The 58,369-nt window shown below is 42.8% G+C and overlaps 1 pseudogene; it reads right to left on the reverse strand.

Moving 5' to 3' along the window:
* Positions 1–1,114: 1,114 nt before the first annotated feature.
* LOC119898162 lies at positions 1,115–48,392 on the reverse strand (annotated as a pseudogene).
* Between the last annotated feature and the right edge of the window lie 9,977 nt (positions 48,393–58,369).

Genomic DNA, 58,369 nt, shown 5'->3' on the forward strand with positions numbered 1-58,369 from the left:
CACATGAGACGATTGGAGCACATGCGATTGGTCTGTGAGTTTCCTGGTCCTCTAAACCAGTACAGTAAATGCTAGAAAAGCTGCGCGGGTTAAAATAGAAACGCTCCGTCACGAGGTAGTAAGTCTCAATAATAAATGGGCTGTAGGTCGGCGGTCCGGAGAGGACGGCGGCTGGGTCTGGATCCGGACCGCGGTCCGCCTATTAGTGACCTCTGCTTTAGATCTACAACAACGTGTCATACTTTATAAATTAATTCTGTGTCTTGTATGTAAAATCAATCCGGAAACTAGTTTCAGACAAATGTAGTAGGAGTAATAAGTACAATTTCCCCTTTAAATTGTTGGGGAGTAAAAAGTACCTCAAAATTAAACTTAAGTACAGAGGGATTCCATTTACATTTGTTGTGATTCATTTAGCTGACGCTTTTATCCAAAGCGACTTACAATTGCTATACATGTCAGAGGTCGCACGCCTCTGGAGCACGAGGGGTTAAGTGTCTCGCTCAGGGACACAATGGTGTCCCGGCTCTCTCACACCAAAGGCAGGCATCTTATCCATTATGCCATCACCACCCATAACTACATACTACGCTCAGCTCCCACCTCTCTAACTTCTAAATAATCTCATTATTCCACTATACGTAATATTAATATTTGTCCCATTTTGCTGCCACAGGCACCTGCAGACAGGCTTCCAGTGAGAGGACACCCGCAGCGGTCTGCTCTCAGGTGTCAACATTTCTAATCAAATGAATGGACTCCATCTTGTGGCAGACAGACGGTACTGACTGGTTCTGCTGCAAGCTGTAGATTAAAGGCTAAATCTACTGTACGTTGTTGTCTTAAATTGCCAACGGATTTATTTCATTAGTGCCTACTTTGCAGTGGTGACCAGCCATACTGACAAATCTCCAACCACACACACACACACACACACACACACACACACACACAGGGGATCAACGTCAGCCTCTGATTGGCTTTAATGACGGGAGAAGGCCGTGGATTTTTTGAATACTTTTTTGAGTTTTGGGCCTTGAGATGTCACTCAAATGTTGTTTTGTGCTCAGTGTTTAGGGATAAATAATCTGTATATTGATGGACAAAGCTTGAATTTTGGTGTCATCTGAATTTTTTAATCAGAAACTGGTACAAAATATAGAAAAGTTTGTTGCTGTAGAAATGCTACAAAAATCCAGATGAACCACGTGACCTGCATTGCAATGATATTCATTCAGCTGCTCAAAAAAAAGTGTTGGTTTTTAACCATTGGTTGTGGATCTTCTGTCAAAAAAAATAGCACCTGATCAAAATCAAAAAATATCCCGAAAGAAGCTCAAGTCCCTGTTGTGCGTCAGACACGGTAAAAGGTGGAATCAATGTCCGAGAGGGGGGGGGACATGCATGTTTGACAAAAACAACAAAGCGACTCGGTGACAGCATTTAATCAGCAGCTGCTGAGTTTCACAGCTGATTAGACTTTCCCTCGTGTGTCCCTGTGAGCAAAGGCTTTTTAATACTTTGTAAATCGCCGTGGTAGATTTCCATCCGTTATCACAGATTTTCCTGTTGCACCTTCATACCGCCGACGCCTCCTCGACTCTCCGTGTCACAGAGGTTCCTGCAAGCCCTCAGCGTCTCGAAGCGGTTTTCGTTGCCGCCGCAGCCGCCGTACCAGAAGCGGGAGCATTTACCCTGATCTTTGTCAAAGAACCACATTACGGTGTAGTTCTGGCAGCCGCCGGTGATCGGGCGGAGGAAACAGGCGTCTGGATGGAGACAGGACACAGAGATGAAGGCGTTACACGGAGTACGTCACTCAGCAGCTGCTTTATAGGCTCGTTTCAACCTCCCATGATGCATGAGCTGCTCTCTCCTGGCCGCCCACCCTGAGTCGAGGGTAAGTAAGTAAGTAAGTAAAAGTTTATTTCTATAGCACCTTTCACAGGTATAGGGCCACAAAGTGCTTCACAACAAAAACATTAATATCATAAAATACACACAATAAAAGCATAGACAGTACATGATCATATCAACCCACAAGTAGCTAATTGAAAGCCTGAACAAATAAATGTGTCTTTAGTCTGCATTTGAAGGCATCAACAGAATCAGAAGAGCGCATAGATGGTGGAAGGTCATTCCACAACCTAGGGGCAACAGCCTGAAAAGATCGGTCACCTCTAGTACGGTAGCGAGTGCGTGGAACCGTCAGCAGGTTCTGATCCACAGACCTCAGAGCACGCACAGGGGTATAACGCTGAATCAGGTCACTAATATAGGGTGGAGCCTGGCCATGTAAAGCTCTGAAAACTAAAACCAAAATTTTAAAATTTATCCTATAAGACACTGGTAGCCAATGAAGTTCTTTTAGGATTGGTGATATGTGAGACCTCCTATTAGTACGTGTTAAAATTCTGGCTGCAGAGTTTTGTACTAATTGCAGTCGAGAGAGCTCCTTCTGGTTTAGACATAAAAATAAACTATTACAATAGTCTAACCGCGACGACACAAAGGCGTGAATGATTAGCTCCAAATCATTTCTTGAAACTATATTTCTAAGTTTTGAGATTTTCCTTAATTGAAAGAAGCAGTTTCTCGTCAGCTGCTTGCAATGCTGCACTAACGACATGTCTTTGTCCAGGACAACTCCCAAATTTCTAAGACTTTGCTTAGCAGACTGGCCTAAATCACCCAAGTATTGTTTAATTCCTGGAATTGCATCCTCAGGGGCAATGATTAATGTTTCTGTTTTGTCTGCATTTAGCTGCAGGGAGTTTTCACTTAGCCATTTTTAATTTCCACAAGACAATGGAGCAAGGAGTTTAACTTCCAGATCTCTGACGGCTTGAAGCAGCAGTAAAGTTGGATATCATCAGCAAATAGATGAAAAGAAACATCATTGAACCTTTGTATGATCTTTCCCAAAGGGATCAAATACAACAAAAATAAAACGGGGCCCAGAACAGAGCCTTGAGGCACTCCACAAAGCAAGTCTGCAGACTCAGACCTTATTTGGTTTGCTGTAACACTAAAACTACGCCCAGATAAATATGAGGTGAACCACTGCAGAACTGACCCTGACAGCCCTACTTGATCCCTTAATCTTTCCAGCAAAACCTGATGGTCGACGGTGTCAAAGGCGGAAGACAGATCTAAGAGAACTAGAACAGTGTGTTTTCCAGAATCAGCAGACATCATAATGTCATTTGACACTTTCAGTAAGGCCGTTTCGGTAGAGTGTTGTTTACGAAAACCTGACTGGAATGGCTCATGGATGTTACTATTATCCAGGTAAAATGTCAACTGTTCGCAGACTACCTTCTCAATGATCTTGGATAATAACGGGAGCTTAGAAATAGGCCGAAAACTATTCAAATCCGACGGGTCCAAACCTGCCTTTTTTATTAACGGTTCCACTATAGCATGCTTAAAAGCATCTGGAAAAACGCCAGTAGACAGCGAGAGGTTAACCATTTTGGTTACACAAGCGCCAATATCTGCTCAAGGTTTCTACCAGTTAAAGGGAGTTTTTCCTTGCCTGTGCCACCAAGTGCTTACTCAAGGTGGGATTTGTTGGGTCTCTGAATAAGATCACAAAGGAAACGGTCTAGACCTGCTCTACATAAAAAGTGCAACAAGAACTTTCTTCATCCCGTGATGCAGATAGATCAACATAATGCCTGCCAACGTTCGGTTTTCCTTGTGTCTGGGAAAACAGCTGCCAGGATGTGAATACTTCTGCAGTGATCCTATCAGAGGACTGAGTGGTGGATCCGACCCAGAGGCACTGAGAGGAAGTGGGCTGAAAGCAAAACACGGACTGGACACATTTTCACCAGGAGCGTCTCATTGTTCTGCCATCAGAATCATTTGAATAGTGAGATCACATAAAAAGCTTTGGAATAGCTACGTTTAGGTCCAGCGACTTCTGCCAGACACGGCACATTAGTCGTTAGCAGCATGTGTGACTGGTTGTCTTTTATATTTATTTTTTAACCATACAAACCTTTTTTGCTCGATACCCATCTTATTTAAATCTTCTCTGTAATGTGTTTGATGAGGACCCTGATGAAGACTATGATGCTGGACCGTTTCACATGACCTGCAGCCATCGCAACTCAGGGTTCCCGCGGCTCCTTAAAAAGTCTTGTTCGTATCATTTGTACAGTTAAAGATCTCTTTTCTATTAAAGGAAGTGTTTCAACACTTTTGGGGTCTTAAATTATATTTGTTGAGGTCTTAAAAAGTCTCAGATCCATCTCACCCTGGACACAACCTGTTCCAGCTCCTCCCCTCTGGTAGGCGCTACAGAGGCACTGTACGCCAAAACCAACAGACTCAGGAACAGTTTCTTCCCACAAGCCATCACTCTGATGAACAGCGTCAGGAACCATTCCTGTGCAATAACCCAGTAACTCTGCCTCTTGTTTACTGGCTACCACTTACTATATATTCATCATTCTCTATTTCAGAGCTGTTTATACTGCCCTTATTGTATATTGTAAACACTGTATGCCAAATCCACCTACCTCATGTACATAATACCGAACACAATACTTATTTATTCCGGCTTTGCACTCCTCAAAGTCCTCATGTGCACCTGTATATCACATCCACCTCTGACATGTACTTAATAATAATACTGGTAATAATAATTTTACTCCTGCATCCTTTGCACTCTGCTCATTACACTATCTGTCTAAATGTGTTTATACTGTTACACCGTAAAGTGGGAATACTCCCCAGTAAAGCGGGAACAGATCGGTGGAAAGTGAAAACTGAAATGACGTGCAACGTGAATCAGAGCGGTTCAGTTTTTACCTCTGGAGACAATGCTGGCCAGCTCCGGCTTTGACAGGATGTTTGGATCTGTAAGAGACCAGAGGTTAGTTAATTTAACACAAGACTCATCCTGTCAATCTGACCATCTTATTGTCAAACATGTCAGTCCGTCTCTTAGTCCTGTCTGACTTCCTGTCTGTGGCTCCCAGCCTATTGGTTCCCCTTGAGGACATAAATGTTTAAAAACTCCTCACAGATATATAGTTTCATGAAATTTATGCTCGCTGTAGTTTCTATCAGGCAACCAGGAGGAAATAGTGCATCTGCTGGGGATTATTTTCATGTGGTGCTCTAGTGGGTATTTGGGGCAGCAGGACGGTGTTTGTGGGACTGAGTCAGAATAAACTACATCTCCGTTTCTGGACAACAGCAGATCTCCATGGCTCAGAGGAGACATCAGTCTGCGAGACAAACACAGGACTACAAAATATCACCAGACTGATCTTTTAAATGATGCAAATTCAAAATCATGGAAAAAAAAAAAACACCCTGGAACTCTCAAACCTACAAATCCCACAGACAGGTTTAATAATCTGAGCTCTGCATACTAATATCAACTTCTACAGGATGGTTAAATGTTTTCTTGTTTGTTATCTGGAACTGATTCAACTTCTCTCCCATAGACTAACTCCGCCTGTGTTACCTAAAACAAACCATAAAATATATATTTACAGAGTGTGTTTGTGTCTTTAAAGTGTTGGGTGAGCTACCGTTGAGGTTAGCCTCTGAGCGAGAACTCTTGCCGTCCCCTCCGGTCAATGTGTCGACGACATCCAGCTGTGCAGACTGAGTCTTTCCTCCCGTCTGGTCCTGAAAGTTCTCCACCGCTTCGTCCGCAAACAGATCGTCCGGCTCTGCCGACCCCAGACTGGAAACACAGCAGCCAAAAGCCACAGAGTCATCGTGATATTTTTCTGAATTACACAGATTATGTAAAAGACACACTGATTCTGGTGATAATCTGAAGTGTTTTGGTCCCATTCTTTCAATAACTTAAATAAGAGAATCTAATCTTTCTTCACAGTTGAGGCACTGAAGAGACTGATGTTAACGTATGTCAGGCTCCTGCAGAGTAAAGTGATTATTTAAAAATCACCTGGTAATTTTCAAATAATTTACTCGTTTTTATCAAAACATAAATCATACACTTACATGTACACTTCTTGTAGCTCTTGTTCCTTCCATGTTTAACTTTTAAAAAAAAATTTTTTAACACCAGCTTCCCCTCATCACCTGGTGTTTCACGACACAATGCTATGAACTGTGGGTAATCAAATGTTAGCATCAACTACTTCATAATAGGTCAGCTGTTGTGTTTACAGCTTGTTTTCCTGCACCTAAATGGACAAACAACAAATCAATAAAGAGACTTTTTATGAGTATTTTGAATGTTAAAAAAGGTAAGGATGGTGCAGGTCAGTAAGTTCACATTAAAAGCTAAACTACATATTGGTTTGAATACAATATAGGTTTAAATTTCGTTGTTCCAGCCACCGGTTCTTACTAACACTGTATTCACCAAGGTAATTAATAAGAGATCGAGGAGTACAGCAAAATCTCAAATAACTCAGACAATAAAAAAGGGTTTCAAACAAACCCTATAAAGCAGGTAGATTCCAAGTTGTAATAAAACTAGGGCTGGGCACGTTAATGTATCATCATGTTTTTGTAAATTAGCCTGTCGGTGAGCGGGTTTGTTGTGCTTATGTGTGTGTATTCATTATAATTTCAGATTATAGTACAGGCTACTATAGCTTACTATTAGTAGACTAATATTAATTCCAGTTGGACAAAACAGCAGTTTCATTTTTGTGGGTTGTTCTCAGTCGTTAAATTATTGTGCAAGAAAAATGTTGTACATGGTGGTCAGTCTCTCATTTCTTTATGCAAATTTACTTTTCAGAAATATAAACTTTGCATACAGGACGACGAGTTAAACATTTCTAAAGTTTGCTGTAGTCCCTCAACCTTTTATTAATGTCCTGCCTCCTCCAGGCTGTGATCGGTTGGTTAACGAGAAGTGACTTTGACGAGCAACTAGCGCACGCGGCTGCATGAAAGGCTCCCGATCTCCCTGCGGAGATCAGCATGCAGGCGAGAACGGGAACAGGTGAGCGTCACGTGGTGTCCAGAGAACACGATCTGGAGGGGGCAGAAGAGAGGACCGGTGCCGGTACGCCAATGTAACAGTACCGGTGAATACAGACACTTGAAGCACAAACGGCTTTTATCTTGTGAGAAGTAACAGGAAATCCTTAGCGCGAGCTTCATAGCGCTGCGTTCAGACGGAGTTAAACCAACGCAGCAGCTGGTTTATTAATCCAGCGCCTGCTGCATGTGTAAAATACAGCGGCTGTGGATGAGAGAAGTCAAGACGTTGTGTTTAAGTTTATGCTCAGCTTGCTCAACAGTTGTTTGATCGGCCAGGATTTGAAAGGCTGTTTCTTTCCCCCCGATTCTGATCCTGTTGGCGCTGAGGATTTTCCTTTGGCGCTCGCTAAAAGCTCTTTGGGGGGGGCGCCAAAAATTTCTCTATGCAGGAAAAACCCTGATGTCAGCTAGTGTGTGTTTTATGGGTTCATTGATATCTCAGCCAAACTGTCTCTTTGTGCTTCACATGCAATTTCTCAGCTGTCCATCAATTATTTCACCTATTTAACCAAGAATGAGAGCTAGAGACTGATGTAATGAATTTCTTGCTTGCTCTTAGGGTTTTCTGTATGTAGGTTAGAAATTATACTGTAGATTGCATGTGCTTCATTTATTTGTGGTATTTATTTAGACAATGTGTTAGTACTTCAAATATATACATTTGCTTAGTGTTTGGGCCCCTTTGTACAAGCTTCACATAGCTTAAAAATTGGTGTCCCTTTTCACAAATCTGCATTATTTCTAATAATTGTATTTGTATTTTAATGTTTTGTGAATAAACTAAACTGGACTGAGCTTAGCATCCCGCAGCAACCAAGACTAAAATACTGAAACTAATAAAAACTAAACCAGCAAACCCAATTTAAAAACTAAATTAAAACTAAACTGAAAACCAAAAGTCAAAACGAAATACAAAACTCACGGAAAATCCAAACCTATAATAACCCTGGTTTCCACTGACGATTTCAAAGGAATACGTTGCAGCCACTGCCGCCGGTTCGTGGCTGCCGGCTGAAGCCATCTACTGCACGGACCAGTCATTTTGGCACCAAAATATGTAAAAACAGGGGTTTTAAAATACTGAGATTACCCTTTAAAGACTGCATTGCTCTCTCTAACCTGGGATTGTGTATCAGAATGAGTTGGAGTACAACACAGCAGGATTACATAATAACAGAATAACCAACACCATTTTTGGAAAGCAGACATCGTTTTTTCCCCACTTCAATTCACTGATCCTCCCCTGAAACTCTCTGCTGCCGCCAGGAGGAGTCCGGCCTCCCACTTTGGAAAACAATAAAAATAAATGTAAAAATGCAGGGTTTTTTTATTTTTATTAATCCAGTGTTCTCACTGTAATTTGTAGTAGTCTGGTATCCTGAGAGTAAAGCGGGAAAACTCCACTCCGCCGTAAAGCGGGAATACTCCACCGTAAAGCGGGAATACTCCACCGTACACCAAAAGCAGACATCTGGCTTGAAGAAGAAGCAGCAGCTGAAACTGTGAGATGACTTTGAATCCAACAAGGTCATTTTCTGTTTTGTTCATGCAGTTGTTTTCACAGAAATGTTCCAGGGTACCCCAGGATTCTCAAATTAAATTTGAAACTTTTTAAGAGCTTTTTAATACCAACTAGGATGAAATTTAATGTCAACTTCACTGCCGTATAATGGAAAATCTGTATGAATTTTTAACCCGAGAAAATTATTATTTACAAAGTTACCTGAATTTAACATTTTATTATAATACTCACATTCATATTTAATACACTACAGCTTTTTGGGGTGTGTTTGTACTCTGATAACATAAAATTTATACAATATTTGTCGCACTAAGAACTTTTATGATGTGAAACCAAATAAAATTGCAAAACTTGCAACATCTAAACGATCTAGTTCCATTAAATGAATTTAAAGCCATGTTAAAATGCTCACTCAGAAATGTAACTGCCACATGTGACCTGGCTTAGTCCCGTCCGTTTCCTGTGTGTGTGATGCTTGTTTTTGTGTTTGGACTATGATGTATTTCTATTTAAATTGTAACTGTTGTGCCGTCTCGGCCAGGTCTCCCTCGGAAAAAGAGATTTCAATCTCAAGGGACTTCCTGGTAAAATAAAAATTGTGCAGTATGAGTTACATTAGTTCCACCTTGGCTAAATAAGGTCATGTAATATAATGTATTATATGTAAATGCCAAATTGCTTCAGTGATTATTCATCCTGTTCTGTTTTTGCATCTAAAGGCTGCTTGAAATATAGATTTATATAGTATTTGCATGAAAGCAGCGGGGAGAAGGAGTTGGGCTCTGGTTTGTTTTTTCCTCGTCCCGGTGAACGTTACCCTACAACAGCGGCGCAACGCCGACACAGACACGGTCCTCGTCTCATACACAACTGTCTCTCCGTTGCTGTGGTAACATTCACGGACCAGTAACCTGCAGTCTTCCAGCTCCACTCTTTGATCAGCGCTCGGCATAATGTGACTGACTTACGTTAGAGACCTTTTCTTTTCGTTCCCAACAACCGATTGATTCGCGCAGAGCTTGGATGCCACAGTTCGTGCGCCGCTAACAAATTTAACCCCGTGGTTAACCTGTGTTCTTCCTGCTCAGCTTTGTGGGCCAAAAATGTTAAGTTTGTGGTGTAAAGATGTAAAGTGTGAGTTACCCGTTTAAGAGATCTACTTCTTCCTCCGTCAGCCGGCTGCAGGTCTGTGTTATTGCAGGAGGAGGATACGTGTTTATGCCCTCTGAAATAAACACAGGACAGATGCATTCATATTTGTTTTTACAAACAATTAAAAAAATGTATTTAAAGCTGCCCCTGAATAAAAGCTGGATGATATTCTGGACATTTTAGGAAGCTGATGACAGACTGTTGGTCTAATCTAATCTAGAGTCTGGTCTTACTGTTGAGGGCGGAGAGGAAGACTCTGAAGAAGCGCTGGGCGTAGCCCTGCTCGTCGGCCTTCAGTCTGCCGACGTGGATCAGGTGCTGCTGTTCAGGCAGACTGGCCAGCTCCTCCACCTGCGTCTGGTTGTAGCGATCACTGATTGTCACCACAAACAGCGCCACCCCCTCACACTTGGCCTTCTTGGAGATGTAGCGCAGCTTGGCTCGGTCCCTGTAAGCCGTCGTGGTGCCCACCACAGTCAGCATCGCCCTCCTCCTCCGGGGCGTGGTGGCCTTCAGCAGCACCTCCTGCAGGCAGAACTCCAGCGTCTGTCCCAGCGCAGGGGAGCCGCTCTGCTGCTGCATGTTCTTGATCTGCCTCTTCATCACGTTGGCGTTCTGGTAGTCCAGCAGGCCAAACTCCGGCTTGAGATTGCGGCCGCCGCTCTGCTGGACTACAGCCACCCGGGCCCGGTTGCCGGGCCTGCGCGGCTGCGGGCTCACGACCAGCTGCTCCACCACAGAGCCCAGCAGCTGCTGGACGCCGGCGTACTCATCAGCCTGAATCTCCCTGGAGTCGTCCACCACCATGACCAGGTCCACGTCGACCTCCTGAGGCCTCGGGACATCCTGGATGAAGGCGCACTCCTCTGAACGTTGGCAGGGGTCTGAAGAAACAAGAGAGTAATCATCGGGAAACCAACTGGTTAGGAAATAGCTCCTGATGTGACTTCAGGTATCTGTCTTTGAGTTAAACAAACTTTACCTGCCTGGTCTCAGTTTAAATTAAGTAGTTAAAACTATGAGGAACTCCGGATCCAAACCAACAACCGACCTCGGAGTCAGACATTTTGGTGAAGTTATTAATTGATTAAAACAATTTCACTGGTATTGGTATCTACAAAGTTTATGCTATCGTGCCATCCCTACTGTTTACACATACAAGGAATTTGCTCTGGTGACACACATAAACATAAATAAACCTTAAAATATATAAAAAAGTTCATGTCTGCTGCCAAAAGTTTTATTCATTGAAAGGATCCAGGCCCCATTAGAGTCAGCACCTCCAGGTCTGAGGTCATGGTACTCTGGTTGCCCCCTTTTAGGTCGTAAACAAGTCGCTGCCCCAAGTGAAGGAGTTCAAGTATCTTTAGGTTTTGCTCACACGTAAGGGACAGAAAGAGCGGGTTGGTTGTGAGCTCTGTATCAACATTTCAACCCTAAACCATGACAATGAGAGGTCTGGGGATAGTGAGAAGATCTGCAGCCGCTCTTGAGTATTCTTGGCAGGGTCTCTGGGTTCAGCCTTCTTTTCAATTTAACCTCCCTTTAATCTATGTGTAAGTGCAACCTGCAAAAGCCAAGCATGCAAAAATGAACTATGACAATATCACTACGGATGTATATTAAATGTTAAAGCGAGCACGAGGCTCAATGCGTACCGTAACAGATTGCACACATCCTGACCCTCCTCAGGTCAGCAGCCATGTCCTGCCCCAGCACTGTGAAGACGTGGTTTTCCGTGTCGTCAACCTGACGTGAAACAGCAGCCGTCACCATTTATCGCTCAATGTTTTATTACTCTTGCCAAAAACAATATTTCACCAGAGGCTGAGAATAGTGTTGGTAAGATGCAGCCACTACAACTGATCCATCTCCAGACTTATACTTGTTACTAGGCCTCGCTCTCCAAGATAATGATTTAACTGACACTTTTAAAGCACAGCTGCAGTTTCTTAATGCTGAAGACAAATTTCTGACACCAGACGGCAGATTTAATTAACTGAAAAGGGAGGCTAAGTGCAAAAGGGAATTGGGATCAATTTATGTCTTTAAAGGCCAAACAAGCATGTGCACTAATAATCTGATGAAACAAACATTATAACAACACTGGCCAAACATGTGACGTGCGGTAATACCAAACCTGAAGTGAGCAGCAGGCCAATCCAACAATTGCTTGTTTTAACTCATGTACTGTGTCATTTTCACTTTGACGTTGAGCAATAGGAGCACAGAGAGCTCTTGTAGCTGTCAGGCGGAACAGTGAGGTTGGTCTCTAGCGTCTTCTTCCTCATCAATAACACCCCATTTGCACCTGGTATTGAAATCTATTTTCGGATTAAACGGGATCAGAGCTCGCCTTTGTGTTTACACTAGGGTTGTCGCAATAACCGCAAAATTGAAATACCGTGCTTTTGGCCAAGCCTACTGCAGAGCATGGCAAGTACCGCAACACTAAATTAAAATAATCGAGCTTCAAAAGTTCCACAACCGTAACGAGCTCTGTAACGGTTCAAGAACGGAGCGCCAAGGGCTGTACTGACCTGACTTAAAACTTGGAAGCTAACTTGGCGTTAGCATATTGCGCGGCTAATGTGGCTAGAAGGCTCGCCGGGGTTGGACAAACGTTCTAATCCTGAGACACATTTAAGAGAAACTGCTTGAACGTTAAGACTCATTTGAAGCTCACTAACTAACGAGCGTAGCGTGTCGGATACCTGCAGCTGTTTTTCATGTTGCTTTCTGTGGAAATTTAGTCATAACGTTAGCAGGAGCCGGCTCAGGTGTTAGCTTTGTTAAATGGAAGCCCATTCTGCTCCGCTGTGTGTGTGCGTGCGGGGTGTAAATTGAGTTGACAGACGTGCCCTGAAGGTAACGATATAGCTACGTGTGAAAAAGACACGGTCAAACTACAAAAATGATTTTGCTTGGCAATGTTGTGTAACTCTGAAAAGCACCCAGCAGCGAGATTGCTCCGCTCGCCCTAGTTTACACTAGGGGTGGGAATCAGCAGAGGCCCCACGATACGATATTATCAAGATATTTATGTCACGATACAATATTATTGTGATTTTAAACATACTGCGATATACTGCAATTTATTTCCTTTTTCCCAACTTCAAATTGTGTCCCCAAAAGAAACTATTTTTCTCATGGACTGAAAAAGCAACTGATGTTATTATAATAGCACCAAAAACATAATATATAACCACAGAAAACATCACGATACTATGCTGTATCGATTTTTCCCCCCACCCCCAGTTTACACCTGGCATTCGTTGAGATCAAATCTCTGTTGTCTGGAGCAAAACCTGTGCGTCAGTAATTTGAGTTGGCCTTTAATCAGATAACGTGTCTGGATATAGATGGCATTTTTATTTTCCAGCTGTAAATGGGGTGCTGCGTGTGTAAAACACGTCGATAAAGATGATTAAATTAGTCAAAGTTAAATGACCAACGTAGTTTGCCATGTCTCTCAGCCACATCACAGTAAGAATGTCTTTCTCTGTGATTCTCTAATCAAGTGACCATCTTAAAGGGCAAAACTAGACCACAGTCTTGATATTTGAATTACACGCTACGGGTCACAGGTCAGTCTCGGGGCCTCAGCTAGTGAACCGATGAATCAAACCTACCGCCATCGCTCGACTAACAGCCGGCTCGTTCCTCAGAGAGATCACTGCCGGGAAGATGTTGCGGGCCCGGTACTCCATCATGGCGGTCACAATCTCCGAAGCGTCCTGTGACGGCCCAGTGGAGAAAAAGACGGCCACCTTCCTCAGCCTGCCTCCTGAACGTGTACGTTTGAAGAGGTTCTGACCCACGAAGCGCATGGCGGCCCCCAGATGGCGCCTGTTGGTCGTCCTCTCCAGGGCGATGTTCTTCACAGCTTCGATCAGCTGGTTCTTGCGCCGGTAGTCCTGGAAGCGGATCAGGTACTTGGTGTAGGCGCTGTAAGCCACCACAGCGACGCGAGCGCCCGTCGGACAGTTGGTCTCGGCGATGGTGATGTCCTCCAGCAGGGAGAGGAGGGCGGCGCGCTGCCTCTCGAAGGCTGCGGGGGACACTTCGGCGGACATGTCCACAGCGAACACCAGCTCGGTGGGGTAGGCCGGGCAGGCTGATCGACCTAGAGGAGGTAATGATGTTGAGAAAAGTGGAGAATAAAGTAACATCCGTAAATACAACCCAAAACACCAGAACTACAAATGTGTGTCCAGACAACCATTTTTAGAGGTTGTATTCAAAGTCAACTGAAAGACGCGAACAGTGAACCAACAGAAGTGTCATTTCAGGGCCAGTGAAGACACACAAACTTTCCAGGTTGTTTAAAGTGAATAAACTTTAGAGACAATTTCAATTAAGCAAAGCATACTTAAAAACAATAACAAGAATGTTCATGGTCACTAAAACCTGCTTTCACAGGGTGGTATAATGTGTAAAAACCCCTCAAATTTTCAATCACGAGGCGTGAAGTCTGTCAGCCATCGCCCATCCTATGCAATAAAAATAAAACAATGCATTCCATATAAATCACAGTGAGTTGCTTAAGAAACCAAAGGCAGCAGGGAAAGGGTGCTTAAATGTACTGGTTCTGCATCTTGGCACATTGTACCTTCGACAGAACGGAATTCCCTGCACAAAGGGTGGCACGGATCGGCCTGAATTTTCTGGGAAACCTAGACCTGAAATAGGTGGGGAAGGCCGTCCCTGCGATCTTAGTGCAGACCTTTACAATGCATTGTAGTCTGTTCCGGTTCTTTACTGAAAGTATCGGATCTGAATGGAGGAGGGAGCAACGTGAGTGAGACCCACGTGTCTGTAAGTTTATGGATAAACTATAAACTGTTCATCCATCCGTCCATCTTCTGAGGTTTTGGGTCGCAGGGGCAGCAGGCTGGACAACCGTCTTCTGGCTCCTCCTGGGGGATCCTGAGGATTTCCTTTTCCAGATGAGGTATATAAGCCCTCCAGGGAGTTCTGGGTCGACTCCAGGGTCTCTTGGCAGTTAGACGTGCCGACAAAACCTCCAAAAGGAGGCGCCCAGGAGGATTCTGATCAGACGCCCTAATCACCTCAACTTCAATGCAAAAGGAGCGGCGGCTGATCTGCGAACACCCCTCCAGGAGGTCTGAACTCAGGCTGGGTTTGGGAGGAGGCTGTGGAGACGGACTAAACTTCTATTGTTATAAATAAACTGGTGAAGTGCAGAAGTTACCTTTCCCAAGATGATTTTACTCTTTCGGCCTCTCTCCTGTAAACCTTAGAGCTGAAGTCTTGTTTCTGTACTTACCCTGTTGTTCTGAGTGACAAAATAGAGATGTACGTACCGTGGCAGCATGCTGTGTGGAGGAGAAAAATAATATTTAGAGTTACAGGAGCAGTGCACACATTTGTTTTCACTTTGACATTCCAGAATAAATTGACAAAAGTTTGTTTTGTATCTTAAAAATACAACAAATGATTACCTAACTACATGAGGACAAACAAAAACAAATGTCTCCTGAGACACTTACGGCAGTTGTCTCTGATGTAGGTGATCAGCTCGCAATCCTGAGACAACAGGACAGATGTTGTGTGTAAAGAGAATTCATGAAGTTGGCAGGTGAGGTGAATTTAAGGTGGACTTACAGACTTGCTTTTGCCTCCAGGAGGACCTCTGGGACCCTGGACGGAAGGAAAGGAGGCATATTGGTGAACTTGACGGTTATTTTCAGTCATATCATTTAATACTGGGATTATCCAGAGAGGGATTTCAGGTCAGCGCCTTCTGATGCTGAAACAAGAAGCCTGATATTCAGCTAAGCTGTTTACGTTACATCTCCCGCTGCTCTGAGAGTAAAGGCGGTGGGGTTTTCATTTTCACTGACGATGAAGATTAAACTCCAAATGACAGCCTGAAATACGATTCTAATTCTGAACTGCTGTGCAAAAAGGGACAACAACAACGCCTTTTTAGTATAAGGAAACTTGCCAAAGACCATACTGACATGACTCTAATGACACTGTTCTACAGAGCTTTCAGTGAATCTACCAGCCGCTGGCGTGGCAACCTTGGTACCAAAGAGAAAAATGCCCCGGCTAGGCTTGTTAACACGGCCAATAAGATAGAGGGAGTTCAGTTCAGTCGTCTGAATTATAAATTCATTAAGCAGGGGCTTACAAAAGCAACGGCCATTTGCTCAGACAGTGCCTAGAGCGTACACCGTTACAGTCTGGCCTGAGCTTAAAGGTCCCTGTTGCCATGAAAAACAGGTTTCAGAAATCCTCCATCCCTGTCCCCATTCAAGCCTCCAATGCCAACAGCAGAAGGAGGTAACCGCCTTATTGATGTTAGGTGGAATAATGCTCTTATTGGTTTAAAAATGTGTTAAACTGTAATGTACCTTATCCGAGGCATTTCAAACATATTTTATCTGTAGTGCTATAGTAGTGCAATATATCTATTTGTAGCACAAAATATTGGTGGTGCAACATATTTGTAGTACATTATAGCTTGTCCATTGTGTTGACCTCGAGGTGGCTCAGATGCAAAGACTAAAACGAACACACAATATCTCGTTGGGTGGTGCTCAAGGTTGGATATCATTTAAAATTTTACGATACCAGCACTAAAACCAGTACCTTTAAAGTGATACAGATAGAGTACTTTATTCGATACCTTGCATACTGTTGAAGCCGTAGTAGCTGACTGGCAGCCTATCATTTATTTTTATCGGTTGTTATGAACAAGCAACGTGATCTATTTTATTTTTTCTTGTGTCAAATAACTGTTGGATAAAAGGAATCGGAAACTGTATCAGATCCTCCTCATCCTCATTAGTTCATCCTCACAAAAGCCTTTAACTGACGTGATGGCACGCAGAGATCGATCGGTGACAAGTGGTGTGAACAGCAAATAAAAATGTACAGAGAAGTGTTCAATGATCCCAGAAGATGAAACCAACGGAAAGCCGAGCTCGTGCTGATAAACTGCCTGAGATGCAGCCGAAGGTGAGCGGCTGTTAAAATGAAGTTATGGCATGTGCTTTGTACCATCTGCTACCTTGTGCGGTTGTGGTGGACATTTGTGAGTCGCTTCAGATAAGCTGAACGACCCGTGGTGCGTCGGTGTAAGATATCCGGTGAACAGGTTTACTGCTGTATGTTCTTGTATTCTAATGTTTGTCTGTGTGACATTGTCTTTGAATGTGGGACAAATGATAAAGTGACTGATTGATTCCCACTCACATCGTGTCCTGGATGTCCTGGCTCTCCGGACCCGCCTGATTCTCCCGGCCTGCCTGAGTTCCCCTGGATGTATCAGACCAAAAAAAAAGGAGTGATGAAGCAAAAACACAATTATCAACAAAAACTAAAAACACAGGTGAAGTTGTCACCGACCCCTCGACCTCGGTTCCCATCACGTCCTGGATATCCTTTGGTTCCCTTCTGACCTTCCTCACCCTAAACACATAAACATGCACAGAAACAGGAAGTCATCGCTCATGCCTGAACCATGTGGACTCCTTCTTTGTCATGTTTTGGCTGTGGGGTTGGACTCACCGGCAGACCAGGGTAACCAGGAAAACCCGGATCTCCCTGTGAAGAAGGAAAGAAGTAATAATCTTTGCTTTTCATTTTGTTATTACAGAACAGTCTTTATACAAAGGTTGAAGAAGACTGATCTGAATTCTATCATGTTCTCCATCGTTCTAGCTTAGACTGGGGGTCTTTTAATTACATCACTTCCTGGTGTGTCTTCTACTTCTTCTGCAATGGCAGCGAGTGGAGAATTAGCTCCATCAGTCAATGAGCTCGTGTTCATGCAGCAGCGGTAGTAGATGGACACGTTTACATTTTCTGTCCCCAGATTTCTGGGAATTTGATAAAAGAACTTCATTAGGTTAAAGGTCGGCTCTACCTTGGAACCTTTGGGTCCTGGAGGTCCAAAACTGTCTCTGCCATCCTGACCCTGAAACAGCACAGACCGCATCACCGATTGCATTTTATATGTTTATACACACAGTCAGTATTTACAAACTCTGATGTTCAGCTCCTTACCGGCGTTCCTCTGGGCCCCTGTGGTCCTTGAGCACCCTTAACACCCGGATCTCCTGGTTGGCCCTTCAACAACAACAGACATTTTAAACATTTTCTGTACTCAACTCTGTAGCCAAGATTTTAAGAAATCACACACACCTGACATATTTTTGATTATCCACCATTTAAGCATTCCTGTTTGCCTAAAGACAATTTGTGTCTACTCTCAGAACGTAGAACCCAACCACCAAATTACCAGAAATATCAGAGGTGCGATAATGTCCCTGACTATAATAACCACATTATCTGGACTTAAAATGATGTGTTGGTGAAATCACAGATAAAAGGCACAGGAAACGATGTCACACACCTTCTGTCCGTTAGGGCCACGACGTCCGGCTGACCCCGGGTCTCCAGGTTTTCCTGATTCACCCTGCAGGAAAAACCAACAGAGTCAAAGCAGGAAGAACAGATCTGAAACTACCAAACGGGTCACAACCAAGCAGGAACCTCCGGGTCTGAAAAGTGACGCCTTAAACCCGCGTTCTCTCCAGCGGCTGCAGAAAGAAGTGTGATTGTATAGAAGTCTGTGAGAAAATGTTTCTACTTCTCAGCTGATTTATTCCCTCAGTAAACACTTTCCTCCCCGACATTCAGAACGGGAATAAACATTTTGGCCTTGTGACCAAAACTATACAGACTATTTCGTCAAACTTTAGTCATTAAACTTACTAACACATTCTAATGATGTAAATAGTTTTGACTGGTGAGTTATGGCTAAATGTAAATCTCGCTGAACTTGTAATAAAGCTCAAAGTGATAAAATGAATAAGAGTACGAGTTGATAACTGAGTCTCGGTGTATTTAATACTCCCTCAGCCCTTAAATAATGATGTTAGCTCTGTGCAGAAAGGTCAGTGAAGCAAACTGAACTGCAGTGCTGTAATTACTAACAGACTGCCAAAAGAAACTGCTGATGAATAAATATCAAGTGAAATAAAAACATGAAAAATGTTTTGTGGTTAGAAAAAATATCTAATGACTGCTGGCCTGAAATTATTACCACATTTTACCACATCTGTTCATGAAAACAGCAGAACACCTGATAACCTGTGTAGTTACTGTAAATAAAGCGTTTCCTAATCACGTTCTCTGATTACACCTACAGACCCTACAGATGTTTAATCAGATTGTCCGTCCGACCTGAGTCCAGTTTACATTCACTCTGTGTCTATAATATGTTCACTGAAAGGGTTTTTAACCGTAGGCAGATAAAACAGGACGATGGAGATGTACCGACCTGAGGTCCAGGAAAGCCAGGGTTTCCTTTTGGTCCACGATCACCGTTTTCCCCTCTGCTTCCCTGCAGAGACAACAAAAACTTTAGGTTTGGGACAGTGTAAGCCCATACGCGTTCAGGTTATTACGAGTATAATCTCTGTCTGTACTCTTAGTCTTGTTATATCCAGTATGTCTGAAGATATACTCATTGTTAGCATTAATGTTTACAGCAGCAAAGTAACTCAATAACTTTATCTGACATCACAATTAGCGAGTGACGTTTAGAAAGATCATCAGTCTGTATCAGTCCCTCCTCCTCTGTCCTGGCTGCAGGTAACGTTACCAGGGTAGAAGGAGGAGCAGCTGGTTTGTCTCAGCCAGCAGCTGAGTTTTAAAGACTACAGACCAGTCTGTGCTCCAGACATTTCTATTTAGCTTGTTTTTAACATTTGGCTAATGCCAAGCTAGCGTTAGCTGTGCTTGTTAAAACATACAGGATGAGCTACTGAGGACACAGATGATTAAATCAACCCTTTGCACATGTTTAACGTTACCTTACAGACAGGTGTACTGATAAAGTATTGTCTTTTTACTTGCAAAGGTTTTATTGCACATACTTACAGTAAAGAGCGTAGCTGTCATCAACTAACGCTACAGTAGTTTGGAGCTAACGTTGGAGACTCTTGTTTGCCTAAAGACAATGTGTGTAATCACAGAACGTACAACCCAACCACCAAATGACCAGAAATATCAGAGGTGTGATAATGTCCCTGACGAGTAGTTTGCACTTAACCCTCACCGTATTCCACCGCGACAGCGCAGCCTCTCGCTCTGCTGCCGCTGTGTGTGTGTAGGAGCCAACAGAAAGCAGGCAGAGACACCCGCCCGTTTCAAATTAAATCAGACTTGATGCTAGAGACATAACATTACACCATAGGACCGGCAAGTCTCAATAGCACTATCGATAAACTCGAACTGTTGAGATTATTTCTTAAGGGGCTTTGTTGATGTAACAAGGAAAGGTAAGACCGGTCTAGCTTGCAGTAATTTAGCTGACCCCTAAGTGTTTATCTGACATTTATGGCTTTAGGGTATTTCTCACATGTACTTGTCCTGGTCAAGATGACAACAATAGACTGATTAGTTGGAGACAGTAGCTCAGACGTCAGGCTAGCAGATATCAGTGTTAATCAATCTTACAAGGCTGAGTCCGATAAGAATGTTTACAAGAACTCGCTGGCTCCACAGATTAGGTACAACTCATGGATAGGAGAGATTACAATATGACGAAGCATGGAAGTCTAAACATCAGATAGATTAGGTGTTCTAGGTGGAAGCTAATAGAGAAACCTACAGGCACTAGGGGGAAGACAGAAACATAAAAGGGACCACAAGATGTAATCCTTAAGATTTAGTGTTGGCATTTGACGTGTTCACATGTTGTACGCTGGCACTGTATCTCCTCGGCCGGGCTCAATAAACTAAAATTGTAGCCCTGACCCTGGGTCTTCAGTGCGCATGTGTAGGCGTAGCGTGTACGTGTGTACCAGCTTCACTGGAGTTGTGCCGTGTTGTCCGCACCTCGCGGGACTTTCAGATTATTTATCACCGTAGAACCACACAAAGAATATTATATTGTTTTTAAATAACCGGCTACTTGGAATAGACCGCTGTCAGCAGCAAGGCATGTTGTTTTCTTAACTTCGTGCACTGTATACCACAGAAACAAAACATTTATACAGCACACGGCACAGAAGAGGGTAAAAAAACTCCCTAGGGAGGTAAAGCTGGCACGTCCAGTTGGGAAGAGGCCTCGGGGAATAACAGGACTAGGTGGAGAGATTATATCCCCACAGTGGCCTGGGAACGCGCCTCAAGATCCCCCATCAGAGCTGGTTAATGTGGCTCAGGAAAGCTGGAGCTGTCGCCCCCTCGACCCCAGACAAGCGGCTGAAGATGGAGTGACGGAGGAGAGAAAAAAAAAACTGGTGGGAAAACTTTTGGATGAGACGTTGGATGCAAACATAAGGGCAACCACAACTCTACAGAGAGTTCATGGCGACAGAGAGCTTCATCAGAGCGAGGTGGACTGTTCCTTTCATTTGTTGATCTGGCTTCATGTTCGCATGTTGTTGTGTGATCACTCACCTGTGGGCCAGAAGCACCCGGGGGGCCCCGAAGTCCTATTGCTCCCGCCTGTCCAGGTAGACCCTGCAAAAAGACACAGAGAGTTCAAACAGAGCATTTTAGTGTGTAACAGATATCCAGATCTTTGTTGTTCCTCTCTTACCTTCTCACCCGGCGGGCCTCTTCTTCCATTGGGACCCTGCACAGCAGAATAATGTGTTATTCGCTGCATGCTGCTTTGCTTGGCTGAGTCACATACAGGCTAGGTAGGGCGTGAACACTTTCAGATGTGACAGGATTAAGGACACTATGCATGATCAAAGTGTAAAACACCCACAACCCCTTCCTAAAAACCCAACAGGGCTGGAACCTGCTGTCATTCAGAAACTTATTGACAGGTCGTGTAGCACTCCTGTGTGTTCAGACTAAATTGCTCTGTACAGGCAGTTAAAACCAGTCATGTGGTTACATTGGCACAAATAATACAGCGCTTTGATGGATAATCAGATGAGAACAACAAGTAATGGTTATAACAGTGTAAAATACTGAAGTCCTGCATTCAAAATTTACTTGAGTTCAACAACAGAAGTTTTCTCAGCATAAAATACCTCAAGTTTCCTGAAATGCAGTGAAGCAAAAGCTTAAAGTAAACACCGTATACTGCAGATGCTCACAGGCATATACAGTGTATGATAACACAAACTGGACATCAGAAATCTCACCGGGTTTCCTTCGATTCCACCCTCACCTGACCGTCCGTCCGGTCCAGGTGGACCCTGTGGATTTAAATACAATGTGATAAGAAAAGGAATATAGTAAAATGATTTAGGACTCATGTAGGACTGAAAGCTTTATTAAAGTAGAGATTAAAATTCCCAACCCTGGGTGCAGATTTGTAGACTATTGGAGCCGACGGTTCAGGAAGTATTTTGGATATTTGGATTATGAGAGGTTCGTTTCTAATAAAACGTCAGTTCAATACTTTACCTCTGTTACGAACATTGGAAAGGCTCTAAATACCACAGTACCCAGCGTGTTGCTGAATTGTGCAGCGCTCAGCGGTCCCGTTACGCCGATTGTTTAAACGTGTGTTGATAAGCCGGCTGTCATTTCACGAGCTACAGCCAAGTATTTCATAGATAGAAGTAGGGCTGGGCAGAGCAAGTCTGTCTGTGTGTGCGTGAGAGAGAGAGAAAAAGAGAGAGCGCTCCGTTTATTTATTCTCATAGCGTAGGTGAGTAAGTGACTGTTACCAAAACGTTTTTAACTTTGCTACGGCTAGGCTGGCAGACCCAAGTGCAGGACTAAGAAACGGAGGAGTTAGATACTGCAGGACTGAAGGGATCGGATTGTGAGCCAAGACAGGAAGATTAGGTGCCTACAGAACCATGTTGGAGGCTGCTGTGCAGAGCAGCTGGAAACCTGAGAGTCCAGACTGTGAGAGGCTGAGCAGGTCCAGAGCAGAATACGGGTTAGTTTAGCCGGGCATGGTCCAGGGAGAGCAGACGAGCTCTATTTCCGGTAGCAGAACTTAAACAACATTGTGCAAAATGTACTTTTATATAGTGACTAAATTAGGGCTGTACATAACAATTATTTTCATGTCATGACGATTACTTTTTCCGATTAGTCGTGTTGTGATAATAACAATAACAGACATTAATTAAACTTTAAATGTTTCTGACATGGATTAATTTCAATATTAAGTAGTGCAGTATGATAATAAAATATATTTCTGAAACCGTTCAGACTGTCCAGACAGCCACAGATCGTCTGTATGTTTGATTCAGATTCATTCCGTTAAACAGAAAATATGAAACGGCCGAAGTTAGATGACACGCGGTGTAACGTTACGTTACCATGACATAGCGGGGCAGAAAGTACTTTTAACATGAAGGCGATGAAGAAATACTCAGAAAATAAATTAACAGACTACGTGTCCTAGTGCCGATAATGTGCCGTGCTCGTGTGGACACAGAAAGTAAACAGGATGTGCAGTGCTGCCGTCAGCGCTCCGGATGCTTTCACTTCACTGTCATGATCCTGTCTGTGTCATGTTTGGGAGTCTGAGTTTAGTTCCATGTCCTTAGTTCATGTTTTGGTATTCATTCCTGGTCCTTGTTTGTATTGTGATTTGGTCTGCTCTGTATTCTGTGTCTTAGCTCCTCGTTCTGTGTCTCAGTTTATGTCTTAATGTTTTTGGTTCTGTCCTGTGTCCAATATCAGTTATATAGTCTGTTGTGTTTTGGGGTTCACTCATGTCCGTCTCTGTCTTGTCTGTCGTCTAGTGTTCAGTAACCCTTGTCATGTCTGTTACCAAAATGATCCCTCTGCGTGTCTGTCTCTGTCTTCCCCTGCGCTCTCTCTCCCTGCCACTGCCTCATTAGCCTCATGTCTTTCACCTGTGTTGCTCCCGCCCTGCTCGTTAGTCCCTGTGTGTATATATTCCTGGTGTTTCATTGTATGTTGTCACCCCGAGTTGCAGTGTGTGTTTCTTGTGTCGTCAGCCTCACTCGTCGCGTTTCCCTGCTCATTTTGGATTTCTGTTTGACAACCTTTGTTTTTGGAGGTGTGCTCACCTTTAGTTTATATTAAAACCCTTCACTGAACTGCACCTGCTAGCCTTCGTGTCCTGCGTTTGGGTCCTCCAACCTGCTTCACCACACCACTTACCGTGACATTCACGTGTCCGAGGACAGCGGCTGAGCTGCAGTGAAGCGGTTTCCAGTTCCCAGAGCTCACTGAGCAGCACGTTCAGTGTCTGTCTGAAATACTCCCAGACTTTATTTGTAGGTGCATGCAAAATTTGGCATAACACCTGTGAAAGTCGACTGCCCCCCCCCTCCTCAGAGACCCCCTGGGATGTTACTTACCGGTAAACCTGGTTCCCGGTTCTCCTTTGGCTCCCGGAGTGGTGTTATCAGCGCCCGAGTCGCCCTGTCAGACAGAACACAAAGCCACAGTCTTATCTCACTAAGTCATAAAAGATGAACTCCACAAAGTGTTCAGTGGAGCTTCCAGCTGTGTTTGGCTGTACGGCTGTCTAACAGGAGTCACAGATTCTTGTTGTCTATATATTGTGTATATTACAGATATTTACTGATGTCCTTCTGAAAACATGATGGCAGCTTATTGTGCAGAGATGCGGAGAGCTTTGCCAAAAACTAATTTGGAAGGAGGTTTTGTTTTCACCACCCTCTATTTGTTTGTCTATTAGCTGATTTTCTCTCGCAGTCTCTAAAGGATTTGGCAGAGATCCGCACGTCTTTGCTTTTAGCTTAAGGGTTTGTTTATGGGATACGTTGGATGTGGGAATTTTGAACTGGGATGTAAGCCTGTAAACGTCTTCTGTTTTTAAGTGCCAAGACTGCAGACTCGGTGTCCTCTTTTCTCAGCAACATCCAAGTTTTCAGACTTGGCCTGTCAGAATGTTGCTAGACTGGGAAGCCTCACTGATGAACTTATATCAATTTCAGTCAGAAGCAACAAGGCTAGCCACTTGCACATCCTTCACACGTTTCTCGCTGTCACAAGACTCTTATTCGCAGCTTACAGTACTACAGGTAACTTCTGCAGGTTTGTCCCTCAGTAATAAACAGGCAAAACACGCACATCTGCACGCAGTGATCAGTGATTTTTGTTCGATCAGTAATCTTGAAATAACTCCATTATAGACTTTAACTATGTCAGTGTATAACAGAAAACTGACTCTAAATTGTTCAATCACATCTCCACTGAGATGCCGTCGTCGCTCTCGGCCTCTCTGTGGTCGTATGTCACAGGTTTTGTTGTTATGGTTTAAGGTTGCTCATGGTGCTGAAATGCTCAGACCTGAAGCCTATTGAGATGCATAGTGCATCCTGTGGCCTGCATTATAAATGTTCTTGGTGAACTATTTATAGTTTTCAGTCACATGACAGGCACGGTGACCTGGGGGGCAAAACAACAGACCAAAGAAGCGGCTCACAGCAGACTCCCTCGTAGAGACGCCGTTAAGTTTTATTTGGATCACCAGCCTGATGTTTACGTTTAACTTGCAGGGAATCCCTCACCCTCCCAACACAGCTCAGGCTTGTCTTCTCCTCAGTTAGTGCATCCAAAAGCACGACAACCGTCCGGCATTTTGGCAACGCCCATGTGTGAAACCCATAAAATAAAAGTCACGTTCAATGCAAAAAGGGCCTTCGTTTGTGAGTGGGAAGCTGGTGAGGGATCATGATGATTGGTCAGGGAGTCGGTGGAGGATCTGTGATGACATGGAGTGAAATAAATAATAAATAAAGACTCACGGATCTCCTCGCAGTCCTCGCTGTCCTTTAGGCCCCGTCTCCCCTCTGATACCCGGGATACCCTGAGGACGACAGTTCAACCTATCAGTCAACCAGCCGGAGGTCAGAGGTCAACACCTCCGAGCTGATCAGTGTGGAGGGATGAAGGGTTATTCCACTGAATTACAGCAAGACACTTTCTCCCAAAAACATAACTGAAATATATGAAGACATAACAACAACAACATCTGCTGTAACAGCAACTATACACACACACACACACACACACACACGCAGGTAATGATAATGTAGGTATAAAATGTCTATTATTTAAATACATTTGTACAGTTTAATCATTTATTCTAACCTATGCTGCTCTTCATACTTGAGCTGATTAAACGTTAAACATCCTTTAATATAAATTGCTCTCCACAACCCAAAGACAAAAACGAATACCACCGTGCAGGGAAATGAAAAACAAGTTTGATTACTGGGTTTCCTGGGTGTCCTTTATCTCCTCGAGCTCCATCAAGTCCCGTCTCTCCCTGCAAACACAAAACCAGAAATACACCTCAGTACAGAGAAGCCGAAACCCCCTCCTGCGCATTACTAAAAACAAAAGCACACATCTACTGTACATTTCCTGATTTTTCTAGTTTCGCTAAACAGAAATCATTATTGTTGCCCCCCCGTCTGTCCCTATTTTACAAAAACATCTTGTATCCTTGTCTAAACAATACCAGTATCATAACCAGTACCCTTAAAGTGATACCGACACCAATAGAGTTCTTCATTTGATACTTGCCTAAAGCATTTTGTAAATCTATTCTGTTGCTGTTGAATAAAGTTTATTATTATTAAATTGTCTGTGCATTGTCTGATGTATTTGTTAACATTCTAACTTTGACTGGATGTAAAATCAATAACGGGACTGATGCTAATTTTAAATGTGTTGCTTTTTAACGGCACCCCTGTTTGTAGGCGTTTGTCTTTCAGATCAATCAAGAGGAGTGCCTTTGATCGTGTGTCATCTAATACAGGGAACTGGTTCCGGTCTTGACTTGATCTCAACCCTCGAAGTCTTGGTCTTGTCCGGTCTTGGTACTACTGTTCTTTATTTCAAAGCTACCTTAGGAGGATTTAAGATGTTGAAATGAATCAAAACAGACTCAGATGATTGGATCACTTGAGGCTGTTTATCTAATGGCTTTCTTTAAACAACTAAGATGTTGATATTCGTACCTGATCGCCATCGATTCCATCCAGGCCGTCTTCTCCGTTCTCTCCCTGTAGCATCGGATGAGAAGCAACTGTCACATCTCACTGCCGTCCTTTGTTAATGTTAAGACTCCAAACTAAAATATTTGCAAGTATTTGTCCAAACACTCTGCAGTAAATGCAACACTTCACATCACTTCTTAGATTAACTGGCTCTAGACTTTACATTCCAGCAGCCCCGAGTCACTCACCCTGTTGCCCGAGACTCCTCGGTAGCCCTGCGGATACAAACAATAGGATTAGATCCGACAGGCCAGTGAGGACATGTTCTTTAATATTTTAAACATTGTTCAGTCAGAACTCACAGAAAACTGGTAAATATTGGTATAAAATTTTTGTCTCATGTTTACGAACAGCAGACAACTGTGGCCTTAAAGTGAAACCATGATTGTATCCTAATCTTAGATTACTACTTCTGATGTTTTGGCTCCAGCTTATTTATTTAGCTCCTTGTGATGCTCTGAGCATTTCAGATCACCGGATAGGGGTCTTTTGTCTCTTCCTATGTCCAGATTAAGAATTAAAAGGGGACAGAGCTTTTTTGTCAGGGCCCCAAAGATCTGGAAAGGCCTGCTGGAGGAAATTAGACTCTCAGATTCAGTGTCATCTATTAAATCACTTTTTAAAACGCATTTTATCGGAAAGCTTATTTTGATTTTATCCGAGCCACCCGTTTATTTTAAGGTTTTTATCATAGTTTATCTTCTCTATATCCCATGTAGTTGTTGCATTTATTGGGATTTAAATTTTAATCTAATTTGTGTTATATAAATAAAGTTAATAATCATCATCAAACTGGCAAATCCAATTATAATTTAACAAAATGTTCTCTGAGCACCCCAAAAACGTGAAAGACATCAAACACATATATATCCTGTGTGCACAAGAAACAAATTTGACTTAAGATAAGGTGTAATAATGAGCCCCAGATAGAAAAGCTGACATTTCATTATGTTTGTTCCGGCCTTTTGAGGCACTGACGACTCAACACTTTACAGCAAAAGTTAAATTAATAACATTGCCATTGCAGTACAGTAGAGAAAGCACTTTAACTTAACGATTAATCATAAAGACTTTGTCATTAAGCTGTTAACTCGTTGTTAATCCCTGAAATTGTTAAATCTTTAAAATTTACATTATTCCACAGTTTTGCTGACTTAAACTTTGTCTTTATTTTCTTTGGTTATTCCGCAGCAGTGGAAGGAAATGAAGCCTTGAAACACATTTCTACAGTAAACACCTTGGAGCAGCCTGTTAACACCCTCAGAAGCTTTAATTTATATATAATAGACAATATTAATGAAGGAAGACAGAGCAGCTGGTCATTGGTTGATCCGAAAGTGAAATAATGAACAAATCTCCTTTGTTTAATTGTTAATTTCAGATCTGAAAATGTCTGTTTTGGTGACTTAAACGTTGTTAACTTTATGGTATGGTAAGTTTTATTTACAGCAGGAGAAACACTTATGGTTTTGAGTTATGTGAAGGTGTCACTTTGGGAACTGAACAGTTCAGAATGAGCTGCAGCTCAACTACTACAGCAGCAACATCCTGCTTTACACTAATGAGGAGGAGGAAGAATCTGAGGAGAGGAGATATAATAGTACAACATATTACTGCTTTACGTCCTGATCATACTCACATACATTTTCAATGCAGTGCTTTTGTTTGCAGAGTATTTTAACAGTCTGGTATTAGTACTTTTACTGAACTGACTGTACCTTCTGTCCTCTGGCTCCGGACAGCCATCGATGCCTGGAGGTCCATTTGGTCCAGGAGGCCCTCGCTCACCCTGCAACAACCAATCAAAGTGAGCAGAGACCCAGCAGGTGCAGCTAACACTGCTTCATACTGAACATCTCAAATATACACGTGTTCTTTCCTGTGTGTGCCTGCAATGTGGGGACAGATTTCAGCAGCGGACTAGAAATCATCCATGACGGGCACTTGGGTTACCGCATAGTTCTGCCTATTTGGTCCCACTGGCGTGTCAGTCATGTTAACAAATATCAAGGAAATGTGGAGGAAAGTCAGCAGTGTCGACTTGTTGTGTTCCCAGCTGCGTTCAGCTTCCAAGCTTTTTCAACTCTCCTCCTACTTTCATCCCATCTCGACCAAAGTTGACATAAAGAGATTAAATGAGTAAACACAGTGTGGATAAACTGAATGAAGAAGCACTTACAGCGACCCCCTCGTCTCCCGGGAAGCCGGGCTGCCCCGGGTCTCCAGGCGAACCCTGTTAATAAAACACAAACAGCAGAATCAGGACGAGCAGAAACTTTACAGAAAACGTCAACAATTTATTTCACAGGGACTATATAAGCCTGGTGTTTTGGGAGGATGTAAAATCTATCATCTAGTTTCTTAGCTGTGCCAGTTTTAGTCCATGCAACTCGCCTGGCGTCATGGCGGTCAAAGTCAGGAGAAAGTGTCCCAAAGTCTAAAACAAACACTGAAACTAATAACAACTAAACTAGCAAACCTGCTTTGAAAACTAATTAAAACTAAAATGTTTTGACTTTTGATTTCAAGTTCAAAGTTAAAACTAATGAAAACGATAATCCATAATAACAGAGATGTTTCCTTTTTATCCCTTTCACAACGTTCTAAATATCCTGTGGAAAGTTAAAAAGGTGAGTATTCAAGTCACCTTTGGCCCTTTTGGCCTGGAAGTCCACGCATGCCTTCGGGTCCAGAACATTTACACGAGACGTTGCAGCACACCTTATCTGCCACCGCGTCCTGCAGAGAGAGAGCAGAGGAGAAATTTCCTTATTTAAAGAACATAAAACATGTAAATCAGATTTTTCTTTCTATATACAAACAGGTATTTTATGAAATATTGAAATCAAAACACGTCATAAACATAAGATAGTCACCAGGTGAAGGCAGTCTCAGCCTACATCCACACTCCTACGTTTGCGTTCTAAAGCGCAGCACATTTCCGCCATCCGTCCACTCAAACACTGAATCCAAAAACCTAACATGAGTTCAAAGTTCTGTTTGTAAAGTTTAAAAACGCTGCCAACTTAGTTTTGTTTTAAAACTCTGGATTTAGGCATTACTGCAGACAGGCAGAAACGGACGACTTTGAAAACGGTGACGCAGACACTCACGTTTGGCTTCCTGATTGGGTCAGTCATGGCGTCTCCCTGATTAGTCAGGCTCCTGTCAGATAACCATTGCCGCTCTCAGCAATGGGCATCTCGAGTAAAGCACTCCTGTGGTTCGAATCCTACCTCTCGGGACGTTCCTACAATGTTTTGTGGCAAGGAACATTATCCTCCTCTCATTGCCTCTCCACAGGGGTGCCCCAAGGCTCAGTGCTTGGGCCCCTTCTCTTCTCAATCTACACCATCTCACTGGGCCGATCATTCGCTCGCACGGCTTCTCTTACCACTGCTACGCAGACGACACGCAACTCTACCTATCCTTCCCGCCAGGCGATCCCACCGTCTCGGCGCGGATCACGGACTGTCTCGGACATATCTGAATGGATGAAGGCTCGCCACCTTCAACTACACCTCTCTAAGACTGAACTCTTGGTCATTCCAGCCAAGCAATCTATCCACCATAACATCAAACTACAAATTGACTCCGCAACCATCACTCCAACCAGGGTGGTGAGAAACTTGGGTGTCACGATTGATGACCAGCTGTCCTTTTCAGACCATGTTGCTGCTGTCTCTCAGTCGTGCCGCTTTGTTCTATTGCAATGCCCTCCTAGCAGGTCTTCCAGCTACTGCGGTGAAACCCTTACAAATGGTTCAGAACGCAGCAACACGTCTGGTTTTTGATCAACCCAAAGGGACTCATGTCACTCCATTACTCAGTGACCTCCACTGGCTCCCCGTGGCCTCCAGAATCAAATTCAAGTCACTAATGCCTGCTTACAGAGTGACTACTGGGTCTGCACCATCTACCTAAACTCCATAATACAAACTTACGTTCCTTTACGGCCGCTACGCTCCTCCAACGAACGCCGCCTGACTCTGCCATCCCTTCACAAAAACCGTGTAACTCTTAGTTACAGTTCTACGTCATCATCGGTCCACGCAAAGAAATCTCCGGTGTGGTTCTTCATCTGTAGTATTACTGCAATCGGCGAATCTTCTGCAGCTGCGGGTTCGAAAAAATGTGCTTCCTTTGTTCACCAGCACGTGTATGAACAGACACTAGATGTTTTACTATTGATGGAGATAAATTCTGATACACAGCTAAAACGCTGGTGAGGACGATGGTAGTAATGTGGATGTAGCCTCAGTGGTCCTCTAATGACTAGCTGCATTACTCATACATCTAATCTAGCGTCCTAATAACTACGCTGCTGAAGCAGACTGAGGCTTTTAGGCTGTTTGTCGCTGTGGTTTGCAGTAACATGAATGACTCACAATCTGTTTGAGGATGGTGTTGCTGACGCTCGGCATGCCGATGCTGAGAGGAAGCAGGTAGACGTACCCTCGGCCAAACTCCACCTCTGGCAGCTGGCCGGGGTTCCGCGCCCCCTCCAGAGCCACGGTCAACAGAGCGCTGACCCCTGCAGACAAAAACAAAACAACACACTGTAGGTTTGCTGGCTTAGAGGAGCTCAGGTGTTTTTTCTCCACTCCAAAAAAGAAAAGTGTGGAATTTTAAATAGTTATTGGATTAGGATGGCAGGCGGTGCAATGCAAGGGTTTATGGTGGATTTAAGGGATGTCTCAAGCAGATTCTCAGCATTATTATTATCCTGCTGTGATATCAACAAAAATTATACATAAAAGAGCGCAACTTGCAAGAGTTACAGTATGTACACGTCGATTGAAAGGAGATGTAATGTGGGGACCGGGCTGAGCCTGCAAGTTTGCAGATCACTGCTGCTTTACGTAAAAAATATTTAAACATGACGAGTAACTCTGCTTTTTACCAAGTAAAGGCAGGAGAGGAAGTAGGAGAGGGAAAGGCCAGAAAGACAGAAAAGGTGATTCAGAATAAGGGAAGAATATAAAGAGCAGAGTGGCTAAAGAGGTTTGGGATGCAAAAAGACATTATTGAATAGGGGATTCATTCAACTATATACATCTCTGCCTCCCAGTTTTTACCCGACTGTCGCAGCAGCTCTGATTCTTGCTTCACTCTGATCACGTCCTCATCGAGTCCGTCTGAGAACATCACCAGCACCTGACAGATGAGGATATTCACGTTAGACTGTTTGTAATATGAAAGTCTTGATTCTGACAGGCCTGTAAACTATTCCACTCATGATAGTGATTCATAGTGGTTTGTATCCCATCCTGCTTTTTGTCCTGTTGTATGTATCTAATGAAACATTTTACATGGTCATGACCTGCGTATAGTCGGTCCAACGCCTTTGTCCAGACTAAAATATTTCAGCAACTATTTAACGGATAGTCATAAAAGTTTGTGCAGATGTTCACGGTCCCCAGAGAGTGAATCCTAATGACTGGATGATCCCCTGACTTTTGCTCTGGCACCACAATGAAGATCACATTTGTGGTTTGGAGTAAAACGTCTCAACAACTATTGGATGGATTAGCAGCTTTTGTTTATTCCTAATGAGCAAATGTAGCATCAGCATGCTAACATGCTAGCAGAATGTAAACTGTGACCACAGGATGAGAAGATCATTTTATTATGAACTATGGATTTTGCGGGGTTGCAAGCAGCGTCACTCTCACCTTCACACGAGCAGTGGACCCAGTCCTGAACTTCTCCTTGAAGGATTTCAGCACGGCAGTGTTAAAGTAGCTAGGATTCAACATCAGTAAGGTCGTGATTTTCTTCACCACTTCCTCGCTGTAGCCTTCAAAGTTTGTGTCGTACAGTGAACGTCCTTCACGGTCTGACACTTGGAAGGCAATTTGGGTCCTGACAGGTCCCTTCACGCAGCACAGGCCTTCTACCGAGGAGACGTAGTGGACGATCTCGGGCAGGAAGCTCTGGAGCTTGGCGTGGCCGCTGAACAGCATCTCACCAATAGCGCCAGTTCTAGTCGTGATATCGAATCCCATGGCGATATCAATGGTGCATTCTGTAGCAAAGGGACATTTGTCTTTACATTTGGCAGTCAGACGTAGAGGGAAATGGTGGGAAAGAAGGGGATACAGAGAGAGAGAGATAAAGTCACTTTTCAACTCACCAGAGGGCTCATCCTCCTGTTCAGATTTGCAAAGGGCATCGACCACCTTTCTCTTGATACTTGCCAAGGCGTCGAAGCTCCGCACATTGAACAGCCTCTCCGGGTCGCCAGTCATCTGCAGGAGCTGCAGGTCGTGGACGTCTCCTAGGCAATGGCAAACACCACCACCCCCTGAGCCCTGAGTTCTTCAGCCACGTCCTCCACGTCATCTTGAGAATCGCCATCTGTGATCACCACCAGATTCTGGGGGACCCCAAAACGGCCGCCCTTGAAGTAATCCTTAATGTGAACCAAGGCCTTTCCTATAAGGGTGTTTCCACCAGTGTACTTCAAATTTAAGATTGTTTTCATCATCTCCTCCTTCTTGTAGTACGTGTTGAGGTCAAACTCTTTATGAGGCTCATCGCTGAACTGTGCAAGTCCAACATGCACAAAGTCTTTACTGACATTAAAGCTGTTCACTACTTCTGCCGTGAAGTTCAACACAATTTTGTGATTTTCTTCGTTGATGCTGCTAGACCGATCGATTAGAAAGACCAGGTCGGCCTGCTCGCAAACTGCCAAAGCAAAGCAAGAGAAAGGGAAGTGTCCACATTACTATGAACAACTGTGAAATCATCACTGTATAGCATCATTTATATTTGGCTACACCGCTCTCTCAATTCCATACATTTACATTGTCTCCATCTTGCTATTGACAAATTCTGATCAAGTTGGACAGGCGCAAAATTCTCACCCATCACAGAGACCAGTAGCGGTACCTCCAGGTTTGTCGTGTTTTCCAATAAACTAAATTGGCGGTGTTAACTGATGGGAAGCCAATGAGAGATGTTCTCAAATGTATTTTTGTGTGTTACACTAACTGACCCATTAATAGCAAAAGCTGAGTTAAGAAGATGTGGGATTAGGGCTGAGCGACATGGACCAAAAATCACCGCTGTATTTTTAGGTTGAATTCCGATACATGATATGTACGGTCATTTCTACAAACTGGTCAAAATGTTTAGTTATACGTCTCCCTGTATACGTCCGCTCTGTTGACTTTCTCGATCAGCAGTAGGCTACGTTATATAGAGTCGCCAAAAACAAAACTTGCTGTATTGTAACGGTATTGTCCAATTTTATATCTCTTTTGAAAATATATATCAGTATACCTTATAATGCTATTATCCCGCCCAGCCCTGTGTGGGTTACATATGGCACTATCAACCTTCACATCTTCACCGTGCGGTTGTGCTGTGCCTATCAGCACCACAAGTGTACTATGACACACTCTTACCTTTCTTAGTGGAATTACAGATGGCAGAAGACATGTTCTTGTACAGAGTTTCTAAGGCTTTAAAGTTGTCCACGTAGAAAACTTTGGAGGTGTCGCCACCAGCCATGATGTCCAACTGCTCCCTGACTGCTTCTTTCACTCCAATACTGAAGACGGTGACCTTATTTTCTCGCAGTGCATCAGATTCATCCTTCAGTCTGGGATGATCAGTGGCATCCCCGTCTGTTATCACCATTAGAATCTGAGGCACCTTCTCTGCTTTCCGGCCGCCGTGCTCAGCGTTAAAGAAATTCCGTGAGTATGCCAAGGCCTCGCCCGTGTAGGTGTCTCCTTTTGGTTGTTTCAGACTTGTTATTGCTTCAAGAACCTTTTGTTTGGACTCATAGTTGTTTAAAGTAAAAGCAGACTCTGCTGTAGTGGCGTACATAATGACACCAAAACGTGTCAGGTTCTTGCCAACTGTGGTTTGGTTTACTATTGACTCCATAAACTTCCGCATGCTGTCAAAATCTGTTTTATGTATACTTGTTGACCCATCCACCAGGAAAATAATGTCAGCCTTTTCTGTCTTCTTACACTCTGGTTGAAGAAAAGAAATGGTGCAGATAAGGGTTAAAATATTAATGGGTGGAAAGATCATGTTATTTGAACTGCAGACTCATTTAGAGCAGACTTAAAAAGAGATAAACCTAAGGCCTCAGTGCTTTTATACATTTATTCTCGGGTTGTTTTAAAATATTTTTGGGGAGGATTTAACGCCCTTACCTCTATCGCAGATCTTCAAGGCCACCTCGGTCTCTATGTCCTTTAGCCCGTCGAAGTCCCTCTTAACATACGTCCTGTCTGATGAACCGCTGATATCTGTCAGCTGAGTGTTATCAATTTTACCCACTCCAATGGAGTAGATCACCACTTGTTTGGCCCTCAGAGCTTCAGCGGGGCCTTTGACCTCGTCTTTGGATCTGCCATCCGTTATCACTACCAGCCACTGCTTCAGGTTAGGACGCCCTCCTCTGCTGGCATCAAAATACTGCGACACCTCTCTGAGGCCCTTTCCTATGTACGTGCCTTCACTTAACTGCTGCATATCACGGATGGCCTTAAACATTTCCTCTTTGGTGTAGTAGAGATCGAGGGGAAACTCCAGTTGTATGTCATTGCTGAACTGCATGACACCAAAGTGCACCTTATCCAGCGCCACGGCGGACTTGTTGACGACAGATATCATGAATTCTTTCATTGTCTTGAATTCATTTGGATATATGCTGTCAGAGCTGTCGGTTAAGAAAATGACGTCGCCTGATGCGTCTTTGCAAGCTGTAGAACAGAGCACAGAAATGTTAGCATGGTGTTCCTCCTTCCTTTTCTTGCTTGCAGGCAGTTAGACAAGCTAGATGGAGATTTAGAGGTTTTTAAACGACTACTTGTTTAAAGGCATGTGTTTGTCTAGTTGATGTCGAAAACACTAAACTAAAACTGCTCTCATTATTAAGAAGACACTTGCTCAGTGAAACAGAGTCCACAGATAACTGAAGGGTCTAGCTATGGCTAGGAGCGCCAAGTGCAAATGTGTTCAAGCTTACTTTTCCTTCTTGATATAACAGGGGTTAACAAGGTTAAGAATCCATTTATTTGTATTTATATCCATTTCTATACTTCCATGCTTTCATCCTGACCACATCACCTTAACATGTGTGGTTCACACCATCTATGTACACAAGGATGGTAATATTGGATGCCATGAATTTGCCCAGAGCAACTTAAAATGAGGGGGGAACTGACTGTTTCAACGTAACAAAACATTTGCACCTACACAAGGCTTAGGACTTCATTTCATGAACACAAAATAGAAGACAATAGAAAGAATTCAGACTTCATACATTTTTAGGTCCTTCAGAGTCTGAGCTATTACTGACACTACACTAAGACACTCCGCACTTACAAACACACATACTCTCTGTTTTTAATTAATGGAGCGGCGAGCGAGAGCGATATAACGTCTGGTTTAGTTAAACATCTAACTCATTGGTGAGTTTTATTTTGTTTCTGCGTTTTACGATGCTCTGAAAGGTAAAACTGATTCTGGTCTGAGATGCTGGAGCTCTATCGCTAGTGCAACATTTAGTGGCAGTGAATGTCGCTTATAGCTCCTTCAAACCCTCAGGTCGGATAAGGAAAATCAACCTAACAAGCTGGCATCTCCTTGTACATGAACTGGAATCCTGCCTTAGACCTCTCCCAAGAAGCATTAACAAAGACAAAAAGCCTTGCCATTGGCTGGATGCTCAAACTCACATATACTGTTTTCACGCCTCAATAATTATTTATTCATGATTTTTACCAACACTCTCTTACGAACATTACTCTACACTGTTTGGTCCCCTCTATCCTGCTATTATTAAAGCAATATCACAGCCACAGTCCTCCTTTAGAGGCCTCCTCCGTTTAGCTGCTGAAATTTAACCTGCTATGGCGCTAGAGCATACAGGAGATGGCATAAAATATGCCAAAAGCAGAAATATTTTTAAAAAACTATTATAGTAGCAGTTTCTTGCCATTCTCATCCAAATAAGGTCAAACATACAATATGCTGTTATTGCTGCTGCATTTTTAGTATTTATAGATATTACAAATGTCAATGTGATTTAAAAGAGGGTTCTGGTTTAACTTCAGCTCTCCATGTAATAGAAATGCATTTTAAAAGTCCAGTTAAGTTTACTTGACTTACCCTCGGGAGAACAGATTTCTCTGATAATTGCATTTTTGAGGTTCTTCAGAGCATCAAAACTACCGACTTTGAAAGTCTTCTGTTGGTCGCCGGCAATCTCTACCAGCTGAGGCTCATATGCAGCTTTCACCCCAATGGCATAGATGCGGATGCCCTGTTCCCTCAATTTGTCTGCAGGAGTCTTCACCGGATCGGTGGAATTTCCATCGGTGATGACAATCAGGTACTTTGGGACTTTAGGACGAGCGGCCTTTGCGCTTTCAAAGTACTGACCCATAGACGACAGCGCTCTTCCTGTCTCTGTCCCACCTCCTTTGTGCGGAATACCCTTCACGGCTTCCTTCATTTTTTCAGCATCTGAGTAGGTTGTCAGGTCAAATTCCAAAGTTGGGAAGTCTGCGTATTTCACAAGCCCAATGCGGACATGTTGCGGCCCGATACGGAAGGAACCAACAAAGTCGATGATGAAATTGATCATGTCTTTAAAGTCTATGTTACCAATGCTTCCTGAGTCGTCCATCAAGAAGAAGATGTCTGCTTCATCCAATTGTTCACACGCTGTAGAGGAAAACTGTAAGAGTTAGTTTTTTCACATACTCAAAGAAAGGGTATGTGCTAAATGAACATTCAAACACTGAGTAAAGGCTAGATTTAAAGAACCGCTAGAGGCAACGGGTACAAGGTCGGGAGGGACAGGCTATGCATATAATATATATAATATTTACTGGACTCCCCTGTAAAAGAGACTGTGTCTCAATGGGACATTATATATATTATAAATATAAAAAAACTATCCAGGAATTTCTGGCTTTCACTGTTTGTTCATGGAATGAAAACATTTCCCATTCTCATCATTACTCTACATTCAATTCATTTGCATGTTTAAAACACTGGATCTTACCTTCTTTGACATCTGTTCTGCTTGTACCAACTGTGACTGCTTGGTGAATGATGTTACTGCACAGAGTTTTCTGAAGTCTCTGCTTCAGGGGATTCAGCTTGGTGAAACTGTTCTCATTAAAGATATGCTGATGAGGCGGGTGAGACGCCATCTCCAACAGTTCGGCCTCGTCGGCATTTTCGATTCCTATAGCGTAAATGGTGACACCAGCCCGGCGGAGAGCGATTGCCGCTTCGCTCACAGAATCCTGGGATCTACCGTCGGTGATCACAATAGCCACCTGCTGCACATCCACTCTGCTTCCCCTTTTCGCAATGAAGACTTCTTCTCGGGTGAAGTTTAGGGCAGCGCCGGTGTTTGTACCACCTCCACTGTAAGGCAGGATCTTGATGAACCGCAGGATATCTCTCTTGTCATTGAACGTTTTTAGATAGACGTGTGCCGTGGGCTTGTCACTGTACGTAACAATGCCCACTCGAACTCTAGCCGGACCGACAGTCAGGCCGCTCACAATCGAGTGAAGGAAAGAGCGGACCAGCCGGAAGTTTTCGGTGCCAATGCTTCCCGACTCATCAACGATGAAAACGATGTCTGCCACATTGGCTCCTTTGCAATCTGTGAAAAAAGTGTGATTAGTTAACTGGCATCTGCCACTTAAATATTCAAATATTTTTACAAGTGTCTAATGGGTCTAATTAACACTTTCAACAGTATTTAATAAGTTTATTTCAAAATGTAATAAGAGTCTGAATACATTTGTTAGAACTGAGAATGTCGTTCTTTTCATCACTGCCTGTAAAGCAGATTTACTGTGGCAATAACTGAAAAAATTAAACCCAACTGGTGAGGTGGGCGAGTGCCCAAAAGAATGATGGATGACGTTTCTCACCTTCAGTAACGTTCTCCGCTTTCTCAGTCAAGAAGATATCTTCTTTAAGAAGATCTGCTGGAAGAAAACGCATACCCAACGCTTGCAAAACGCTCTATTACATCCATTGTTGCACCTGCATCGACCCCAACAATAATTATCCCTTCTGATTCAATCACATCAGCCGCCTTAGACACAGGATCATCTGAGTCTTTTCCACTTACGACCACCAGGAACTGTTGGAAGCCTTGGTGTGCACGGCCCCCCGCCTCCCTGGTGAAAAAAGTTTTGGCAGACGTCAGAGCATTACCCAGGTTACGTGGTTGGTTGGGTTGTGAGCGCAGGCGGAAACGTCTGACACCAGTCACGATCTCCTGTTTAGTTTTATAAGTACTGAGACCGAAATCGATCTTGATGTCTTCACCGTACTGGGCCAAACCGATGCGGTTGGTGGACGCTGCAGGTTAAGTTGATTGATCAGTTTGATAAGATCACTCCTGAATTGTGTGAACGGACCTTGAGCAATGCCACTGTCCACCAGGAAGAAGATATCTGCAAACTTTTCTGACAAAGCTGAAAAAAGACACAAACAAAAACACTTTTTATTACCGCACACTCACAAAATGACCACAGAAGTGCCCTTCAGAACAGCAGCGTTTCCCCTACATGCACTCAACAATGGCGCAGCACTGCTGCTAAATGATGAACGCCGCTGCCATATAAAAATTTGACACCAGACATTGCTGCCGTTCAGCGGCCTGGTTATTGGTCAGTGATCTAAAAATTAAATGTAGGCATTTATAAATGTGATATGAATTGATATGTAAGATCTGATTAACTAAGTATTTTATTCACAAAAGGTACAAATATGTGTCTAAAGCCCTTCGTGTCAGTTGGTGCATAAAATATTAAGGGTTAGAGGCAGGATGGATCAATCAATTACTGGTTAGGATTCAATCAAACAAACCCAGTGCGATCTCAAACCTTATTAGCAGCCAAAGATTCTCTCTGTTTTTGGGCATTTCATGTTTGGCAGATTTATTTTTTGCAAAATTCACAAAAAGAAGTCTAAAAACAATTTCCTTCAATCCTCTGCCTTACCTTGCCTCTCAGCCGCCACAGAGACACATACAGTTCGCAGCAGACTGTCTGTCAGCCTCTGTATAGCCTGGTAGCTATCGATGGCGAACAGGAAGAGGTGTGAAGGCCGGTTGGCGATGGACTCGAGCTCCTCCCGGTTGGCTTGTCCCACCCTGATGCCAAACACAATGACTCCGTTCTGCCTCAGGCGCTGGGCGGGCGCTTTCACATCATCTGCGGATTCCCCATCTGTGATGACCACAGCGATCTGGGGCACCCGCTGGCTGGCTCGGCTTCCCGCCTCTTTGGTGAAGTACCGCGTCAGGAGGAAGTCGATGCCCTTGCCAGTTTCTGTGCCTCCCTTTCGGTGGGGAATGTTATCCACCGCGGCCAGCAGGGATTTCTTGTCCTTGTGATCCTTCAGCAGGAACTCCTGGTGAGGGTCATCACTGTACTGAGCCACGCCGATCCGAACTTTGTTGGGGCCGACGTCGAGGGCCCTGATGATGTTGCGGAGAAAAATCCGGACCTCTTGAAAGCTTGACGGGTCGATGCTGGAGGAGCCGTCCACCAGGAAGACGATGTCAGCCACCGTGGCATTTTCACACTCTAGACCAGGGAAGAATAAGATCAGCATTGCATGCCCCCAAAATAGGTACTCAGGACTCAGGAAAACACTACAGGTCAGAGTGTCACAGACTGGGATGAACTAATGAAACATTAACTAACTGGTAGCTCTTCATTGCTCCAGTTTCAGCAGCTGTGACTTACATGGAGGTCATTGAGGGTTCTTGCAAAGTAAACCACATGAATAGAAAGCATGTACTGTACCGGACCGTCACTATAAAAACACAACTTCACATGTTCCATTTAAAAACACCCACCTGCCGTCTGAGCAGCGATGCCACAGGAACACGCTGCTATGACGAGGCAGAACAGAAGACTTGTTCCTCCCTTCATGGTGGGACGACTCGTGAGTTTCTCTCTTCCTGCAGCACGGATAAAACAGCAGTCAGTTTGGATATTTTATTGTCCACCCTGGAAAATTATCTTCAGCTGTAGCACTCACAACATAAATTAAAAGCAAGACAACTAAGAAGGAAATTCACTCCTAAGAAGGAGTGGCCCTTATTCTAATGAACTCTCCTGATTTGTCTGTAAGTTCAGGCCGATGAAAGAAATGCGGAATGAGAAATTTCATTTCCAGTGAAGATGCATCTTTATGTGACACAGTCATCTACACACATGCCTTCTCTCTGGTTCGGGTGGTTGATGAGCTCCAGGTTGTATTTAAATCACTGCATGTCTCAGTGTAAAAGCTCAAATTAGTATAAACGCTCAAAAAAACAAAATCACCAGAGCTCCCTCTCAGATTTTAGAGAATCCATATGGATGGACGATAAATTAGCTTTCAATGTTGTTACGGCTGCCATCGCCCCCACCTGTATTTGCCTGTGCTTTCAAGTGGACTATCTGTTATGCTGAGCAGGCTGTGCAAGCCCACGCGGAGGATTGGCTGCACAAGGAGAGAAGGTCCCGCCTACTTCCTGGGTTTCCAGTTACCATGCCCTCGATTGGTGCGGCATGCTCTACGGGCCAATCAGATGGAGACCGTGACGACCACCACCTGCTTAAAAGCCTGCCGGGTCTGCCATTTGGGGCAGCAATTTGACCTGAGTTGCTTGCCTTGGGAATGCCTGTTGTAGAGCTTATAGTAGTGTTTTGTAACCTGTGCTAGACCTTGTGTCTTGACTTTGTGTGATTCACTGGGTGAAGGTAAGAGAGTGGGCCAGGGCTAAGCTTAGCTATCACTGACACCTTTCTTGCACACACCATAGTTGTTTTATGTTAGTTTTCATCAGGCTCAGGGGTGCTGTGCGTTTTGTGTTGTGTTTTTCAAATGCCGTAGGTTAGTGAGCTTTTGGTTTATTCTTGTTTTGTTAGTATCTCTGTAAGCAGTAATCCTCCTTTTGAGGATCTCCTTTTGTTATAATTGTTTGTTGATTTCCACAGCACCCATTGGCCCATCCTCTGTTTGTGCTCCACTTGCATTATTTCAAATAAATACCCTTTCAAACCAACAACATCTGGTTTATGTTTATGTCCCTATATCCCTAGACACCTCGGGACGTAACAATGTACACATAGATTTTAAAGAAATTTCAGACGAAGCAAGTCTTGTTTTGCCGTTGAGGCTAGGAAGAAACTTTTTCTAAGCCACCTTTTCATCGTGATCGACTGCTGTACATGCAGCATCATCTCCATTTAGTAAACTAGATGCTGCCTATCATGCTTTATCTTAAATACCAAATCGTCCACAGTGTACATGAAATGGTGCAATGATCTTCACAAGCCACACAGAGACAGTTACATTTGAATGCGTTTACTAACAAGGCAATCCCGGGCAAACTAAACAGTTAACTGATTAACCTCCTTAACTTTGTGGACAGTAGTTACCAAACCCTTAACATTACCTTGCCAAAGAAGTTAGAGGTGCTAGTTGGTCTAGTTCAAGTCAAGGGTTGCAGATGTGCTTAAAGGAGGAGTATCGATGCTTTTTATGGGTTGGTTTCTTAATATTAGGTGTCCTGGGAAATGTTGTCACGTGTGCACATATGTAAAATATATGTTTTATATTGTGGTATGAGTGTGTTTCTTGGCCAGGTCTCCCTTGAAAAACAGATTTTATCTCAGTGGGTTCTCCCAGTTAAATTAAAATAAAAAATTACGTCAATGACTTCTACTCTCTATTCAGTTTTGCAGGTTACTAACTTTGTGGCCTGTCAGCTGTTGAAAGCAAACACTGCAAAAGTAAGTAACCGAGTGGTGCTACTGTAAGCTCGCATACTTTGGCATTCAACTGTACACAACCACTCTTCTTTTGAGGTAACTACAGTAACGTTAACGGCCCTTTTCTGTCACTCGTTTGCGAGAAGGCAATTAAGCTAGCCACACCTACATTGGGAGTGCACACGTATTCAAGTCTTTACGGTAAGTGAAACGGCCCAGAGCGAACTGACAGGCAGGTTAGAGACTTTATCCTGTCAGTTTGTCTCTTTACAAAGAGAGAGAGTGCTGCAGTATGAGAGTCCTACCTGAAGAGAGTCTTCACGTTACGCCGTACGAGAACCACATACAACATTATTTATCAAACTGGGTCCGAATTTAGCACGAAGGAAACACATGTGACAACGTCCGGTTTTCAAAATAAGGCGTCTATACAGGATGGAAATAAGATTAATTGGATATATTCACAGAAAGTATAAAACATACTACAAAATAACCCACCAATAACATGTTAGTGAAATTACTTATTCTATTTTCTATTCTTTGATTTAGGGTTTTTGAAAAACTATCAAATAACTTTGTTGACTTTTGTTGATGTTTCATCACCAGTTTTAGCTCTACAATGGGTTTATGATCAAATAGTTTATTAGAGCACAGCATTGGCCCAAACACTGTACATGAATAAAGATCAAAATGAACCACCACATACTGAAATGGCATGCTTAATATTACAATGTTACAAGAACCATTGAAATAACTTTATTAGAAAACTAACTCCCATATACAAGTGACTGACCGGGCGGGATATGCTAAATATCTTTAGACAGACTTTCTACACATTTTCAAAACATAAAATCAACATTGGGCAATATAAAAGACATTTAAATATATTTTTTAAAGAGTAAAATAAAAACAGGATAAACAAGAGTAAAAGTTGCAGTGCAGTCTTAAATTTTCAGATATACAGTTGAAACGTTTACATACACTATATAAAAAGACACACATGCTTTTTCCCCCTCACTGTTTTCCTGGTTTGGGTCCGTTAGATTACCAAAATTATTTATATTTGCTAAATGCCAGAATAATGAGAGAAGGATTTATTTAAACTATTTTTCATTACTTTTGTCAAAGTCAGAAGTTTACATACACTAAGAGTACTATGCCTTTAAACAAGCCCGGATGATGACGTCATGTCTTTGGAAGCTTCTGGTAGGTTTAGTGACAACATTTGAGTTAATTAGAGAAACACCTGTGGATGTTTAAGGCACACCTGAAACACACTGCTTCTTTGTGTAACATTGTGGGAAAGTCAAAAGAAGATATAAGATATCAGGAAGAGAATTGTGGACAATTTCCAGATGCCTGAAGGTGCCACGTTCATCTGTTCAAACAATTATAAGCAAGTATAAACACCATGGGAATGTCCAGCCATCATACCGCTCAGGAAGGAGACGGGTTCTGTGTGCTTTGGTTCGAAATGTGCATCTCAGCCCAAAAACAAAAGACCTTGTGAAGATGCTGGCTAAAGCTGGTAAGAGTGTGTCAGTATCCACAGTGAAACTAATACTGTACTGACATGGGCTAAAAGGCCACTCTGCCAGGAAGAAGCCATTACTCCAAAAGAAACAAAAAAAGCCGGATTACAGTTTGCAAATGCACACAGACACAAAGACCTTAATTTTTGGAGACATGTCCTGTGGTCTGACAAAACTAAAATCCAACTGTTTGGCCATACTGACCATCGTTACGTATGGAGGAAAAAGGGGGAAGCTTGCAAGCCTGAGAACACCGTCCCAACTGTGAAATACGTGGGTGGCAGCATCATGTTGTTGGATTGTTTTGCTGCAGGAGGGACTGGTGCACTTCACAAAATAGATGGCATCATGAGGAAAGAACATTATGTGGAAATACTGAAGCAACATCTCGAGACATCAGCCAGGAATTAAAGCTTAGGGCGCAAATGGGTCTTCCAAACGGACAATGACCCGAAGCATACTGCCAAAGTGGTTACAAAGTGGCTTAAGGATAACAAAGTTAATGTCCTGCAGTGGCCATCACAAAGCCCTGATCTAAAATCCTTTTGAAAATTTATGGGCAGAGCTGAAAAGGCATGTGCGAGCAAGGCGGCCAACAAACTTCTGTCAGGAGGAATAGGCCACAACTCCTGCCTACTATTGTGAGAAGCTTGTGGAAGGATATCCAAAACGTTTGACCCAAGTCATACAGTTTAAAGGCAATGGTACAAAATACTAATGAAATGTATGTAAACTTCTGACTTTGACAAAAGTAATGAAAAATAGTCTAAATAAATCCATCTCTCTCCATCTCTGGCATTTAGCAAATATAAATAATTTTGGTGATCTAACGGACCTAAACCAGGAAAAGTGATTGTGTGATTTCATGTCAGACAGTGAGGGAAAAAAAAGCATGTGTGTCTTTTTATATAGTGCATGTAAACTTCTGGTTTCAACTGTATATGCTGCATAAGAAACAAAACGCTGCTTCACCATGTACTTTTTATGTGTGTTTATATGACGTAAGTAATTCATTCATTTTCCTTCTACATGTCATTTATATGTACATGCCAAACAAAACACAATCTCGCCCCGAGTTGCTGAGCATAACGCTGCCATCAGTAATGGAAACATGGATTACGCGCATGCAGAATATCTGCAAAGTAAACGTGAAAAACTATTTACGAGCACATTGGTCTGCATGAGTGGTTCTAATTATTGACGAGTTAGAGCTCAACATTAACAAGTCAGAGACTAACCACCATGTACAGGATTTTTCTTTTATCCGCAGTTTGTTTTAATGAATGAAAACATCCCACAAACAAGAAACTGCTGTAACTGGAATTCATGTTACACTAGTGCTAAACTACTGTACATTCTGTACTATTATATGAAATTATAGTGACTATAGTAACGTTATACAATAATGTATTATTATTAAGCAGTTGGGCTGCTCCATTATGGCAAAAATCCTAATCATGTTTTTTTGGGTCCTAATCGAGATCATGATTATTTAACATGACTAATGATCACCTCAGGACAACTTCTAAGCTTCATTTCTAAAAATGATTATATATTATGCCAAAATCCCAAATAGCTCATGAAAGGTGACCGGTGAACCACTCACGCTGACTACAACTCGTTACGTTATACAACGCTGAAATTCGCTGTGTGTGATACCTTAGAGTGGATATTTTACAAGCACAGACCAGGTACAGGAACACTTAACACACCTGGTTTAGTAGAAGTATAAATAATATGTCATTTGTTAGTGCTGTAAAAATGCTGTAGGCTTCAGATAATAATGGTGAATAGCAAGTTGTAGCAGTTATAACCCCGTCATGTTGGCTCGAGCTGAACTAAACATGCACCAGCCTGGATGAGAGGGAGTTTGGGCTTTAAAGGAGGAGCCGCTGTGAAAGAAAGGGTGCGCTGGATTTCTAACACAAGACAAAACGAGTGTCATTGCAGAACAGCATGCAGCACAATAATCGTTGGATCTCCATTAACTTGTTTTTGTAATAGTTTGACACGAATATTGAAATCGCGCTTAAAACAATTAATTGCACAGTCCTATTAAACAATATACTATTTAATGAACATCATACTTTTATTAAATGTTGTAATATTATACTAAAACACTGATTTATACTAGTTCCTCCTCCAGGATGTGGATGGAGCCTCTGCAGTGGGCAGATGTAGTTTTAGAGTCAGGATGCCATTGTGCCAATATGTGCTCCTTCTAGCTGCCTCCTCCTCCTGAGAACAACACTCTCCTTGTTCTGTTTTACATCTGTTTCACTAAAGCTATTGTTATAAATATTGTGCAGTAGTCTTGTTCACGCTAAGTATGATGCGGGTGGTGCTGGTGTGTCCTGTTTCATGTCCCTGGTTCAAAAAGTCCAACATGCCACACTGCACCAATCACAGTAGCTCTTTCTCTGATTAATGATCAGTGTTTTAAAAAGCTCTGCCCTTGTTAGAAAGGGTCTTCACCTCCAAAGTATTCTACTGGTTTTCACATCATTATTGCACACAAGGAGACAAGAGCACGTGCACACACACAATACAAATATCAATGTAATAAACTCCCAAGGATTTGTTGGCATTGATAAACCAGCTCTTTAGAAGGGACCGATAGTACAGGTGCATCTAAAACATTGGAATATCACAGAAAAGACAGAGACAGAGATTAAAAGCTCAAGCCTTTGCAGATGTTCTGAGTTAATTAGCTAATCAGAGCTCTTCTCAGCTCGACGTTTCTGTATTATTATCTTAAAATTCTAATACATTTTAAAATACTGGAGTTTGGATTTCCGTAAGCCGTATTCATCAAGACTCAAACTGAAAAAAGGACTGAAAAATGTTTCTCTTGTGTAATGAATCTACGTTTTCACATTTCCTTTCTGAAGAAATTGACAGAAAAACTTTTGCATGATATTTAAATTTGAGATGCACCTGAATATCAGTCAAACATATTTAGCATTTCCTACTCAGTCAGGTGTATAAGGGAGTTAGTTCTCAGATTAGATTAAATAGATGTAAAATGGTTCATGTTCCTCACACCTGAAGAACCTGCAGGTGAAGAGAGTTGTTGACAGTAAAGCCATTTCAGCATGCAGTGGTTTATTTGGATCTTCATCTGACTGCAAATACTGGCTGTGTAACAGAAAGCTCTGTTCCCCACGAATATATATATATATATATATATAAATATATGGAGATATTAATAGCACAGGCATATTCTCATTTCCTATTGGAGCGTTACACTTTCTGTTTGGGAAAACTTTGAACAGGATACAGATGCTCCTTTAGCTCTAGTCGAACTTCAGTCGTGGCTGTTGTGTCAAGACATTCAAGCTACACAGAGCCAAGCGGCATGTTTTTTTATAAAGATTTCCAGACTATTAATGACAAAACTATGGAAAAGATTCTGATACTGCGGGCCTCCCCTCAGATAAGGCTAAGAAAAAGGCATCTCCTCACAGACCTTAGTTAGAGCGCTTAGTTTTCATAAATTCCAGAACAGTTGAGTCAATATAGCCTAAAAATGCTGTTTAACATTACTTCAGACTACCAAACCCTCAGGCATTTATTAATTTGTGACTGATAGTGGGAAAAACTCTCTCACTGAACTCTATCTTTAACCAAATCACACAAATGTGATCTGTAACACAGTGGGAGAGGTCCACCTCCCAATTTGACAACCTCTGCTATAGACCAACTCAAAAACAATTAAGCTGTAATCAAATGTGCTACATATGATCTAAGAGCAGGCAGCAAAAGATCTGCAAGAAAACCAAATTCTCATTTTAATTTTTAACACCTCCAAAACGTTTTTTTAACAACAGATCTTGCAGTTAAAGCTGCATCAATCTACATGTTCTATTAACAGTGAGCAACAAAAATGGCCCTAAGCACATTTTAATAACGTTCAGCTTGTTGCTTTGGGCCTCTGGACCAGCCAAACTAAAACAGTACCCATCTGCATAAGGCCGAGGGGGGCTGCTCCCTTCAGTTATTAGTTACTTCACTCACATAAAGGATCGGTCTGGTGTTATTCCATATTCAAACCACACAACAACAACACGTTAAGTTAGTCCAACTCTCTGTACTTTCTGATTCCCTGCAGAGTTTGTGGCTCCACTGGTTCCTGTCGAAGACATACATCTATAAAAACTAAAAATCCTCACATTAATGACACCTGAATTTTTAAACAGTACCTCTACTCTGCAGATCTAAGGCGAGTGAGCCAAATCAAACTGCAGACTGCACATTTTCCATCACTGCACACAAGTAAGGAGACGTTCAAAGTCACTTACAGAGCTGCTGCTGCTGCATCTGCTCCCTCTGCACCCAAACAAGTCTCACGGTCATGTAAGGGGCTGCAGGCTCGTATCTGGAGGATGAAGAGGAGGATGGGTAGGACCAGCCGCCAGACTCCTCCTCCCACCACGTGCTGAGGAGAGGAAGATGAACTCGAATCCTTGTTTGTGACATGAGACACATTTCAGAGGAATCGAAAAAGCAAAGCAGCTGTTTCTGGTTGTCTTGATGCTTTAGACCAGAGCCCCTGAGGGGTTTTATCTTTTCATAAGAAAAAGCATTTAAGGACATTTAGGTTTAACTCAATTCTCTTCAGCTTCAGGTCTGGGTTGCACCGACTGAACGTAAATCCATCACTAGGTTTATGTTCTTCCTAACTTCATATTAACCACTTGTTCATTTCAAACTAGAGATTTACTAAATCAGGTTGCACGATTAAAACTAAGAGAAATACTTCTGAGTTCTGCTCCAGATGTAACAGGATGTTGTTTGCTTTTTATTCCATCCTTGGAAACAGAGCTGTTCTCAACACGCTCCCAGAAAGACTGATAACAGAAACACTGAATAAGAGATGGCCTTTAGTTACAGATGGAACAAAGGTTAGAAAGGAAAATACGCCTGTTCGCTTGAGAATTAAAGAATTAGATGAGTTAACTGCTGAACTTTCTTAAAGTGGAAATTTAACTTATTGTGGAAAGAAATACATTCCATTAACATACATTTACATTTCCTCATTTGGCAGATGCTTTTATCCAAAGCGACTTACATTTGAGGAACATACAAGCATCAACAGAGCATCAACTACAGATCTACAACTGACAAAACATACTAGTAAGAGCAGTAATAAATGCTAGTAAGAGCTCATAGCACATATCACATCAATGGGGTAGATACCTAGGGAAGGAAGTAAGAGTTAACAAAAAGTGCAATCAATACAAGATCATTGTAGGGGATAGAAGAAGAAGAGCACAGGACGTGCATGTTAGAGGTTAGGAGTTAGAGGTGTTATAAGAGGAAGTGTTCTCTGAAGAGATGAGTTTTCAAGAGCTTCTTGAAGTTAGAGAGGGACGGCCCTGCTCTGATGGCGTGTGGTAGCTCGTTCCACCATCGTGGTGTCACAGATGAGAACAGGGACTGGGATCGCTTTGTGTGAAGGGATGGCAGATCCAGGCGGCGTTCGTTGGAGGAGCGTAGCGGCCGAGAAGGAACGTAAGTTTGTATTATTGAGTTTAGGTAGATGGGTGCAGACCCAGTAGTCACTCAGTAAGCAGGCATTAGTGACTTAATTTTGATTCTGGAGGCCACGGGGAGCCAGTGGAGATCACTGAGTAATGGAGTGACATGAGTCCTTTTGGGCTGATCAAAAACCAGACGCGCTGCTGCGTTCTGAACCATTTGTAAGGGTTTCACCGCACAAGCTGGAAGACCTGCTAGGAGGGCATTGCAATAGTCGAGGCGAGAGATAACCATGGCCTGTACCAGAAGCTGGGTGGCGTGCTGAGTGAGGTAGGGCCTGATTTTCCTTATGTTGTATAGAGCAAAGCGGCATGACTGAGAGACCAGCAGCAACATGGTCTGAAAAGGACAGCTGGTCATCAATCATGACACCCAAGTTTCACAGCACCCTGGTAAAGCGCTTTGAATGGTCATAATAACACCAGCCAGATATCTGGCGTTCCAAATATCTGGAGTCGTCGGCCGACTCGACTTCCACATCCAGCCAATGACAGCAGGCAGCTACTTCTTCACTGCAAAACACTTTTTCCTCCCCTCCAGCTCTCTCTGTAGCTCAGATGATCCCTGCTACCTGCAGGTGTTAATCCATCCTTTCACAAGGATTCTTTGTCTATATTATAACAAACAGCTGTTTCATGTGTAGGTTCGCCTCATTTCCTGTTTTCTTGACAAAACGTGGTTTGGAGTCCAGCGTCGAGTGACAGAGCATCTATCAGCTCCTGTAGTGTGTGACCCTGTCACCCATCAGTCACGTAGTGCGAACGCCACAACGACTTCAAGACTCCCGTCACATGACAGCAAGTTGTGTGAACGGCACGGCCATCGGCCGACGCTGAGTGTCGTGAAGCTGCACGGATCAATATTTTATATCAATAACAGATCAGGTGACTCTGTGTGAAGTTGCTCATGCTGACAAACCTGCTGAAAATCCTTTGAGAGCGTTTTAGCCTCTTTTAGCTGATATCATAATCAATCATTTACAGAAACACGAAACAGGACAAAAGTAAAGCGACTTTTAGCTTCATGTTCTGAAGCATTCTGGGTTCATAACAGTCTGAATTCACAGCGTACACACCAGCGTTAATGACCCGAACCAAACCATGCCACAGTCTGTTTGAACCGAACCCCACATGTTGGGTGTGAAAGTTTTAAAGCTCTAACATCTCCACGGTTTGCTGCCTGAATTTAGCTTTGTCTCATTTTATCAGCTGATGGTGTTTCCCGTGGAAAATCCTCTTCTTCAAAGTTACTGGTACCTACAGCCAGAGTACACAGGAGGAGAACCAGGCAGAGACCACGCCCTCTGCAGGAGCCCCACCTTTTCCTCTGTGAGGCTGCAGACATGGCTCCTGCTGCAGGTAAAAGATTTAACTTTCTATTCTTCTGAGTTCAGTTTTATCAGAGTGTCTGGAATAATTAGAAATTATCCGGAAAAAAACACTTTTCAAGTTGTGTAGTGTAAACAGCACGGCCATCGGCCGACGCTGAAAGTCGTGTGTTCTCCCCGTGACGGCGTGGGTTCTCTCTGGGTGCTCTGGCTTCCTCCCACCGTCCAAACATGCCGGCTAGGTGAATTGGTGTCTCCAAAATTGTTGTCCTTAGGTGTGAATGAGAGTGTGAGAGGTTGTTTGTCTCTGTGTGGTCCTGTGATGGACTCGCCCGATGACAACTGGGATTGGCTCCAGCCCCCCCGACCCTGTACACAGGATAAGCGGTTGACGATGGATGGATTATTAATGAGACAAGTTTTTTGATATTTATTTTGGTTAAATTGATAAATTAATTGCATAATAAAATGTACACTTTAAAATTGTGTTTGTGTTGAGATTTGATCACGTGAATTATCAGCCACTCTAAATTGGCTGCCCTTTCTATCAAAGAACAGTAAAAAGAAGAATTTTCACACAAGTGAGTCACAAATCTACTTCTAAAGTATTTTGTGATCCTCATCCCTAATGAGTTGTGTTGATCAACTGTAGGGAAAGCTATTTTTGAGGCCAGTAACTGAAGCATGAGGTTTGACGAGTTAAATCAACCAGCACACGGCTTTATTTTTGGTCATAAATTGACCATTTAGCCTTTTGCAAGTAAACAGCTGCCTTTGGAGGACTGGAGAAACGCTGACACTCTCACAGTGACAACACTAACATGCTAATGAGCAGGTACGAAGTCTCCAGCGTTGTGTTATTTTACCGTGCTAACATTTGCTAACTATCACTACTCTGCCGGTCTCTGAGGCCGTGTTTGGTCCAGGCCCAGCTGCAGTGTTCACTCACTGAGAGCTGGAACCAATCCGCACAGTCTGCATGACGAGGTGGAGGCGTAACCACATTCGGCACTAATGGAAACTGTAAATGTCAATCAATATCTGCTACACGTCCTTTTCTAGCTTTGTGTTTATACAGAAACACGTACATATACCACAGACTGTAGGCCTACATAAATAGAACATACAGAGGCAAACAGCGCTGGATTTTCTGTCTCATGGAAACTTTCTGCTTAAAGCTGTCACGAATTAGGATGAAAGCAAAGCAGGAGAGAGCCAAAATGCAAGACACTGGAGAGTTGACTGAAAGAGCACAGGTTTTAATCCAAAAACACAAAAACTCAGGCTTACATGCAGTTTGGGTATAAAAAGTCCAAACAGCGGATCGGGCAACACAGAGACATGCAGAACGTTCATCACACAACAATGACCGGATAAAGACTGAACAGAAACGGCAAACATTTAACACCAGGAACTAACGAGCAGGCTGGAGCAACACAGGTGAGAGGGATCAGGACTAACGTGACTGACAGGCAGAGGGATTCTGGAGCCAGAACGCAGGTTACTGAAACACCAGACATAAATCTAACAAGAACCCAAAACACAGAACAGACCAAACTAACCATAACACAGACAGACCACAAACATGACAGGAAACAGACTGAAACACCAACAATAGAGATTACAGAACACAACAGACTGATTCTTGGCCTTTTGTAACCTGTTAGTCTCAAACAACAAAAACACAGAGGCCAAGTAGAACAGGACCAACAGGCAAACCGAATATTAAGCTTAATGACACAACAGACTGAAGCAAAATGATCAAAATCAGATTAAATAATGAAACTGGCAGAGAACATAAACCGACACCTGGCAGACAGACAGAACCCAAGCACAATGGTACGGAAACTACAGAGAACTAAACTAAGCAGAGCAGAATGTGACAAAAGTAACGGAATAAATGTAATTACGTTACTCCCCAACCCTGCCAGTACTTTATCAGCTGCTGTTACTTTGAAAATGATAAGACGTCCATTATAATAAACATTAAAATATGGCACGTCAGACTTTATAAAAGACTATATAATAAGGTTCAGCCGTTGATTTGTGGACAAGGGATGTTACGATACCAGACATTTAGTAGTTGGGAAAACATTTCGCAGTGCTTTGGAGTTGAGCTAAAACTGAAATGAAGTACAACTCACAGAAACAACAGTGTGATCCCTGAGAGGTTTAAAATCAGTGTTTCAGCCAATTAAGCAGTTTATTGTGTGTTTTGGCAGCTTTAAAGTAATCATTCCATTCTGTAATCTGTAGTTGTTACTATAGTTAAGACTGCTGGGATGCAGTTTGGTCCATTGTGAATAAAAAATACTTTCTTTTGGAGGGTTCGTCCTCTAGTCCCTCATTCTATCCAGCAGATGTTAAGTTTTCTTGATCTTTAAATTTTAATGATCTCATGACTTGTCCTCTAGTGCCACCATCAGGACAAACTTTACAATTCAGTTCCACTACTTAAGACTCAGGGAATACATCAGGATCATCATCAGGATGTTCATTCTGCCAAACACTTTCATACTGCGGTTGTAAAGAACATTGTGGCCTTAAGGGGGCGCTTGCAGCACTTTATACTGCATATACCACAGTACTATCATCAGTGGTGGAAAGTAAGTACATTTACTCAAGTACTATATAATTTTACTATCGTACTTTATGCTTTATTTTGGAGGCAAATTCACTAGATTCTTTGCATATAAGATTGGAGGTTTGGTTGAGGCGTGGCCTCAGTTAACTTTATTTTGTAGCATAAAGGGAACTACAAAGTGTAACATGACAAATTTACCTTGTACCTTTTCCTCAAAAGGAGAAACAGGACTCTGAACTTTAATAAGATCAACATGTTCAGAGAGTTTAAATGGACGTAGCATTAGGTTATCATTCGTCCACAGTCTTTTGAATATCTTCCTCCCCAACCAAAGAAAAAGACGACAACTAATGAATGTGACCTACCTGCCCTTCCTGGGCATCTTACGGCCCCTCCCATTGGCTCTCGGTGCTGCAGGTGCAGTTTTGCAGCAGTAGTGTTCGTGGTCAGTACTCTAGATCATGTGATCACAGCTTGAGTCCACAGGACACTTTTCCCCATCACCACAGAAACAGCTGTAACACAGTAAAACAAAACAGTGAGTCTCACAAATTTATAAACAATTATTTGTACTATAAAAAGTCAGCCATTATGACTATAAAGACAAGATGTTTTAGTACATTACTCTTGTTCCATGTGTCCCACGAGGCAGCGACTGATGAACCTCGTTTTCTCTGGGACGAAGGGGGACCATCTGCTAAAATGCTCATAATTTCAATGAAATAACTGAAAAAAACGTCAGCCTCAATACCTTAATGATTTAGAGAAGATCTGCAAAGAGGAGTGGGAAAACATCCCTCCTGAGATGTGTGCAAACCTGCTGGCCAACTACAAAAATTACAATAAGTACTAAGTCATGTTTTGCAGAGGGGTCAAATACTTATTTCACTCATTAAAATGCAAATCAATTTATAACATTTTGACATGCGTTTCTGAGACTTTTTTTGTTGTTATTCTGTCTCTCACTGTTCAAATAAACCTGCCATTAAAATTATAGACTGATCATTTCTTTCTCAGTGGGCAAAAAGAAAATCAGCAAGGGATCAAATAGTTTTTTCCCCCTCACCGTAATTTAGAAACTGTATCAAAAACATTGGTATCAGCCTGTAAACACCAAACTTACACATTTTAAATGGCAAACAATAAAAACTTCCTCCAAAATCAGATCCCACTTGTTCAGAAAGCACATTTGGTCGACTCTGACATAAATAAATTTAAACCGTTGATCAAAAACAAGCTGGGTTTGAAGTGTAAGTTAGCAAAACTGGCAAATGTAGCCAGCAGCGTTCTTTCACCAATCCTTATTTAAAAAACATCTGTTTAATTTTGTCTGTCTCGGCAGTGAAGCTACACACGTGGCAGAACATTTCTTTAAATGTGTATTTCTTCATTATGGCCCTTTCTATAAGTCGGCATACATCCAGTAGAAGTTCAATAAAATGTATTTTTCTCAGTTCTCCAGCCTCTTAACTAATGTGGATGGTACAAGTGAGAAACAAACAACTGATTATTGTTAAAAGTCTTTACACGCATGGAGGGAGGAGCTTGGCAATGGAGTAAGCTGTGTTCGACATGTGCTCCCGGTAAGCCTCTTTTTCAACCGAAAAGCGTAAAGTGTAATACTTTCCATGCAACAGTAAACTATTGCTAAACTTCGTCGGATAGTGGGACAAGTCCACGGTGGTGCCCTGATGGACACAAGGCTGAAGAAATTTAAGTATACTGGATCCTCCAAAACAAGGCCCAATACCTCCTCGGACCAGAGTACTGCCAAGAGCCCAACTAAAGCGACCCCGCCCTCACCTGCTTCGGGAGAGATGGACGTGGTGGGCTTGAAATCAGAAATCCTTCTTTCTTTGAAAGCGGACATCTCATCGGTGATAAAGTCAGAGCTAAAAAATGCCCTCGCTGATGACTTCGAAATGCTCAAGAACGAGCTGAAGGCGGTGAAAACAGAGATCATAAACAACACCGCGGCGCTGAAGTCCGAGATTGACCAGGTGAAAGTTAACATCAAAGAGGTTGAGGGGGGGCTATCGGCATGGTCAGATGAAGTGGCTACGTTACAAAAAACTGTGAGTGAGATGAAGGCAGAAATGGCAGAACTTAAAACGAAGTGTGAGGATATGGAAGGGCGGATGAGGAGATGTAACATAAGAATCATTGGAGTACCCGAGACTCCCGACACCAGCACTACAACCTCTGTATCAAAGCTGCTAACTGAGGTGCTGGGGTTGGATAAAGAGCCGTTGATCGACCGCTCGCACCGGAGCCTTGGACCAAAGAAGCCGGGCGGAAAACCTCGCGCCATCGTTGCTAAGCTTCATTATTACCAAGATTGCGTCCAGATACTGCGACGCGCCCACACTCGTGGTCCGCTCCGTTTCAACGGGGAACCAATTACTATCTTCCCGGACTACACGGCAACTGTGGCTAAAGCTCGGGCTGCATTCACAGAGGTGAGGAAGCTGCTCCGCGACCGACAGGGAGTCCGGTACGGGATTCTGTTTCCAGCGCGTTTTCGGGTCACGTACAGAGGGGAGGACAGGGACTTCACTGACCCGGACAAAGCTATGACCTATGTCAAGAACAATATTCTCACATCAACGGAGGCCGCAGAATGTACATGAGACTGATCATCTCAACTGAACACAATACTTCTGTCGACCTACGGGTATGGTGAGCGTGTGTATATCATTGTGCCAGTTGACATCAGGTACAAATTCATAGCACAATGTTTACATTTTCAATATACTATAACTGTTCCACTTTCTTATTGATCAGGATGACCAGCTTGAACTATGTGCATATAGGCTGACATACTATTTCATGTCTAGCCTACAGTTACTACTAAAGTATTGGTTTGCTGTTTTTGCTTGAAGGATATCCCGAGTTAAAATGAAAGTAACGCCGTTTCAGTTCCTGATTACTATCATTATGGTTTGACTGGGTCGGCAAGAATTGGCTATTTGTAAGAGCCCTTACACTTGATACAATGTGGAGGAAGTCAATGCTATATAGTCTTGATACTTGGCACAATCAATGTATTTTCTCCCGAGAATTATAACTTAAGTTTACTGTGCATCATATCTAGAATTGTATTACTTTACACTTTACTAATCCTTATTTTCTGTTGGAGGCTCGACGGGAGCCCGAGTGCTTGGCTTTATAATTCCCAACCACAAACACTTTTTCTCCGAGGGTTGTTGTAATCACCTTGTTCATATGGGTGATAGGGGGTGGGTAATTACTGGACCTATCTACGAACTGATACTACTCTGCCAGACTCACTTTATTTATATTTGTTTGTTTTTTGGGGTTTTTGTGTCTTTGGGTTTCATTCATGGTGCTCGCCTCTCTGTATACACAATATGGCCAATATAAATAATACTAGAGGTTATGACGGTTGCCCTGCTAACTTCATAAGTTGGAATGTTAAATCACTAAATCATCCAGTGAAATTTAAAAAAGTATTCTCGCACCTAAAGCAGCTCAGTGCAGATATTGCATTCTTACAAGAGACCCATATATGTTCTTGTGATAGCTCTCGCCTGGTCAGGGGATGGCCTGGCCAGGTGTATCAATCCAATTTCTGCTCAAAGGCTAGGGGTGTCGCAATTATGATAAGCAAAAATGTACAGTTCACGCCATCTCACGTGCAAACTGACTCTACTGGGCGATATGTCGTTGTGGTAGGGAAATTGTACTCGCTCCCAGTTATTTTAGCCTGTGTTTATGCCCCGAACTGGGATGACTCTACATTCTTCACCAATTTTTTCTCTCACTTACCAGACTTATCATCACATCAACTTATACTTGGTGGTGACATTAACTGTGTACTCTCTCCTCTTTTAGATAGGAGCATTTCTAAGAGGGTATCCCTGACAAAGTCAGCATACTCTATCCAGCTCTTCCTGAAGACCTATGGCGTAGCGGATGTGTGGCGGTTTCGTAACCCCACCTCTAGGGCTTACTCATACTTTTCCCCGGTGCATAAGACGTATTCACGTATTGATTATTTTTTCCTGGATAAAAGAATTCTGCATCTCACGAAAGAATGTGATTACGGGGCTAGGGTCATCTCGGATCATGGTCCCTTAATCATGAAAATGTACATTCCTAATACACAATCTACACATCGTTCATGGCGGTTTAACCATCTGCTGCTGTCAGAAGTTGACTTCACTAAGTTCATATCGTCTGAAATTAAAATGTTTCTCGACATTAATCAAACCCCAGGGATGTCGCCATCTACTGTTTGGGAGTCGCTAAAGGCATATTTAAGGGGTCAAATTATTTCATACTGTGCAAATAAAAAAAGGGCCAGTGCTGAGCGTATTAGGAAATTAGCAGATGAGATATTAGAGTTGGATAGGCTGCATGGCCGCTCCCCATCAGTAGATGTAGTTAAGAAGCGCTTGTTGTTACAGACAGAGTTTGATCTCCTGTCCACCCGACATGCTGAATACCTTATTTCCAAATCAAGACAAGGTCATTATGAACATGGGGAAAAGTCTGGCCGTGCGCTTGCTCACCAGCTGCGCCAATGAACTGCTAATCAAACCATCCCTGAAATTAACGATGAATGTGGTTTAAAATGCACTGACAATGAGAAAATCAATTCTTGTTTCAAGAAATTCTACCAGCTATTATATACTTCAGATGGGCCCACCAACCCTGCTGTCCTAGATGACTTTTTTAAATCCCTGACAATGCCTTCCGTAGGGGTAGAACTCTCGGCTGAACTGGAAAGGGATTTCTCAGTTAAGGAGATAGTGTCAGCAATTGATGCCATGCAAAGTGGCAAATCCCCAGGGCCAGATGGCTTCTCAACCGAATTTTTCAAAAAGTTTTCTGACCAGTTATCTACTTTATTATTGTTAGTATTTGAAGAATCTCTCGTCACCAATTCTTTGCCCCCAACCATGCGTCAAGCAGTCGTCTCTTTATTACTTAAAAG

This window comes from Micropterus salmoides, unplaced genomic scaffold (genome assembly GCF_014851395.1).
Source record: "Micropterus salmoides isolate LMB-PRFRI ecotype aquatic unplaced genomic scaffold, ASM1485139v1 Ms_hic_scaffold_11, whole genome shotgun sequence".
In the NCBI taxonomy this organism is placed as follows: domain Eukaryota; kingdom Metazoa; phylum Chordata; class Actinopteri; order Centrarchiformes; family Centrarchidae; genus Micropterus; species Micropterus salmoides.